Source organism: Oryza sativa, chromosome 12 (genome assembly GCF_034140825.1).
Source record: "Oryza sativa Japonica Group chromosome 12, ASM3414082v1".
In the NCBI taxonomy this organism is placed as follows: domain Eukaryota; kingdom Viridiplantae; phylum Streptophyta; class Magnoliopsida; order Poales; family Poaceae; genus Oryza; species Oryza sativa.
Window position 1 is genome coordinate 17,341,549 of NC_089046.1, and position 72,089 is coordinate 17,413,637.

At 40.4% G+C, this 72,089-nt stretch overlaps 2 protein-coding genes, 1 long non-coding RNA gene and 1 pseudogene across 3 annotated transcripts in view; 2 read left to right on the plus strand and 2 right to left on the minus strand.

Annotated features, from left to right (window-relative positions):
- LOC107278683 (late embryogenesis abundant protein D-34) overlaps window positions 1–314 on the minus strand; it is a 2,558-nt gene extending 2,244 nt beyond the window's left edge. The window contains exon 1 of the mRNA XM_015763573.3: window positions 1–314. This exon is cut by the window's left edge and continues 347 nt beyond it. The gene's annotated coding sequence lies outside the window, so the exon portion shown is untranslated.
- Window positions 315–19,495: 19,181 nt separating this feature from the next.
- LOC9271555 (AAA-ATPase At3g28610-like) lies at window positions 19,496–21,415 on the minus strand (annotated as a pseudogene).
- A 24,257-nt stretch (window positions 21,416–45,672) lies between these two features.
- On the plus strand, window positions 45,673–48,246 carry LOC136354859 (uncharacterized). Its single transcript, XR_010738725.1, has 2 exons — window positions 45,673–45,763; window positions 47,891–48,246. It is a non-coding gene; the product is annotated as an uncharacterized lncRNA (long non-coding RNA).
- Window positions 48,247–55,947: 7,701 nt separating this feature from the next.
- On the plus strand, window positions 55,948–57,848 carry LOC4352198 (AAA-ATPase At3g28580). The gene has a single exon (XM_015762821.3). The coding sequence runs from the start codon at window positions 56,101–56,103 to the stop codon at window positions 57,685–57,687; it is 1,587 nt and encodes a 528-aa protein (XP_015618307.1). The 5' UTR covers window positions 55,948–56,100; the 3' UTR covers window positions 57,688–57,848.
- Window positions 57,849–72,089: the final 14,241 nt, after the last annotated feature.

Below are 72,089 nucleotides of genomic sequence, written 5' to 3' on the forward strand. Positions count from 1 at the left end.
GTGCACTGTGCTGTGCATGAGAGAGAGATCTTCAAGGTCATATGCGGCGCGCCTCGCTGCATGGGTCGAACGGGGGACACGCAGGGTGGCCGGCAATGGCGGGGCGCCGTGGGTGGGGCACTGGGGCTCGACGGCGACGGGCGGTCGCAGCCCGCCGAAGAGGCGCGCAGCAGGCGGGGGCCAGCTGCCGTCTCCGCCCCACTCGCCGGCCGGCGCCTTTTTCCCTCTCCGTGCGCGCTCGCCGGCCGGCGAGGAAGGATGCGGGAGGGAGAGAGAAGAGGCGTCGGTCGCTCCCTCTCCCAGTCTCCCGTCGTCCAATCGTCCGTGGATAGAGAGGATGGTGGGACCCACTAACGGTGGGTTCACTTTTTTCTTTTTGTCTGACTGACATGTGGGCCCCACATTTTGTTTTTATTTTTTAGTTTTATATTTTCCTTCCAGTGCCACGTCAGCGCCACGTAGGACGAGGACCAAGTCAAACCGGCCACGTAGGCGCCACATTAGCCAAAACCACCATCAAAACCGCTGAGGGACCTGCTTTGCACCGGTTTGATAGTTGAGGGACCCATTGTATCTGGTTTTCCGGTTGAAGGACGAAAATCGGATTCGTTGACAAGTTAAGGGACCACAAGTGAACTTATTCCTTATCAGCTCAGAAGTGATATAATGCACTGATCCATCGTCTTACAACTAATGATGATATAGAAGCGTGAGGTTTGAGCTTTAGGTTTTGATTTCAGTTAGTGGCCATTAGCATAAAGACAGAGATACAGATAAATATAAAAAATTTCCCCATGTGACCATGTCAAAGCATCTAGAATAATGGTTGCTGACTAGGAGGAAGAAGCCCAAAGTTTCCTGTTTGGCTGTTTGCCGGATGCTAGGAATTGGGCCATGCTTTCCTAGCCTGGTCCAAGGCGGTGGTCAGGCACAGCCCGATTTCAGGCCGTACATAGGCCACGCTCGTGCTTGGGACTTTGGCGTGATAGGTCGCCGCATAGCACGTTGTTAGCCTAATCCTAATAGCCCGCCGAGTCATGTAGGCCAGCTAGAGACATCGGGCCCGTTTACTTTGATGTCATTTTCAACTTTACCAAGTTTTGGTAAAGTTATAAAAAAAAAAATTAGCTACATTTAGTTTGTTGTCAAATTTTGGTAACTATATAAAAAATCCTGCTAAAATTTAGTAAGGTTTTTTTTCGTTAGAGTGAACAGCCCCATCATATATATCCGAGTTATGAGGCTCCTGGCCCAGATTGGGGTGAGTCTAGTACGCGACTGCTCGTGTCGAGCAAACGCGTGGACGCTACCTATTTCTTCCGTGCGTATCTGAACCTGCTCACAAAACTCTACTCCAGCCCACAACATAGTCCACGTATATGCAAAATTTTCATGGGCCCACTAGCATATCCCAGCCTTTTCCTTTCTCATTTAGACTAAAATCCAACATAAACAATTCTATTTCATACATGTAACTTTATCTGTATAAACTTTACATATACTAGCTTTATGCATAGTAGTTTTATGTCTTGTTATATATAAACTTTGCATATGCAAACTTTCAACATAGATTTTTTTTCAAAAAAGTATGAGTGAATTTTAAACAATAAAAAAAATAAGTCCAGCGAAAAAATATTTAATAAAACTTCTATTGTACTTAAATGGGCCAAAGTAGAATAATAATCTTTCTACCTATAACTTTATTAATAAATAATATACTTTCCACATGATAAGTTTATATAAGATATAAAATTCTTTCTCTAAATAATAGAAAAAAAATTCAAACATAATTTTTGCTGATATGTTTGAAAAATGAGTACATATTTTGTGATCACAAAATAAATAACAAACTAGAAGAAAAAATAATTTCACAAAAGAAACAAAAAATTAAAAATAAGATAAAGATCTCAACTTAAACTATGGCCCACAAGGCCCATGTCGTATATCTCCAGAATCTAATCAGTTGGTGATTTGAAATTACCACGACCTGGCTAGGGTTAGTACACATATGTGATCCGGAAAAGCGGCATTCGCGTGAACTTGTTCCGGGAACGTTCACGCAATAGCTTTTTCGCTCAGATTGTATATCGGTCTAAGTACGAGATGCTACCTCTGAGTTTTTTATATTTCTTTAAACAATTATAGAAACATATACATTTGTTTTAAAATTTATAGAGGTTTATTCCGCTCTCTAGTACATAGTGACTACAACGCTGGAAGGTGGAGGGCCCGGCAGGTATGAGTTTAGGGGAACCGGATCCTCTGACTTTGCTTGCAAAGTCACGGACGTGCAGTCGGGGTCCAAATCATAGTAGAAAAAACCGGACCGGACCGGCGGTTCAACAGGAAAAAACCGGAACCAGCTCCCTGACCGGCTCGGTTCCCTCAAAGGATCGTTCACGCAATCGACCCGGTGTGAACCGGCTGAACCGGGTGGTTTTCGCGCGAAACCGCTGAACCGGGTGACCCTAAACCGGCTGGCTTGTATATTTCTTATGAGCCTTGTAAGACTGGAGGCCCAACTTGATTTTTATGCGAGAAAAAATATGGTGCAAAGGTGGGATTCTACCCCAGGCTGTTAGGATAGATGCAAACCTTGCCAACCACTAGGCTAAGTTAGCTGTTTTGACTAGAAGACAACACAGAATATACTTAGCCAATAAACCGTGGTTCAACCAGTGACCCACCGGTTGAACCGATAGACCGGTGAACCAAACACTCCACCGGATCAATGACCGGTCCGGTTTTTTCTACTATGGTCCAAATCCACCGTCTGTTGCATCTGACGGTCCTGGCTTGCATAGCGAGTCGCAGCACGCATGGCCGTGCGGACTACCAGTCACGAAGCGGCCTAGCGGATGAACTAGCTCGATCAACACAACACGTGAACTAGCAGAGGGAAAATAACAAAATCTTCACAAATTTTGCGACATAACAGAACACAACTGTTCTATCGTATCCTTGCTTGTTCGTTCCAAAAGAAATTGAAGCATACGCGATCAGGCAAAAAAAAAAAAAGCAATCAATTGTAATGGAGATTCAATTTCTATCACCGATCAAATACCGAAAGAACTTCCAAGCTGCTTAACCAAGAGACCACGGTCAATTGGAAGACGAGGCTGGAATTGATATGCCTCATGCCATACATGTACGCGCGCGTGTGTGGATGTGTAGAAGGAGAAGGTGAAGGTGAAGGTGAAGGTGGAGGCGACAGAAAAGGGAACGAGCACGATACGCCAGCATCGGAGGAAAGAGCCGCCACGGCGCCAGCGGCGCTGCCCTTGCCGGAGGACTGGAGGAATAGATCATCGTGCATTTGTGCTATTGGGCCGAATTAGGTCGCAGCCCGCATGGTAGTGCATGGCAGAACCGTTGGATGCAACGAACGGTGGATTTAAACCCAACTGCACGCTTGTGACTTTGCAAGCAAAGTCAGAGGATCCGGTTCCGAGTTTGGGGCTAGCATGTCTTATCTCTATAAGGTCTTGTTTGGTTTGGAGTCTGGAGGGAATTGAATAGGATTTGAGGGATTGAGAGAGAATAATTCCATACCACAATAGGTGTGGAATAAATCCCTTCCAACCCCTCCCTCATGGGGATTAAACGAACAAGGCCTAACGGAAGAGAGGGAGCGGTGGGTCATCTCACAAACCTATCACTTATATATAGATTAAATAAGTGGGTAACACATCAAATTATCCATTTATTTAACTTACTAGAATAATGCCCGTGCGTTACAACGGAATCTAAATAACATTCATCGACAAAAATTAAAATTTTGAACCACATATCACAACTGGACTGAAAGAAATATGCTTAAATTAAAATCCTAAATCATATATCACAACTCGACTGAAGGAAATATAATAATAAAAATAACAACATGAAACTATAAATAACTTTGGCCCAAACGATAATTCAAATTTGTCGACGTTTGATGTCTCGACTACGGTATTTGCATGGTATGGGGATCATTGGTACTAGGATATACGCGAGACCGAGGTAAAAGAGATGAAGACAGGGATTTTTATACAGGTTCGGGCCCCTGAATTGTCAGGTAATAACCCTACATCCTGTTGGCCGAAGCCGGTATTGCTCTTATTCATGATAATCACACCAGTATAATATTTGGGGTAGCCTATCTAACTGTTGTCGACATGGCGGTATGATGATATAACTCGTAGTCGACAACAGGGTAGCCTTCCTCCTCAAATCCGTGCCTGGCGAGATCAGAGATAGTGCTTTCGTCTCTCCTGACAGTATCTAGAGACACCGTAGGGGACTAGCCATGCCTATCCCTGAAGTCGATATCCGGCGACGTGTCTTGGCGTATGTAGGCTTCTATGTCTATTGTGTTGGGTGTTGATTGCCTCGTCCCCACTCTCCTCCTAAGGGGGCTTGTATTTATACCCATAGGTGTCCCCTTGTCCAAGTTGAACTAGGGAAACCAATATGGATATAATCCGAGTAGTCCTTGTCGTTTCCATGTAGAACTCTGATTATCTTTCCTTATCCGGAACTCCTCCTATATCCACAGGTTGTTTCCATATAGGACATGGTATGTGGTGGGTCCTTCCGAGATTTAGTCAACTACTATTAGGTAGGTGGTATCCATAACCCTGACAAAATTATTTAATAATTTTAATACAATAATTTTTAATCGATCAAATAGTGCTAAAATTAATATTGTAAATGGAAAAACAACTAAAATTAGCTAGAAATTAAAAAAAAACTTATTTTAGCCCATAAATACAAATCCTATCCATCATTTCTGAATAGGTAACCATTTTATTGACATAAATTAGAATTTTCCTGTTATATTCATATTCTATTGTCTCAATATTATATGAGTGGTTCAGGAGCATAGTTAGGCTAGACCAAGAATGAATAGTGTCTTCGTCCATAGATGGTGGAGGTTGGTAATGAAGAAAGTCATAATAGCATGAATGTGGCTGGCAATAATGTAGTACCGACAGAGAGAGAAACAGCAACGACAAGATCTAGAGGTGAACACGACTGGATAAGTGCGGCATTTTAATAAAAAACATATCGCTTAACCGTTTGGGAATCATGCGCGTAGAGAAGCGAGCAAGTTTTCCACTCTTATCACATCTCCTAACGAACGCACCAGAAAACAGAGCACGTCACAGCTGTTGGGTGACGACAGTAGACCAGTGGTGGCATCCAAGGGCGCTCGAAATCTTCTAGGACTTTTTCCTCAAGATGTGCTTAAGAGCAAGTTTAATAATACAGTGAACTCCCAGCTCCAAAAATTAAAATATCAGTTATAACGACCTAATAGTATATTCATGCATAATTAGTTATACATCTATACTGCATCATTAATACTTAATCCACCTATCTCTCACATACTCAGTTTATTGGAGCTCGTGTTATAGCTAGTTACAATTTATAGCCCGCTTTTTTTCTCTAAATCCCTCCCTCTCTACATCATGTAAACACAAATATGATGCCACAACTAGCTTGTACAAACCATTTACATCACCTTATACTTGCTCTAGGAAAAATGAGTGCATCGGTTGTTTGTCGATGCCATCCAGTACTTTGCACATCAAGCTATGCACCACCTGCATGACTAAGACAATAAGGGATTGTTCAGATTGATGCCATTTTAAACTATATTTCTTTTAAGTTGTCAAAGATATGCATACATTTATTTTTTTTACTAAACTTTGATAAATATATAAAGAATCCTGCTAAAACTTAGCAATATTACTAATTTAGTAAGGTTTATTTTGACTATAGTCTGTATAGTCCATAAGGGAGTAGGTGGCTCTAGGTGGAGAGTGATACAAACGCCAACGGTGAAGGAAAGGTCAATTAATGCTTATCGAAGCCTAATTAAGCGTCACGGCAGAGCGGTCAATGCTTATGGAATCCTGGATGGCGTGCGTGGTAATTTTTATACATATATGAGTATATATACCTGGAGCTTCGTAGAACTTTTCTCTTCGGCAAGAAGTGGTGATAACCTCGTATAAAAAATAAATGGGTCAAACAAATGATTTATGTGTATAGAAATGGGAAGGATAAGATTAATTACAGGGTCAAATGGATTGTTACATCAACGGCTACCTTTACTTAATCTATTTTAGTTTTTCCTAATCTTCAAGATGTGGGGCCTATTCACTTTGATGTCATCGTCTTCAACCATACCATTTTTTTTATAAAGTTACCAATATTTTGGCTAAGCTTAGTTTGTTGTCAAATTTTAGTAAATCAAAATTTGGTTTTGGCAACCTTACCAAAATTTGGCAATGTCAAAACTTGATAAGGTTAAAAATGGTAGCAAAGTGAACAAGCCCGTGACTTCCACTAGTATTTTTACAAATCTCACTACTACAAAAACAACCATTAGTGTCGGCCACAAAGGTACCGGTTAGCTAAAAAAGACACCTATAAGACACTTCCCGCCAATATAGTGAAAAACTGGCACCTATAACGGTTAATTGGTGTCGGTTTTTGTTGGGAGGGACATTGGTGGCACAAAAAATCCTCCCACCAACTATCCTAAAATACAACAGGTGGCGGCCGTGCGAAAAAACCGGCACATATATCAATGGTGCCGGTTATTTAACCAAACTGACACCTATAGTTTGCATCATATAGGCCAGCGAGGAGAATAGACGCCGGTTCGGCTAAAAAATCGGCACCTGTAATATTATAGGTGTTGGTTACAATAATATAGGTGTCGGTTCTGGGTGTACAACCGGCACCTATAGTGCCATATAGGTGTTGGTTTTTGGTGTAGAACCGGCACCCATAATATTATAGGTGCTGATTTTAAATTTGAATTTGAATTATATCCTATTCAAATTTGAATTTAAAATTTAAATATTTTTTATATATAGTATTTCTGTGCATCTAAAGTTTATACACCTAAAGTTTTTAGACCCAAACTTTATAAGTCAAAAGTTTACATACCCGATTCAAATTTGAATTTGAATTCAAATATTAGTTTATAGATCTAAAGTTTATAAGTCAAAAGTTTACATACCCGTTTCAAATTTAAATTTGAATTCAAATATTAGTTTATAGACCGAAAATTTATAAGTCTAAAGCAGGGCCGGTCCTGACTTTTTAGGGCCCCGGTGCGAAACTAAATATAGAGGCCCTTATCATATAATTAGTATATACATATACTTTATATATAAATTATTGTATAAATATTAAAATTTTATTAAAAAATATTTATATAGAAAACATTATAGTACATGTTACCTCAAATATTTCTTCAAACATTTGTGCCTTCGTCGGTTTGTCCAATTATCGGAACAATTAAATTAACCTAACATAGGACCATACATCAATACACAGCAAAAACCAACACATGAGATTACATGTTAACAAATAAAATCACAATGTTACAAAAATTTCAATTTTTCACTTGGCGATGGCGATGTATTGGTGTTACACTCACCTTAATAGAATGATTGTTGATTGATCACTGATCAGACAAATACAGTATTCAGATTCACTAACCCCCGTCGGCGGTCGGCCCATCCTTCTCGAGTCCTCGTCAAGACATCCAGTGCTCTAGGGGCTAGGGCAGCCGGCGGCAAGCATCAAGCCATCAAGCAAGCAAGCAGCGGCTGCCGCCGTGCCCGTGCAGCGCCTGGCCGGTAGCCACCTACACCTGACACAAGGCCTGACTCCTGAGCACCTCGTGTCCTCGTCGATCGTCGGCAGTCGGCTCGTCCTCGACTCCTCGTGCGGATTGCGGAACGAGCGGTGCACGGTGGGCGTGAGGAGAAGAGAGGAGACGACGTGGAAGGCAGGCGGCGCCAATCTCGCGAGTCGCGTATTCGGCGTCTGTTCGCCTTCGCCCTAACGCCACATCGTCGCGCCGCGCGCGCCGGAGGGGGGGGGGTGGGGTTGGCGCGGGGCCCTGCGATTTGGGGGCCAGAGCGACCGCACCGCTCGCCTCCCTAGGACCGGCTCTGGTCAAAAGTTTATATACACGTTTTAAATTTAAATTTGAATTCAAATATTTTTTATATATAGTATTTTTATACATAATTTTTTTCAACTTTTTTTAAATTTTTTTATAGTTTACTGTAGTAGGAAGAGAATGAGGGAAGGAGGAAGGGGGAGATCCGTACGTATAGGGGGTAGGGGCGTGCGGGTGATCGCGTATAGGGGGTAGGGGCGTGCGGGTGATCGCTCCCGCATTAGCCACACCCTATGCGGGCGAGACCGCGGGAGTTGAGACCCATCATCACGTTCTTAAAAAAAAAATCACACACACACATAGAGAGAGACCCATATTTTATCACCCATCCTAGCTAGCTAGCTAGCTAACGATTTGTTTTGGTTCAGAATTGCTCGAACTTTTACTAGGGACGTACCCAAGTGTTGTAATGGGATTAAAGAAAAGAAAAATGGGCCAATAATTTTACAAGTTCAGGATCACTTTTGAACGCATGATTATCAAATCATGGGAATAGGAAAAATATAAAAATAGAATATCATATTTATTGGATTCCTAGGGGATTTGAAAACACAGGAACACTTTAAAACTAATGTTTGATAGTCACACAGAAAAAATAGAATTCAAGACATTGAAAGAAGAAAACATAATGTAAGACCTCATGCTAATTCTCTTTCGAAATTCCTATACAATAATCATTCCGTAGGAATTTCTCGAAATTACTATGTTATAGCCTTTTCTGTACATTCAATGTACTCTACGGATAGAGGAATACATAAAGTTGAACATAATAAAATAAGAAATTGAAAGATTCGTTGAAATTGTTCGTTTGGAAATTTCCCGAAAAGCTAATTTCGAAGTAATCGATAGAAATCAATCATTTCTTTTAGAGGTCTTGTACTATTATCTCCCATAGATATACCTTAGATTTCTATGGAACATAATGGTTTTACGGTTTCAGTTATCTTTGGACTTATTGACTTGTTGTTAGAGAAATTTATCGGTAACGTTCCCTGTGTATCAATTTTTTTTTAAAAAAATAAAACGAGTGAAATGGGGAACAACATTTCGCAATTGACTCTTCTACACTCAACCCAACTTGCAGCCTCAGTTGATTAATTAACACCTCAGCCTAACCAAACCCATTTGAATCTCCTTCCCTAATCGAGCAGCTGCAATGATGACGGCATCTGAGGTTTGGCAACCCGAGAACGGAAGCTGCTGGCACATGTTCAGAAACGCTTGGAGACAAAGATCGCTCTTCCTTAAAAATTGCCAAAGAAAACAGAAATGAATCATAGGAAAGAAACATCGCGATAAAATAAACATATGGAACGGCCGGCCAACAAAGGTGAGAAAAAATAGAAGATTAATTGCTGTAATTAATTAAGCAACTAGGCACTGAGGGTCCAACTGGTGGGGACACCAGCCAGACCAGTCGCACTCGCAGGTGACCTCAGATCGGCGACCGGAGGAGGAGAAAATCAAAGCAATTATACATTCAAGGCCTACGGCTCAAGACGAGATGGACAAGCCGCCCAGTGCCTCCATCTGCCCGCTACTTCCCTCCCTGTTGTGCGGGTAACATCCTGAAAATTAGAATAGAACCTAGGCTGTGTTTAGGCTGTGTTTAGTTGGATTCAAAGTTTAGATTTTAGTTGAAATTGAAGATGATGTGACTGAAAAATTATGTGTGTATGACAGGTTGATGTGATGAAAAATGACTGAAGTTTGGATCCTAACTTTAAATCTAAAGACAGCCCTAGAGAACTGAAAATTACAGAGCCATTAATTTTTTTTTCAAGATGGGTCTTCTGACACCAGTACAATCCATCTATCTATCTACTCCCCCCGTCCAAAACAAAGACAAACCCTGGTTTCCATGTCCAACGTTTGATCGTTCGTTTTATTTGAAAAAAATATGAAAAAAATTAAAAAGACAAGTCACGTATAAAATATTAATCATGTTTTATCATCTAACAACAACGAAAATACGAATTATAAAAAAATTTCATATAAGACGGACAGTCAAAGTTGGACACGGAAATCCAGGGTTTGCCTTTTTTTAGGACGGAGGGAGTATCTATCTATCTATCATACCTCTATACCTATATACTAATTGGACACTTTCTAGGAGCTCTCACGTTAATAAAAAAAATCTAGCCATCTATTATATTATATTATATTATATTATATTATATTATATTATATTATATTATATACTAAAAGTCCATTAAACTTCCTATAAACACTCTCATGCCGCCACGTGGGACTCCTACAAATGCTCCTAGGCCGCCACGTGACTCTGTTAAATCTAACCGTCGATTTTCACTTAAATTGATGGACCTGATATTTTAGACTTAAATTTTTCCGTGAACCTCCCCTTCCATCGATCCCCGGTTTCCCTCCTTTTTCTGATCCTATTTTTATGCTATTGTTTCACCCAAAAAAAAGACATGCGAGTACATACGTGAGTATAGCACGATCAGATAAACCGGAAAGAACATACTCCTGTACGTACGTAATACATGATCAGAGAAACACCGGAAGAACACATATATATACTTACACGTAGTAACATATAGAAATAGATGAAACATAATACTCTATAAATTTACATAAATATCACCATCAATTTTCATTTAAATTGGTGGACTCAATTGATGTTTTACAACATTAGGTTAGATGTCTTAAAGCCCATTAAACTTCCAAAAATGCTCCTAATTCGCCAAACGCTTCTAAGTTGTCATCTGATGCTCTAATAAATTAGTGAAATTCTTAAAATTCTAAAATAACAAAACATATTTTCATTAAATTTGGTGAACCCATTATTTACAAGCATTAGATTAATTTTCAAGAAAAAATTCCTTTCCTAAACTCGGGCCTACCAAAGAGCTTTGTATGTATAAGTTAATTTTTTTTTACAAAAACGAATATACGTATGTACGCCTCCTCTTACTTCAATTCATTTATCCACCCACCTATTCCTTCTCCTATGTTCATGCCTTATTAGTTAGATAAGCAATAATATCGTGTTAAACAATTAAGCTTCTTAATCATACAACTAATTTCTGATCAGCGTAAATCTTTAGATTATTTATAACTCAATTTACAGTTGAAGACCATATTTCACTACAATTTAGCTTTGAAAAAAAATGTCATTTTGGTTTATATTTCTGTCTTTTGCGTGCCATTCAAGCAATTATAAAAACATATAAAATAATGACAATAATATAGATTTTATCATCATGCATAACTTTATAATAATTAAATTAGGTCTACAATCATGAAAGTAAAATGAATATACTATGAGTAATGTTTACAAAATATGTTAGTTAGAAAGCAAAACTTATGCAACAAAATAAGCAACTATAACATCTGACTCACACTACTAATATTATTTGATGAACTTACGTCTTTAGATTATTTTACATTTGAAGATCCATATCCACTGTAATATCGATTTTGAGAAGAAATATGTCAGTTTAGGGCTATATTTTCTGACTTTTGTGTGCCATTCGAACAATTATAAAATAATAGAAAGATAATGATATATATTTTATCACCATATATGACTTCGGAATAATTAAATTAGATCTATATGGATAACAGTAAAATGAACGAATGCTTTAAAAAACTACTCCCCCATTATAACATTAGAATAAGTCAAAATAGTATTATTAGATTATTAGATTGTAGTGTTCGCATTTTTAATATCTACTATGAATATACTGGAAAAGAGAAGTAAAAACTATAGATTTTAATCGATCAATAAATCATTTTTTTTTAATTTTCAGTTAAAAAAGTAATAAAAACTAAAACACTACAACTCGGGAATTATTACAATTATATGCATGCATAATCTCCTCTCTTCAACTCTCTCTTCCTCTCCTCACTCATTTAATTCCTTTGTCTCCTAATTTTTAACTAAGTAAAAACAGATCAATAATTAGAAAGCCAAATGATTATAATTCTAAAGTTGAATCATAATTTTAACTTATTTGAATTTTTATTTTATTTATAATTAAATAGATAATTTAATATCCATGTTACCCATATTTCACTCTATAGACACCGTTCCTTTGCATGGTAACCAAATAGAAAAAATACAAACCATAATACAAAATGAAAATGAGTACTATATTATCGTAAATCATTGTACATCCTCTGAACGCACTTAAGGCGTCACATGTTACGCCTTAAATAAAAATAAAACTTTACAAATTGGAAGAAAAATCATCTGACCATCAGTTTCCACTTAAATAGGTAGATCTATTATTTTCAACCAATAGATATACATTTAAGAATGTCTTAAGCCGCAATATGTTATGTCTTAAAAATTGGAATAAAAAAAATGTGATAAAAAATATATCAACGGTTTCACTTAAATCATTTAGATAAAATAGAAAAATCCACGCCTCCACTTCGCCCTCCCCCAGAACATACGCACAACACGACACTACTCGTCACATCCCTTCTCCACTCTATCCCTTCCTGTTTATACAGCCAAAAATAATCAAAATATTAAAAAAATGCATAAATTTCAAGCTCATCTGATTTCTAATCTAAATATTATTGTATTTATAATTAGAATAATGATTTAAAGATCCATAAAGCCTATATTTTGAACTGTATAAAATATAAAATAAAGCAGGTAATAGAAAATATCAATAGGGACTAAATTAAACTATTTTGAGAAAACGTGATACGTTCATAAAAAAATTGGTTCTTACATTTCACTAAAATTGGACCAACCATTGCATGTTCCATTTTCGTAACAATTTTAAAATGCTTAGACATTAATGGCCTTACATCTATCCTATATTATTGCATTATGAGTTTCTCCACATATTTTTACATATATAAACCGCACTAAGGTTCGCAGTATATAGTTCTTTGAAAAGTTATATTTGTTACTACTAAATTTAAAATTTTGGATTCATGTTAACTAGGTATATTCTTTTGAAAAAGATAGTATAGGTCACAACGAAGCGAGGTATATGACATGTCTCTATTAATTTATATATAAGTATGTAACAACTCGCATCAACTTAAACCTACTAAAAGGAGAACTACTTGATGGTACAAATAAAACATATTTATTAAAAATATAGTTCTTTAGAATTTGTTAAAAAAAGAACAAAACACCTTACTTCTAATTTACAGTTGATTTGTTAGACACGTTTTCCAAACAAACTAAATCGAACTTCCTTATATATAATAAAGAGATTGTAGATAATTATTTATATAGATGTATCAAATTTGATATATTTTAGAACCTAACAAATATCTTGGAAAAATTATCAAAGCAAAATATTGAAGAACAGCGGAGGCCTCACCTGATGTGTCTTATTCAAATAAAAAAATAAAAAAGTACTTTTAAACATGGGAGGTGTCAACCAATTGATATTCTGTTTATATATATATATATATATATATATATATATATATATATATATATATATATATATATATATATATATATATTTCAAACGCAATGTACAAATCAAGGTTGGAAATTTCAGAAATTTCGATCATTTCGGACCCCTCAGATATGATATTATTTTGGCCGAATTTTTTTAACTTTTCATGAATTTTGGTAATATTTGTTCAAATTCAACTAAACTATGTTTTCAAAATTTCAGAAATTTCGGTATTTCGGTGATGCACTGATGCCCAATCAAATCGGCTAAACCGAAAAGTTTAACCCTGTGTACAATACATCCCCGCGCGAATGCGCGGGCTACCTTCCTAGTTAATTTAACATGTCATACAATCAGCACCACTGATCTAAAATCGACGGTGCACGCATGCAACAGGGAGATTCAACGCTGCTCCATGGGACTTCACGGCTGGCATCCTCGTCTTGCCCAGGTTTGCGGTAGCAGCGGAACAATGGCTGCCCTCATTTGATAGCTTTGAGAGTTTGTTCATGACGTGTGATGGAAGATCGATCTACAAAGAGCAAAGCAAAGCAAGGGAGTAAATAGAAGAAATTAGATGTTGACATATACAGTTAATTGTGCGCCCCGGGCGACTCGGTGGCCAAATATATGCAGCGGGACCTGCATATCACATATGCATCTGCAGCAGGCAACAAACATGAAGAGGAGTTGAGCAGAGCAGTTCAATTAATTTGAATCGAGGGTATCAAGTTGTTAGAGAGAAATCAATTTCATCGTGGATGGGTGCAGTCAAATGCGATGAAATCTTCATGCATTAGGAATTGTTATGAACAACACTTGTATTCACCTCAGGGCAAAACGCCTAAATATATACAGGTACAAGAATACACAAATATGCAGAAAAACCCTTTACAAATAAAGGAATATAAAATCTAAATATACATCTAACACACCCCCTCTCAAACTTATGGTGAATCAACAACACTGAGTTTGGAGAGATAGAACGTGTGTTGAGCTCTAGTTTGTGCCTTGGTAAAGAAATCAGCTATCTGCAACTCGGAAGGCACATACTGAAGAGCAATCACCTGATCATGTACCTAGGTGCGTGTGTAAGAAGCATCCACACCAATATGCTTATTAAGCTCATGCTTGATAGGATCATGAGCAATACTAATTAGCACCTGTACTGTCCGACAACAAAGAGGTCGAGGAAGTCACAGAAACACCAAGATCCTCAAGTAACCAATGTAACCAAGTAACATCTGCTGGGCTATAGCTCGTAACTCAGCCTCTGCACTAGAATGAGAAACTGTTGTTTGTTTCTTAGTCTTCCAAGCAATGAGGGAACCACCAAGAAAAACACAATAAGCAGAAAGAGATTTGCGATTAAAGGAATCACTAGCCCATGCAGCATCATAATACACTTGAAGTTGTAAAGATGTGGACCGAGTAAAGAAAAGACAACGAGAGATAGTCCCACGAAGATAACGAAGAACACGAAGAAGATGACTATAGTGAAGTTGGGTGGGAGCATAAACAAACTGACTCAGAATATGCACAGCATAGGAAATATCAGGACGAGTGACAGCAAGATAAACAAGACTCCCTACGAAATGGCGATAGCGAGTGGGATCAGCTAATGGCACACCAGTAGTGGCAGAAAGATGAAGATTAAGTTCCATAGGAGTGTCAACCGTGCGTTGGTCAGTAAGAGAAGCCCTATCCAGAAGATCCTGAATATACTTCGCTTAGGAAAGATAAAAACCCTTAGGGGTAGAGGAAACCTCAATCCCTAGAAAATAGCGAAGAGAACCAAGATCATACATCAGAAAATTGAGCATTGAGACGTGCCTTAACCAAAGCAATAAAATCAGCATTATCGCCAGTGATAATCATATCATCAACATAGAGAAAAAGAATGGTACGACCACGAGGCGAAGTATGGACAAAAAGTGCAGGATCATAAGCACTGGCCGAGAAACCAGCTGCACTGACTACAGAAGGAAACCGTTGAAACCAAGCACGAGGAGCTTGCTTGAGCCCATAAAGAGAGCGGCGAAGACGACAAACCATACCCTTAGGAACCGAATATCCTAGGGGTGGTCGCATGTAAACCTCCTCATGCAATTCCTCATTGAGAAAAGCATTTTTAATATCAAGCTAGGAGATATTCCAATGACGAGCAGAGGCTACTGCAAGAAGAGTTCGAACAATGGTCATGTGAGCCACAGGAGCAAAAGTCTCATGATGACCATGCTCTTGTTGAAAACCACGCGCTACAAGATGAACTTTATAGCGTTCAAGAGTTCCATCAGAGCGAGTCTTGACCTTATAGATCCATTTACAAGTGATAGGACGAACATGAGATGGCAATGGTACAAGATCCCAAGTACCAGTACGCTCAAGTGCAGCAAGCTCTTCTGCCATCACATGTTGCCATTCTTGATGAATATCAACATCTTGATGAGAACTAGGTTCAGCGAGAATAGTAGCAACATAAGCATAGCGACCATAGCGATCCTCTGGACAAATCGTAACTAAATTACGATCCCGAAGATTGTATCTCGGAGGAGCAATAGGAGAAGCATCAACATAAGGCTCCATAACACGAGGGCGACGACTATAGACTTGAGTAAGAGGAGGCACATAGGAAGATGCAAGAGTCTCATTAGAAGGGTCCACTGGAAGAGGCTCCACTGGAGAGGAAGATACTGAAAGAGGGATGCTAGTACAAATAGGGGCATCAGGACAAGTGAGGAATGAGAGAGAGGTCTCATGAGAAGATGTGGAACTAGGACGCGAAAAGAAAGGACAAGACTCATCAAACGTAACATCCCGAGAAATCAACATCCGACGCCCTACAGGATCCCAATAATGATAACCCGTATGTTCCGCACTTTAGCCAAGAAACACACACTCAACAGACTGAGCAGTCAATTTCGTATGCTCACGGGGTGCAAGAAGCACATAGCAAGAACTCCGAAACATACGCAAATTAGAGTAGTCAGGAGGTTGACCACAAAGATGCTCAAGAGGAAGCCTACCCTAAAGAGCAGAAGAAGGTTGGATGTTGTCAAGTATGTAGCTGTGGAAACAGCCTCAGCCCAAAAATGAGGAGGAACAGAAGAAGCAATCATAAGAGCTCGAGCAGTCTCAAGGAGATGACGATGCTTACGTTCCACCACACCATACTGTGCATGAGCACCAGGGCAAGAGAGCTGTGGAAGTGTACCCTACTCAGAAAGAAAACTACGCAGCTCACGAGAAAGGTGCTCACCAGCCGAATCAGCACGAAACGTTAGGATGGGTGTATCAAAATGAGTATGAACCATGCGAGCAAATGATTTGTAAATAGCCAAAACCTCGGTGCGATGAGACATGAAATAAATCCAAGTATGATGAGAAAAATCATCTATAAAAATGATATAGTAGCGATTACCCCCTTTCGAAACAAAAGGGGCAGGTCCCCAAACATCAGAATGAACAAGATCAAAAGGACGCTTAGATACAGACTCACTAGTAGGATAGGGAAGTTGGATCTGTTTTCCATGTTTACAACCTTGACATTGATTTAAGGACACATCACCCGACACAGACCCTAAGAGACCTCGACGAACTAAAGACAATAGACGAGAGCCACAAAGATGGCCCAAACTATGATGACACTGAGTGAAGGTCCCTGTAGAGGAGGCAGCAGAAGCAAGAAGACTGGAAAGCGCAGCGGAAGGAAGACGAAGCCAGTCAAGCTCCCAAAGACGCTGAGAATCATGGTGGCGAGGGCCAGTACCAACTAGGAGACCCGTGTGTCGATCCTGAACACAACAAGAGTCAGAATCAAAAATAACACGACAACCATGATCAGCAAGCTGTCCAGCAGACATGAGCTGTATGGTCAAATTTGGAACATAGGAAACAGAACGACCACTAAAAGAAGAAAATGAAAGAGTTCCACGACCAACAACAGAAAGAGGGGTACCATCGGCAATTTGAACAGTAATAAGGACTAAAGGATGATATATAGATGAAAGACAAGACTTATCAGGGGTCATATGGAAAGAAACACAAGAATCAAGAATCCACGGAAAAGTACCAGAAGCAGATGAGGATCCCTCATTGGAAGTCTGAGAACCAGGAACAATAGAACCAGTTTGTGTAGAGGGCAAAGCAACTGAACCAGCTGAACGTGTCGAAGCAGAAGCAGTGAGGCGACGCAATAATATAAGGATCTCCTGTGTATTAGAATTGCTAGTACTCTTCTTCTTAGAAGAGAACCACAAGTATGCAATGGCCAGCAATCTTAGAAGCCAATTCCTCGGTAATTTTATTTTTTTTAAAAAAACTTAATGTAGATAACATATCTCAGGTTTTGCTCTTACTATAATTTTCAACTACGATGTCATCATCTTCCATGAATATTACGTTACTGATAAAATTATTATATTGACTATGTATATATTAAGGTCTGAGTACGTGTTGATAGTATGAATAACAGTAACCCATGTTAATAGTATGAATAACAGTAACCCATGCAACACATGTTGATAGTATGAATAACAATAACCGACGCATGGAGTGATGAGGCCGTAGACATGGATTGCAATTTCGGATGAAAAATTTCGGTTTTGCTAGTGGGGTCCGGCAAAAGTCAATGCCGGTCAAAAATTTGGACAAAAAATTTTTAAAAAAATTTGCTAATAAGGCCCTCACTACCCCCACAACCCTAACCCTAACCCATTTTTTCCCCGACAGCGCCGCTGAGAGACGAAAACCTTAACCTCCGGCGCCAAATCCTCCTACGTGACGCTGCCACCTCCACACCTCAATCACGGTGGCGCTCGTCCTACAGGTGGCCGCGGTGGCTCAGCTGCTCCCTCGTAGAGTCCACGTCATCAGCGCATTAGCCATCCCTGCCCCTCGGGCTCCTGGCGGCGGTGCTCCTCCTGTAGAGGGTGGCATTCAGTTGCTCCTGGATCCGGTAACTTGGCGAGAGGGTTGTCGACGACGAGGAGGCAGCGGTATGTATCTTGGAATTTCTTGCCTCTCCATCCCCATTCTTACTGATTCGGTGTCTCAACTCTCAATTTTCGACTTCGCCACTGTCTGATTAGTTACTCTGCTCTTGTCCTGTTCTTGAAGTAGTGTGCACTGTGGGCATGGGAGAAGAAGGTCCTGCATATGCTGGCAGTAGGAGATGCAGGGGTCATGGTTGCCCTGGTCCATCAGCCGCCGCCGCAGCTATTAGTGTTGGAATATAAAGTGAATTGCCTACCTTTCCTCATCAGCTTAAGCTTTTGGGTTAAACTAGTCAGTGCATGCAACCCACTTCTATTCCACGCTAGAGGCTTGAGGGGGCCTCGCGTGAGGGGGAGTGTTGGAATATAAAGTGAATTGCCCGCATTTTCCTCATCAGCTTAAGCTTTTGGGTTGAACTGGTCAGTGCATGCAACTCAATAATTGGAGCTGATTTCAGCAGGGGAATGGGAAGGGGAGCAGCAGCAGTTGTTGGAAGACGAGCGGAAGATGGAAGGGGAAGGGGATCAGCAGCAGCAGCTGTTGGAAGTGGAACGGAGGGCGGCAATCCTGAGACTGGTATTGGGCGAGGGAGAAACATAGCCCCACCAGGAGGTAAATACTTTAGTCATTGGACAATTAATGAGTATTTGGCAATTATTGATTGATCGAATGTTCAATTATCCTTCTGTTGATTGCAAAATGATTTGTCCCCGAATTTTCGGAATTTTCGGCTATATTTCGGATTTTTCGGACAAAATTTTCAAATTTAATTCAAAAAATTTCGGATGAAAATTTTTGAAATTTCTGAAATTTTGTCGATTGCAGTTATTTCGCCTCCCCTGGCAAAATACACACTTTCGAAACTGCAAACCCTGGCCGTAGATGCATTGTCAGCGCCCACGTACATATCCACCATCTTCACCAATATTCATCATGCATGCAAAACGTGAAGCGAATATGAAGAGACAACCACAAGCAGCTTAATCGGAGGTGTTCTGTTGACCTAGGCCTGCGGAGGTAATTAACTGGGAGACTTTCGAGACCTCAGAAACCAGAGGACCACTTCTTCAAGTTCAGATCTATCCAACGACAAGCTATAGAGTGCACATACATACATACATACATACATATTACCTTGGGAATTTGTATTTATGAACCTTGAGATTAATGAAGCACATGTTCCCTATGTTTTTTGTTTATTTTATGTACTTAGTTATACTGGCACCCCACACATATCGTTGTTATTTTTCTGTGCTAAACATTTGTATATTGTGTCATTTTAGGGTATGACTTATGCAAGCGTAAGTGACTAAACAAACACGAAAATCAGGTAAAATAGCAACACACAAAAAGGAGCCTAGCTGACCATTTTCCACCACACACAAAAGCCCAGTCACCATGACATATATATCCGACCGGGGCCCTTGTCTAGCTTTCTTCTGCGTTAGGTTGTTCCTCTTTGGCCTCTTCCATAGGAGATGTTGCGGAATTCATCTTGGCCCTCTTCATGATCAGTGTTTCCACTAAACTTTCCAAGCGTTCATCAGCATGTCTCTTCCGGTTGTAGCGCAGCATGATGCTATCACGATCGACTGGTTCCTCGTCGATCTCGTCGAGCAGTGGACCGATTTCACCGTTCCTCGGCATGAGTTTATCGGCCACGTCTGCCGGAGTGGTGTTGGTCTCGCTCAGCAGTCCCTCAATTTCACTGAATAGTGAGTGCTCGGTGATGTTTAGGTAGTTCTTGGCGAGCATCTTGAAGGCCTCGAACCGGCAGTAGGACATCTCGATGTCCATATCCATCCTTCCACGCCGGGTCAGCGCCGGGTCGAGGTGGTCAACGTGGTTCGTTGTAAACACGAAGATTCGTTCACTGCCGCACGCCGACCACAGCCCGTCGATGAAGTTGAGCAGCCCTGACAGTGTCACTTTACTTTTGTCGTGATTCTTGTCGGACAGCCCTATCACCACATGTTTGTCGTCGCCGTTGGCTGCCTTCTTGCCCTTGCGGTTGGTTGTGAGCTCGACCTCAATCGCATCGATGTCCTCGATAACGATGATGGATTTGTCGGTCGTATCAAGGAAGAGCTTCCGCAAGTCGGCATTGTTTAGGACGGATATTAAGTCGAGGTCGTAGACGTCGTAGTCGAGGAAGTTGGCCATAGCCCCGATCATGGTGGTCTTGCCCGTGCCCGGTGGCCCGTGTAGAAGGTATCCCCGCTTCCACGCCTTGCCGACCTTGGAGTGGTACTCCTTCCCCTTCTGGAATGCTCTGAGATCGTCCATGATCTCAACCTTCTTGGCAGGTTCCATGGCGAGCAAGTCGAATGTCGACGGGGGATTGTACGGGACATTGCTCCACATGCTCTTCCCGTCTTTGACGTGGTTGGTGAACAATAGCCTCTGTCGGTTCTTAGCGATTAGCTCACGCCACTGCCGGACGACGCCTGGAAGGTAGGAGTTCAGCACGAGCTGCCGGTGGCGCTTGTGAAACACCAGCCTCAAGCTCCGCGGCTCGTCCGAGTCCCCAGGCAAGAAGCTGATGATGGTGCCCCCCCTCTTCTTGGAGGTCTTGGGGAACAGCCTCCACCACATGCGGGCGCCCTCGAAGCTGTCGGCGACCTCCTGGTTCTCCTCCAGACTAATAAGTGGGTCGTCATTGCTGTTGTTGCGGAGCTGGGCCCTGAGCTTGCTTGCACCATCCAAGCACACGCTTCTCAGGTAGGCAGAGATGGCGTCGAACAGCATGTTCCGTTGCAATGTACTCGGACACAGTGATCTGCTCGTAGGGGTTGAAGTAGGACATCGCCATGGGAACCAAGCTACTGATGATGTACCTAGCCTCCTCATGGACGTGCTCCGGCATTCGGGACCAAAGCAAGCCGACGCCAGCCATAGCTGACCCGAACCCTACCCACTTCTCCACAGAAAACGCCATGACTGCGCGGTGCAGCCACTACGTACTCGCCTAGTCGCCTAATTAAGCGTATCTAGCTACTTACACTGTAGCTCCCTTCAATGGTTGCCGTTGTGGATGGGCTTGCTTACCGTTGCTTCTGTGGCGGTGTGGCCTCGGCTTATATAATTGGCGATTGTGGCGCGCAAATGATCCCTGCCGTTTCATCGTGGAACAGGAAAAAGGTGACAACGCGCCTCGTCGAAGTTTCGTCGAACCAAGCGCGATGATGCGATTTGGCTTACTCCACAGGAAAAGTAAGTAGTAGTAGAAATTGCAAGGGGCTCAAAGAAACCACGAGAAGGGACTATATCACCGCGTTGGGTTTAACTATTAATGACCCGAGCTGAACCGGTGGGCTAGACCACGGCACCACCCACCAACCACTGGTGGAGAAACCATCTTTCGTCGGTCGGCCGATTTCCACAATAGTCCCGGATGCAATAAAAACCGGGGCTAAAGATGATTTTTAGTCCCGGTTCAAAAGGGTAACGGGCATATTTGATCTTTAGTCCCGGTTTGTGTTACCAACCGTAATCCCGGTTCGAATGCTGTCAGGTCATGTCAGGCCCCCCCGGGATCTTTAGTCCCGGTTGGTACCAACCGGGACTAAAGATCCCGGTGATCTTTAGCCCCGGTTGGTGCTACCAACCGGGACTAAAGTCCCACCCCTATATATATGTCTTCTTCCTCCTCCAGCTGCCCGAGCAAGCTTCAAAATTTCTTCAAAAAAGAGGGGAGGTTATGCCAAAATTTCTATTGAATTTATTTTGGTGATTACATACAAATCGGAGGTGCCTAAAAGGTTTGCAACTTCATCCTCCAATGTTTTTTTTTGTCATACTACATTTGCACCTATGTTTTGCACACTTTTTTTGTCTCCAAAATTTAGTTGTAAGTTGATGAGAGAGAAAATGTGTGTGGGGAAGAAAGAATATATAGAAATTTAGTTCATTTGCTAAACAAGGTTTTATAAAATAGTTGAGAAGGAAAACTCTAGTGAAAGTTAATCTTAAATAATAGAAAACAAACTAAAATGAAAATTAAAAGAAGTGAAACACATTAAAATTAGTTTAAAACTTTACAAATAGTTTTTAAGAATTATTTGGTGTAATATTTTATGATTTTTGTATGAATAAAGATATCTTATAATTATTGTATGACTGTCATTATTGTAAGAATAATTATTTGTGTACGGTTTTTTTGACTCATGTAGATGGATCGGCAATGGATGTACGCTGACCGGCGGTCCAAAGAGTTTATTGACGGCGTGCACTATTTTTTGAGAGTGGCCGAAGCTAACAGGCAAAGGGGTTTTATTTGTTGTCCATGCAATAAGTGTAAGAATCAGAAGGAGTATTCTGCATCCAGGACTATTCATTTCCACTTGTTTGAGTCGGGGTTCATGCCAAGCTATAATTGTTGGACATCCCACGGAGAGCAAGGTGTTGAAATGGAAGAAGATGAAGTGGAAGACGACAATATTCCGGACTTTGCTCAGTATGTTGGATTTGAAGGAAATCAAACGGGCGAGGAGGAAATAGCTACTGATGGTAACGACGTTGCGGATGATCTTGGTCAGATGTTGCAGGACGCCAGGGAGGACTGCGAAAGTGAAAAAGGAGGCCCATAAATTGGACAAGATGTTGGAGGACCACAGAACTTCGTTGTACCCAGGTTGCGAGCAGGGGCACAAAAAGTTGGATACCACTCTGGAGTTGTTGCAATGGAAGGCAAAAAATGGGGTTAGTGACAAGGCATTTGGCGATTTATTGAAACTCGTCAAGAACATTCTTCTGGGGGGAAACAAATTGCCCGAGACAACGTACGAGGCTAAGAAGATAGTCTGCCCGTTAGGACTGGAAGTTCATAAGATTCACGCATGTCCGAACGATTGTATCCTATATCGCGGTGAGGAGTATGAGAACCTAGAAGCATGCCCTGTTTGCAAAGCACTACGATACAAGATTAGACGGGACGATCCAGGAGAAGTTGACGGGCAGCTAACAAAGAAGAGAATTCCTGCTAAGGTGATGTGGTATTTCCCTATAATACCATGGCTAAGGCGTTTGTTCAGGAACAAGGGGAATGCTAGAATGTTGCGATGGCACGCTGAAGAGCGTCAACAGGACGGGATGCTGAGACACCCCGCCGATGGTTCGCAGTGGCGAAACATCGACAGAAAATTTAAAGAATTTGGAAAGGACGCACGAAACATACGGTTTGGTTTGAGTACGGATGGCATGAATCCTTTTGGAGAGATGAGTAGCGGCCATAGCACTTGGCCCGTTACGATGTGTATCTACAACCTCCCCCCTGGCTATGCATGAAGAGGAAGTACATAATGATGCCGATTATTATTCAAGGCCCCAAGCAACCTGGTAACGACATCGACGTGTACCTAAGACCACTGGTCGAAGATCTTAAACAGTTGTGGAAGAAGGAAGGTGTCCCCGTGTGGGACGAGGACAAACAGGAGGAGTTTAACCTACGAGCGCTGCTGTTCGTAACCATCAACGATTGGCCTGCACTTAGCAACCTATCCGGACAGTCCAACAAGGGGTACAAGGCTTGCACTCACTGTATGGATGAAACAGAAAGTACGTATCTTAAGCACTGTAGGAAGGTTGTATACATGGGTCATCGTCGATTCCTTGCAGCAAACCACCCGGTACGGAAGAAAGGCAAGCACTTCGAACATAAGGCCGACCACCGTACGAAGCCTAAACATCGCAGCGGGAAAACAGTGTTTGCTATGGTTAAAGATCTTAAAGTAGTGTTCGGAAAAGGGCCTGGAAGCCAGCATATAGAGAGCGAAGATGGTCACGCGGCGATGTGGAAAAAGAACTCTATATTTTGGGAGTTACCATATTGGGAATTCTTGGACGTACGCCACGCAATCGACGTAATGCACCTCACTAAGAACCTTTGCGTAAACCTTCTTGGCTTCCTAGGTGTATACGGAAAGTCGAAAGATACACTGGAAGCACGTAATGATCTGAAGCATATGGAACAACGCGGCGACCTTCACCCGGAACCAAAGGAGAAAGGAAGCCATTACTTGAGTCCAGCCAGCTACACTCTTAGCAAGGCAGAGAAGGAAAGTATGTTTGAATGCTTGGAGAGCATAAAGGTACCGTCTGGATACTCCACGAATATCCGTCTGGATACTCCACGAATATCAAGCGAATAATAAGCACGAAGGAGAAGAAGTTCACAAACCTAAAGTCTCATGACTGTCACGTGTTGATGACACATCTGCTACCAGTTGTAATAAGGGGTATCCTTCCAGACAATGTCCGGGCAACAATAACAAAGCTATGTGCATTCATGAACGCAATTTCGCAGAAGGTCATCGATCCGGATAGATTAGAAGCCCTTCAGAATGAAGTGGTGCAATGTCTCGTCAGTTTTGAGTTGGTATTTCCACCTTCATTTTCAATATAATGACGCATCTGCTTTGTCACCTTGTGAAAGAGATCCGTATTCTCGGGCCTATGTACCTACACAACATGTTTCCTTTCGAGAGGTACATGGGCGTTCTGAAGAAGTATGTTCGTAACCGTGCTCGTCCAGAGGCAAGCATCGCCAAGGGTTATGGAACAGAGGAGGTCATCGAATTTTGCGTAGAATTTATCGAAGACCTTCGCCCAATCGGGGTACCTGAATCACGCCATGAAGGGAGACTACGGGGAAAGGGAACTCTCGGAAGGAAAGCAATAATGACGGTAGACAACAATTTATTCCGTAAAGCCCATTTCACTGTTCTGCAACACTCTTCATTGGTAGCTCCTTACATCGAGGAGCACTTGGCTCTAGTTCGCGCCAGGAACATCGGTAAGTCCGATACATGGATTACACGGCATCACATTGATACTTTCCCCGCGTGGCTACGACAACATCTCATGGGTAACGAGTCGATCAACCAACAACTTGCCTTCCTGGCGAGGGGACCGTCTGGGTCGATCGCGACATTCCAGGGATATGAGATCAATGGGTACACATTCTACACGAGAGCCCAAGACATGAAGACACGAACCAAAACAGCGCTGTTCGTGTCGATGCCATGGGACACGATGGAACAACTGCCACATATTACGGTGCCATCGAGGACATATGGGAACTTGACTATGGTCCTCTCAAGGTTCCTCTGTTCCGGTGCCAATGGGTTAGGTTGACTGGTGGAGGCGTAATGATTGATGACAGTGGGATGACAACTATTGACCTTAACAAGGTTGGATACTCGGACGAACCTTTTGTCCTTGCCAATGATGTAACGCAAGTCTTTTTCGTGAAGGACATGTCTAGCAAAGGAAAGAAGGGCAGAGGGCCTGATGAGCCTAAGCGTCAAGTGGTTCTCGCAGGCAAAAGAAAAATCGTCGGAGTTGAGGACAAGACTGACGAGGATTACGATCAGTTGGATGGGCAACCCCCTTTCACGGTGACGATTGACCCTAGCATCCTCCTATCAAATGAAGACACCCCTTACTCACGCAGCGATCACAAGGAGGGAACAATAGTGAGGAGAAAGTACGTGCGGTCAACCGTCACCGCCGATGTAATGCCGTAATTATTGTGTACACGATGTAAACTATTTTGGATGTATTGATTATCCATATAAATCAATTGATGTATGGCATATGTTAATTACGCACGATTATTAGAGGTTTCAACAAGTTTAAATCATGTATATGCTAGTTATATGTGATACTTACAATTTTTAAAAGTTTTAAATCACACAGGTGGCAATTTCATATGTATGTTAATTAGAGTTTTTAACATTTAATTTACTAGCATTCATATGCTAATTATAATTGACTAGAGGATTTTTAAAAGTTTTAAATCACGCAAGTGGCAATTTCATATGTTAATTAGAGTTTTTAACATTTAATTTACTATCATTCATATGCTAATTATAATTGACTGGAGAATTTTTAAAAGTATTAAATTTAATATATTTTTAAAACTATCATTCATATATTAGAGTTTTTCACAATTTAATTTACTATCTTTCATATGCTACTTATATATGACTATTCGAATTTTTAAAAGGTTTAAATCATGCATGTGGCATTTACATATGTTAATTAGAGTTTTTAGCATTTAATTTAATATAATTCCTACGCTAAGTATATATGATGATTACAATTTTTATTAATTTTAAATCATGCAGTATGTACATACATATCTTAATTAGAGTTTTTACCAATATAATAATATCATTCATATATATGCTAAGTATATATATATATATATTGAAATTTTTATTAATTATAAGTCATATATTTGCTTATTACGATTTATCCACTTAATTTATTACAGACAAAAATAATTTTTCGAAGTAATTGTCATTAATCTTTGTACTTTAAATAATGTTAATGCATTAACTTCTATTTTATAAACACATATGTAAGCGAAAATTATATGCAGTGCTATAATCTTTAGTCCCGGTTCTTAACCCTAACCGGGTTTAAAAAGAATTTCGAAATAGCGGGAAAAGATATTTACTCCCGGTTGTTGAGAACAACCGGGACTAAAGATATCTTTAGTCCCGGTTGTTCTCAACAACTGGGAGTAAAGATCTTTTCTTTACTCCCGGTTGTTCTCAACAACCGGGACTAAAGATATCTTTAGTCCCGGTTGTTGAGAACAACCGGGAGTAAAGATCCGGGGGTATATATATTCCCGGTGCGCCCTCGTCTTCTTCACCAACACTTAGACGTTTTCGGCCGATCGATCTCTCTCAGCCTCTCTCCTTCGCCGCCACTGCCTAGGGCAAATCCCCGCGCCGACGCCGCCGTATCTCGCCGTCGTCTCGAGCTCGTCGTCCTCGCCGCCGCCTCCGCCTCCTCCGCTGCCGCCGCATCTCTGGGGTGAGAGCCGCCGCCGCCAGATCTCCCTTCATCTCGATCTCTCCGATCTCGATCTCTCTCCGTCGCGCCGCCCGCCACGAGACGCCGCGCCACGACGACGACGCGCCATGCCGACGCCGCGCCAAGCCGCCGCCGGCACGCCACGCCGCCGTCTTCGCCGCCGCGCGCGCAATGCCGCCGCCGGCACGCCACGCCGCCGCCTTCGCCGCCGCGCAACGCCGCCGCCGCATGCCAACGCCACGCCGCCGCCGCCTTCGCCGCCGCGCGCGCAATGCCGCCGCCGCCACGCCACGCCGCCGCCGCCACTGCCCCGCAACGCCACGCCGCCGCCGCCGTCGCCACGCCGCCGCCGCCGCCGCCACGCCGCCGCGCCAACCGCCGCCCCGATGCCGCCACACCGCCGTTAACGATCGAACGAACGAGAGCGAGAACGAGAACGATCGAACGAAGACAAGCGAGAACGAGGGAACGAACGTGAATGAGAACAAGCGAACGAACGTGAACGAGAACGAGCGAACGAACGTGAACGAGCTAGGGAACGTGAACGAGCGAACGAACGAGGACGAACGTTAACGTGAAATGCAATATATATATATATATATATATATATATATATATATATATATATATATATATATATATATATATGTTACTTCGCATTTATCCTAATACATCTTTTTGTATCTTGCAAAAAATACATGTTGTCGGAGTCGTCCGTCAAGCCTGAGTGGAAGAGCTAGCCCTAGAAGGAATTGGAGCAGGCAAGTGACGTAATAATATAAATGATTGTTATATTTGTAATGCAATTAATTAAGATTATTAGACCTGTAATTAGACTTATCATATAAGATTGTGTAGTGTTCTAATATTATTTGAGTTTTAATATAAGATTATTTTATTGCAAATTAGACTTAGTATGACATTATTGACTACGGAATTGGTGCGACTCCTAGCAATTGACTATTGTAGTCTTAATTAGACTTAGCATATACGCACGAAACACTTAGCATACATGGCTATTTTAGTCTTAGCATGTAATATTATTTGAGTTTTAATATAAGATTACTTTATTTGTAATTAGACTTAGTATGTAATTATTGACTACGGAAGTGGTGCGACATATTACACTTAGCATGTAATATTATTTGAGTTTTAATATAAGATTACTTTATTTGTAATTAGACTTAGTATGTAATTATTGACTACGGAATTGGTGCGACAAGTAGCAATTGACTATTGTAGTCTTAATTAGACTTAGCATATACGCACGAAACACTTAGCATATACATGACTATTTTAGTCTTAGCATGTCATATTATTTGAGTTTTAATATAAGATTATTTTATTTGTAATTAGACTTAGTATATAATTATTTACTAGCTAGGGTTGTATAATATACGTCACCTAGACTTAGCTTATATCACGATTTGTAATTAGACTTAGCACGTAAGGTTGTGTAGGGTTCTAATGTACGACATTTACACTTAGCATACATGACTTAGATTGTTAAAACATAAATGTCTCGTGACTTAGCAGATGTTTCTTGTATCAACAGATGGCTGACCGCGATGAGGAACAGATATTGTACGATACAATCGCGGAGGGAAGCAGCCAGTACTGGAATGAAGAAGAGGGGAACGAGGATCCAAACCAGTACTTGAACGAGGAAGGGAACGTGGAGAGGGATGCGGAGGGGAACCAGCAGGGGCACGTGGAAAGGGATATGGAGGGGAACCAGGAGGAGGAGGCTAGTGGTAGTCAACCCTCCGTTGGACAGAAGAGGGCACGCGGGCAACGAGGTGCAGCGAAGAAGCTTGAGGGTCGGCACATCATAACGGAAGTGGAAGAAGATGGACGTCCTAGTGCCCCGGCCGAAGCCGCCAAGAACTATGTACGTCACAGCGGTTGGGTTGTGCGGGATAACGTGCCTGTCAGTACGGTGTACTGGCGAAGAACAAGGGCACGCGGAGATCATGAGAGCTTTGTCCCAGATTCAGAGAAAGAGATGCTGTGGACCACAATGCTCGAGACATTCACCCTTCCTGCGGGTACAGAGGACAAAGTGAAAAGGTGGACTCTGAAGAAAATGGCAGAACAGTTTCAGAGCTTCAAGGGAGATCTGTACCAGAAGTATATACTGAAGGGGCAGACACCGAACTTCGACACATTCCCAAAGCTAAGGGATCACTGGGACGAGTTCGTTGCATATAAGACAGGTGAACAAGGGCAGGCGATGATGGAAAGAAACAAAGAAAATGCCGCCAAGAAGAAGTACCATCACCACTTGGGGTCAGGAGGCTATAGCGTCGCGATGCCGAACTGGGAGGAGATGGAGGCTTGCTTGATTGAGAGGGGTATCGAACCGGCAACACCCAATTGGCCGGAACGATCGAAGTTCTGGTACTATGCTCACGGTGGAACGCTCAACCCAGCTGATGGCTCACTAGTCTTCGGCGATCAGATACGAGAGGCTGCGCGACGACTAACAGATGCAGTGGAAGCCTCCTCTCAGGGCACGTTCCGACCAGACAGAGATAGGGACGAGCTGACAAATTAACGGGGTGATTCGGGACGAACACGAGGGAAAGAGGTGATTCCTTAGAAGATTGGTTTCAAGGAGGACATCCACACGTACAGGAGTCGGATGAGGAGCAAGAGAGATACCGAGGCGAAGATTGCAGACCTAGAGTTCCGGGTATCGAGCTACGAACTCAACATGCAAGAGGAGGTGGCAAGGAAGGTTGATGAACGCATGGCCGCACATCGGCCCCATGATCCCCAGCCGACCATTCCTCCTGCAATGGTGAGCCCGTCAGGAAACCGTAGCAGCTGCGCCTCAACGGGGCAGGTAGGATCACAGAGCATGGACGCCATGCAAACACAGGACGAATCGACCTGTCCCGTTGATGACATCACTCAGCGGACACCATGTGAGCTGTATATTCCTTTCAAGAACTTATCAATAAAGGTAAGATTTAGCCATTCCGCTAGTTGCTGCTTATATATGTTGATTACTAATAAATAATCTCTCACAACATGAAGGTGGCGTCGGGCATGGCCATCCCAACGGACCCTTCAGGTACTTACCACTACAGGCCGATTCCAGCAGGATACTCGAAGGTCGAAGTTGAGTTGGTCGAAGGCGCATACGAGGACCTCGAGCTGGATTACCCTGGAGGAGACGGCGAGACGCATCTACGAGACACAAGCCATGCCATTATTCTATGGCGCAGGCGGTACATCATCCTCCCTGGGCGACAAGCGGCGTCTCGTGCACCATCTCCTCCGGCTCCGCCATCTCCTCCTCAGGATCCTGCACCGTCTCCTCCTCATGCTCCGCCAGCACCGTCTCCACCTCAGGCTCCAGCACCGACTCCTCCTCAGGATCCTGCACCGACTCCTCCTCGGGCTCCTACACCTACTCCTCCGCAAGCTCCTCTTCCGGCACCTTCAAAGTCAAGGCCCCCCCAGCTCCATCGCCTGCCCACACAAGGGCAACGAAGAAGGCGAAAGTTGACGCCGCCAAGAACAAGGACCCGGGGTACGATTGCACGCAAGAGGAGCTTGACGCTTACGTTGCATCAGAAGTCAAGAGACAATTCAAGCCTCGAAGTCCAGAAAAGAAGATTCCTATAGACCCCAGTGTCAGGAACTTCTTCAGGGGTATGTCTGCATCTGTCAAGGAGGCCATCAAGCTATCGGACTATGAGCGAACGCTGAAGAAAGCATCTTCTGGAAAGTCCAAACCAGTCCCTCAGCTTGGAGAGCAACCAAACCAGGAGATCGAGCCATTGGTGACCGGTAAAGAAATGACGATAGAACAATTTATTACTGACACCGGTCTAACTACGGACCAATTGCTAGGAGTCGCACCAATCGAAAAGGCGGAAGTGAAATACATGTACGAACTCGGTAAACCGCTTGTCAAGCCTGAGCTGCTGCAGTCCCTACCCACACAAATGTACAAGTTCCATCAGCTGTACATGGAGATGAGCGCCACCGGTAGAGAGATGATCGGAGCGAGGATCAGGGACACGGACTTCTTGCAAGGAGATGACATTCTCTGGATCAATTTCAGGGGAATCTACGAACTATACCAGCTGGACGCCCTCGACGTCTCTATTATGAGTTGCTGGATTTTGTAAGTATATCGTTCAGTTAGATTTCTTACTATACGTCTCCTTTAATTAATTAGGTCCTTGTATATAAGTAGACTATATAAAATAAAATACTCCCTTTTATCGTTGTAGAATGGAGATTCAAAGGGCCCGACGGCGGAGGGTTTTCGATACTGGATTCATCGACCCTCGGAGAGTAAACGTCGCAATGCTCGACCAATATCCACAAGAAATAGAGGACAATCTCGTCCATCTCCTGAAGGCGCAGCATTACAAGACGTTCATACTGTTGCCGTACAACACAGAGTTAGTTCAATTTTACTGTCTTCCTACATACCAAATTTCATTCCCGTACGAACTTGCTAAGTGTTTCATATGTAATGCATCCCACGCACATTGCAGATTCCACTGGGTGCTTTTACTCTTCGACCTGTCGGCCTGCACCGTCAACGTATGTGACTCAATGGATAAAAAAGAGTCTACGTTTGACAAGGTTTTCGAACTTATAGACAGGTACCGTCATAAGTTCCTCTGTTAATTAAGAAAATCTTGTTATGTTAATTGCTACTACGAATCATAGCTTTAAACTCCATGTAGGGCTTGGTATCGGTTCCGTCATTTGGTCCGCGGCAAATGGAGAGAAAGACTTAGGCGGAAGTTCAAATTTCCTGTGAGTACACATGCTCTACATTTATATTTCTCCGATTCAAATTAATACATACAACTGTATATTAATTAGATCTCACGCCGTTAATTTGTCATTTATTTGTAGTGCGCAAAGCAAAAGCAGGGAACTAACTTGTGCGGCTACTACGTGTGTGAGTATTGCCACTGCCTTGCAGACCAAATCATCACCACAAGAGAGCTCGATGTACGTACAAATAAATTCAAAATTTCATTACGTAACGATTTCTTGTTTAATTAATAATCAATTTCATACATTCATATAGTTTATTCGCATGAGGGATAACCTGACCACACACAAGGAATTTATCGCAGCGGTTCAAGAACAACTCATGGGATTCATCAACGAAGAAATCCTTGATCCCAAGGGTGAATTCTACTACGACAGAAACACAATTCACCGGTCCTTAGCTTCTGAGCTAGCAGCGACTACTACTACGTCGAAATCGTAGCTAGCTAGAACATATAATGGATTGTAATTAATACATGACTACATATGTTTCTATATGCATGTGTACACATTTTCTATAATGTAAATATATTTTGGTCATATATATATCTATATACATATGCATTTGCATAACATATATATGTATAAATACATATATATTATGCATGTATATACATATAATATAATATAATATATATATATACATATATATATATATGTATGCATATATATGTATTGAAACATATATATGCATGGTTTATATATATATATATATATATATATATATATATATATATATATATATAAACCATGCAGCAACAGGGCCATGCAAAAAAAAAAAAAGGTCAGCTCGATCTTTAGTCCCGGTTATTTCACCCGGGACTAAAGATAGCGATCTTTAGTCCCGGATTGGTACTTCCGGTTTGGAAACCGGGACTAAAGGGGGTTACGAACCGGGACTACAAAGGGTTTCTCCACCAGTGAACGCACCCAGTCCACGTAGGCTCCTCTCCTCTTCTTCCTCTCTCTTCTCCTTCCTTCTCTCCTTCCTTCTCTCTTCCTCTCCACTTCTTCCTTCTCCTCTCCTCTCCTCCATCCACCGAGGCAGCAGCGTGGCGGGGCACTCCCCATCAGGGGCAGAGCCAGGATAAAATTATAATGGGGCTAAACCAAAGTGCCTGCCGCCACTCTGCCTGGAACGTCGTGCACTCGTGCTTGTCTGCTAGCTGCCGCCCGCCGCCCGCGGTGCCGCCCCTACTCCCTTGCTGCTCCGCGTCTCCGCCTCTCTTTGCGCCTCTACGGCAAGAGCGACTGATGGAGATTTAGGGTTGGGTGGGGATTTTTTTTTTGGCCTTCTCAGCCTTTTGGGCATTCTGATATGTGGATTAGAATTTTACGGGGTATTATGGAGGCTCTAATGGTCCATTAGGGGATAGGGGGTATAAAGACCTCCCCCGTCCCCACGCTGTCTCCGCCACTGTTGAACTATAATAATAAGTGAGCAGTGTTCTTTTTGACATGTTGATAATCTTAAAAAATAAAAATGTATAGAGAACAATTATAAGTTTCAATCACAAGTTCACAACCTCACTGAACTTGAACTATCAAGACACAATTTTATTTATACTAGCAAACATACCCGTGCGTTGCAACGGGTGAAAAAACTAATGATAATATACGTTTTACATGTATAACCATGTTGATGACAAACAAAAAATTAGAAAATTGGAACATCTTAAACGTAATGGCCCAACCTCAATGATGGCAACCTTACCGATATTTGCTTTACCTAAAATAATTAGATTATTCATATGACAACATTTAATCCCATTCTTGCAACCAATCAAATCCTAGACTGCCTCACATGGTCAAGTCTATACAAAACTACACAAAATAGAGTCACTGTGCACTATTCTCTAAATAACAATTAAAATATGTTTATTTTCTAATATTATTTCCATATAATATGTTATCAAGAATAGTAGCTTTTGTTCATAAAAATAGTCTGATAATTGCCTACAGAGATGTGCAGGGTATCCAATACAGAAGAATAGATGACGAAACAAAAGCTGTGTATGAGATGGAAAAAATCGATGGATCCGATACGACCAAGCGTGCATCAATTTACCTTTTTTCTTACAGTTTTTTCCTCATATGCTTTTTTTTTTGCTTTTTTTACAGACGATGGAAATATTTTTTCTGGCATGTTTTTTTTGGACTACGAAAACCTTTTGTTCTAGCGCGTTTTCTTTTGCACCTTTTTCTAACATTTCAATTTTTTAAACTTTTTTCTCGTGCATTTTTCTTTTTTAATATATGATGGAAACTTCTTTTTTTAAATAGTTAGATTAGATTAAATTAGAGATAGAGAAGAGATAAATACGGTCTACTAACACTGCGAATAAAAATTAGACTTTTTTGCCGTGCTTTTTTCCGCCCTTTTTTTTTCTCCTGCGTTTTTTTACGAACAGTTTTTTCGCTACTTTCTTATAGAGTCGGACATTTCTACATGTTTTTTGGATTTTTTTATTTTTACGGATTTATTTTTGTTTTTCACTTTGGAGGAATCGGATTTTTTTTTCCGCTGTGGGAATTGGATCTACGTTTCTTGGTTTCTTTTTGGGCAGGAAACGGATTTTTTTTTCGTTTAGGTGGGAATCGGATATATTTTTTCAATCTACGTTTTTTTTTCCCGTTTTATGTGGGAATCGCATTTTTTTCCGCCAGGGAATCGGATTTTTTATTTTTTTCCGCTGTTTTTTTATATTGATGGACGAAGGAAACATCTCTTATTCTTATTTTTTTATATATAAGTAGTAGAGATAGAGATAGAGATAGAGATAGAGATTAGAGGTTAGTAGTTTACCAATTTCTAACTTCAAATCTTCAATCAGACCATCAATAAGCTGCGTCGTTGCCACAATGCCACTGCCAGCCACAGCCCACAGCGGGTCAGCGGCACAGTGGCGTTTCCTGCCTGCCTTGCCGCCTTGCACCCCTGCTTGCACCCTCGCCGGAGAGAGGCTCGCCACCTCCTGATCTTCGCTGTGGCGCGACGGCGCTGGACGCCTGGACTGCCGCGCGCGGCGCCGGCTGGCCGGCTGGCCGGCCTCCAGTCTTGCCCCTCGCCGTAGCGCCACTAGCTCGTCGAAAGCCACCGCCTGCTTGCCGCTCGACCTCGCCGGACACCGCCGCCTGCTCATCGCCCACACCGCGCCCGCCGCCCGTGCCTAGCCGCCTAGGGCTATGGATTTAGGAGAGAGGAAGAGGAGGTGGCCGGCGGCAGTGGGATTAGGGAATCGACGAATCGTGGAGGCCAGGAGGGGGAGAGGCTGGTTGGGGGAGTGGCTGAGCCGAGTGGGCCTTAACTAGGAGTTGGCCGGGCCAAAATTTAAAGACTGCGCTCGTGGACTCGTGGTTGTAGACTGTTCTTCGAATCCAGCCAAATCGCGAACTGCTTCGTCTTCAACCTCGCTCCAGCCTCCCTTTCAGCTGACTTGACGAAGCTCAGCCCCCACATCCCATGGAAATTTTTAGTGGGGGCTTAGAGGGGTCTTCAAGGGCAAGGGGGCGGTAGTGGGGTCTCAAGACCCCCCCCCCCCCGCCCCCATGGCAAATCCGCCCCTGCTCCCCACCACCAGATCCAGCGGGAGGAGAAGGCGGTGGTCCGGCGGAAGCACGGCGGTGTCCTCCCCTCCGTTAGATCTGGCGGGAGGGGAGGCGGCGACATGGAGGGGCCATCCCCTCCGAAAAATTGGGCAGGAGGAGAGGCGGCGACCCGATAGCGAGAGACGGTGTGCGGCAGGCCACCGCTGGGAGATGATGTGTGGCGGCAGGAGGGAGGCAGCCCGTGCCCCTCGGTAGCAGGAGGCAGCATGTAGCGGTGGGAGGGAGGCAACCCATGCCGGATCTGGCAGCGTGGCGGCGCTCGCCCCTTGGCTGCAGGGATCTGGCAGTGGGGCCACCGGCTGGAGGTGTGGCGCGGCGACGTCAACCGGCGGGGAGGTGGGGCTGCCGGCTAGAGGTGCGACGGCATCGGCGGCCGACAGATCCATCCCTCCCACTCCCTCCCTATTTGTGATTTTATTTGATCTAGATGTGTTGTTTTTCTAAGGATTATTGATTGTAGCTCGTGTTCATGGATTTGAGGAAATCTTGGGATTTGGGTATTATTTGGGATCGGCTTGATGGCTCAATGAATCGAGCCAACTATTTTTGGCTAGTGTGCATCTCAAAAGTGCCGGCACCTATAACGTTTTCTTAGTAGTGAAAGATTTGTATATATACTTTTAGTACTATTACGTCTATTGTGTAATGTCTCATCTTGAAATTAATTATAGAGTAAATTGCATCACTGGTACACGAACTTATCAGGTGGGTGCAATCTAGTGCACGAACTTGTAAAATGCTTGTTTTTTGCATAAACTTGTCTAGGGCGTGCGGAGAAAGACAAAAAGAACACTACATAGCTAATCTTATTGATTTAGAGGCTGATTAGGATTACTATATAAACATATATCTGAGAAGGTCTCTATTAGACATACACCTCTTCAATAAAAATAGAATGGATATAGTGATCATAGAAAACAAAACGAGCAATGATATAAGGGTTAGAAATATATGAAATTCATCATTTCCATGACGAAGGACAAAGTAGAGACCAAATTTAAAAATATTGCATATCTTATGTATACTCACTACACGTCAGCATGGCACGTCCTAATCAACATCAGCTTCATAAAATTAACATTGCCAAGCTATTTTGATCTCATTTGCACAAACTAGACAAGTTCGTGTACCGAAACGAGCATTTTACAAGTTTATATACTAAATTACACCCACCTAACAAGTTTGTGTACCACCAATGCAATTTACTCTTAATTATGTTTCTTAATTATGTTTAGTGAAAAAGGAGATAGAGTTCTCATAGATTTATACTCTTAAAACTGTCAAAATTTTTATTTTTTAGTTATAGCTAAAATATAATGAATTAGAAATTAAGAATCTACACGTATTGTAATATTATTGGAAGTATATATAATTTTCTTTAGAATTTTTTGTGAAATTTATTAGTTGTTGTGCACGATATGTACACGGAAATTTTGTGTGAACAAAGATATATTCCCATACTACGTATCTTTATTTACTACTCTCATTGAGAATACTGCTTACATTTTTGTATATGTAAAGGTATCCCAACGTATGGATAAAGATATAAATAGAGAAGAAATCATGCCGATTTAAGGAAAAGGATTTTGTAATCCGATCCGGGTATGATAGGGCCTTGTTTGCGAGATTGCTAAGGGCCGGGGCGATCGATCGCCCCTAGTGATCAGTTCGGATCTCCCCTCCCTCCACCTGGTTTTCTTTTTGTTGTCACCGCATTACTTTCCTATTTTAGTAAATTTATGCACCTAAAGTTTGTACGCCTCAAGTTTACACATCTAAAGTTTAGAGAGACCCAAAGTTTATAAATCAAAAGTTTATATATCCAATTCAAATTTGAATTTGAATTCAAATATTTTTTATATATAGTATTTCTATACATCTAAAGTTTATACACCTAAAGTTTATAGACCCAAAGTTTATAAGTCAAAAGTTTATATACCCGATTCAAATTTGAATTTGAATTATATCCGATTCAAATTTGAATTTGAATTCAAATATTTTTTATATATAGTATTTCTATACATCTAAAGTTTATACACCTAAAGTTTATAGACCCAAAGTTTATAAGTCAAAAGTTTACATACCCAAATCAAATTTGAATTTGAATTCAAATATTTTTTATATATAATATTTCTACACATCTAAAGTTTATACACCTAAAGTGTAACACCATGAAAATTTCTGTCCTGATTTGCGAAATTAAAATTTCGTGTTAATCAAAAATCTTTTCCAAAATCCATCATGTTGGCTTTTATTGGATTCTATCTCCCCTTTTTCGGTTGCGCTTGGACCACGAGGACGGAAATCTAGAAACAAAATATATTTTTGATTCAAATACTATTTTGTTAAAAGAACCATGATTATGAAATATATTAATTAAGAAAATATTTGTAAATGCCATTTGTCTTTCTGTGAACCATTTCTTTGAAATAGAACCTACTTGAGGTATTTGTATTATGAATAAAAAAATAAATACTAAATATTTAGAAAACATACTTTGAGAGATATTTCCCCGAGGAAACTATTTTTACAAATGAGGGCTAATATTAGTTAACTTCTAAAAACCCTATTTTGAAATTATAAGTGTTTGGGAATTATTTTTACAAATAAAGACTAGAAGGAATTTACTAGCAAAACTCTATTTACGAACTAAAATCTTAAATGAGTTATTTCAAAAGAATTCACGGAAAAGTATAGTTTTCCTCCTTGAAAGGCCTAGCTTACCCGCATAATGGGATTTGTATTATTTGTTTGCATTTGTATGTTTGTGCCAAGGATCTCGGTTAATCCATCCTTGTGAATCCAATCCTTGTCGTATTTCCTCCGGAATCATATTCCGTAGTTCAATCCTTCTTCTCAATCGAACCCCTCCCGAACCAATTTGTTCTGGTGTCTGGAATTGCTCGAACTCAGTATTTCCCCCAGAACCACCTCTCAGAGTAATATCCATTCACTGTCCTTTCAACCCTCCCAAGTTATTGTAATACCCCGTCGTTTCCTTGAATTGTTGGAATACCGCGATTAAATCGATCCACCTAAAGGATGTTCTCCAGTCGACATCCTTCCTTGCCCTCTTTCCTCTCCGACTAATTTGCTAAGCGTTTCGGTGAAGCTAATCAAAGCCCCGAAACCCTTTCCTTTGTCATAACATCGCTTCCTTCCTCAGACCGATTGAACACTAGAGTTGAGCCTGAGTTGTCCCGTCTATTCGACTCGGCTCTCCCCGGATTCCATTCTCCCATATTCCTTCTACTTAAAATCCCAGAGTTCGGCCATTCGCTTGAAACTCTAAAATCGCTCGACGAATTTAACTGTCGTGCGTCGACTCGTATATTCTCGACTCTAATTCTACCTTTGAACCCCACCGCGACAAATGGATTTGTATGCCATACGCCGCACCTAGACCTATCGTCTATATCATCCCTACCGTTGAAACATTACCGCATCGCATAGATTCTTATGCCAAACGTCGTTTCTAAAATCCATCGATATCATCGTCTTTACATTCAAGCAGCCGCAAGGACATCCTAAGTTAAATACTTGGGCGACTGAGCGGCCAAATTGAATCCAATCCAATTACCCAAATTAAACAGCCCATTTATAGTTCCAACTCCCATTTACAAATTTCAGCCCAAAGTCAAATGTCCGAATATACAGTCCTTTTACAGTTATGCAATCCTATTACATGAAGTACCTACAGTCCATCTACAGTTTCCAAATTACAAATCCCCTTCACAAATTCCATTTGCAGTTCTACAGAATATTCCTATTACAACTGGGCTTTTCTTTTCCCTCTCAGCCCAGCATATCAGAAGTCTATTTCTACACCCTCTCCCCCTTGTGACCCAAGTCTGTTTCCCCTCCTTCTTTTCCCCAGCCGGCTGCACATGCACACCACCTGCTCGACGAAATGTCGAGCCAGGCTGAGTGGCATGCCGAGCCAGGCAGGCTGACGCGCCGCACCATGCAGCAGCACGCCGCTGAATCATGATGTCAAATTTTTGTTCAAATTCTACCATGTCTTCGTACTCATACATGCATGCATTAAAATCTGACAAAATACTTGTGTCTTCATTGTTCTCCTCATTCTTCTCTCCACCTAAATGTTTGATAGCATTCTACATAATGGGAATGTCCATTATGACCTTTTAGAAAAGTCTCAAACAACCGTTTGAAGGACTGAAATGTCTCATCATACATGAGAGCAGCACCAAAAAATTAAAAATTACAGTTTCTCTAAAGTGATTGAATCCCACAAAGACACCAAACGGCCTACTCTCATTGCTTGTTCCAAAAGTAGTATCAAAACTAACAACATCACCAAAACGTGCGTAATCTGCGATCATTTTAGCATCAACCCATAATATGTTAGCTATTAGTTCTTCACCATCCATTTGCAATGCATATTGGAATGATGGGCAATCGGCAATTTTGTCTTGAAAATACTTAAGCATGCTACTTGCTTGGCCATATGCCATCTCCTGCTGCCACTTGGTCCGCAAATAGTTCTTGTGGTCTCGGAGCGTGTAGCTAAGATTGAGTGATACGCCAACTTGGTATGATCTGCCATTTCAATTTGAAAAGCTTGTAAATCTGAAATTTTTCTTAGTGACACCATTAAATGTAAAGTTTCCAGCATGTATAGTGCATGGTTGTGTTCCAATATCAGATCAGACACTATATAATTGTGCTTCTTTCTATCCATTTTAAGATTCATGTGGACTTGACAATCTGTTCTAGTTTCAGCTCAAGGACACTTGTTAAATGATTCCTTTCGTTTTGCAATCGATGACCTTCGTTTGCACAAACAAATCTACATGATGTAACACTACCATCTGACGGCCATCTGTTTGTATACCTTTTCCTGACCTCAAAACCTTTCTGTCCACAGTAGCTAAGCCAAAATGCCCAAGCCACATCTGAATTTGTAAATTCCATGCCAACTTGAGGTACCAAACTAGGCATCAAGTTATTTCTGTATTGAAAAAAAAAAACACTACTGAGTATGAAACTAGTGCATAGATATGCTAACAAAAAAATCGCCAAAACCATGCTGTAAACATTGATTACATATTGGCACACATATTCTTAGAGAACATTCATGGCCTTGTAGTTGTATTACACACCTATGTGCTTCCATCGCTGGACTATTTGACATAGTTTGATGGCAAGCCTCAATTGCTTCTTCCATGAGAAAAGGGGAAACTTGATCGATTTCAAAGCAACCTAATGGTGGAAGTTTGATTCAGTGAGCCATTCATGAGAAGTAGAGGGCATAAGAGAGAGTTCAAGCTTTGAAGTGCAGAAAAGCTCCTGTCCAGCGATCACCTCCTCCACTCATGCCAAAACATCAACAAGATTGTTCCATCTGGGTATAGCGATCGCTGCTCGTCGGCTACTCGTGCCAAAACGCCCGAGCGAGTTCCTTCTCGTGCCCTTTGCTGCCGATCCCATCCACTGAAGTGTCTTTTTACCTCCCTCTGCATGGTCTGCAAATGGGCCAAAAGGAGCAACTGGGCATCACTCTAGGGCCGAACGACGGAGAACCGAGCAGCTGGACATCGATGTAGAAAATCGCACCGTCAAATTCAGAATGAACGCAGATGAAGCGAACTACGTCCCTCTGACATAGATTCATCTACGTTAGAGGATCTGCTTCTGTGATTTCACTGCCGTATTGCTATCACAGAGGGTGTGGACATAGGTTTTGGATTGCAAAGGGTGAACTCATCCTTTGTATATTAGTACTAGAAAAAATACTCGTGTGTTGCAACAGGTGAAGTCTATTTTAATCTTATTATTGTTATATGATTTAGTTAAGATGAAATTCACTATGGGAGTTCGCTTGGATATATATATTTTTAGAAAATCATGAGCTGCAGTTAGGAGTCCGATCGTCTTAAGTTAGCACGCAAGTTTTTTAAAACAGATTTCTTATATGATTCCTTCTGTATTACCAAAAATGAACGATCTTAAAAACCGACTCAAATACGGATATGTATTTCCAAAAGCAAACGAACTTAAAAACCGACTCATGACGTACTAAAATACCGACAAAAACATCTTCAATTTTTATAATAGTAGAGATAGATTTTACTTTTTAGTATTCTTATTTGTTAAATTGCAATTTATCATCTGGATTTTGAAGAATAAATTAAATTTACATCTCGATGATTTGTCCTTTCTTTTCTTAGCGCTTACAAATTATATAACGAAGGTGGTTCAGCAGATAGGCTCGCAAGCCAACTCGAACAGGAAGCGAGCCGAGCTGAGCTCATGAGCTCGTTTCCCTAACCGAGTCTAGCCAAGACTAGTTTCTTACGACCCTTTGCAAGCCGAGCTGAGCCAGTGACCCGCCCATTAGTCTTCACTCTACCTTATCATGTACAGTCAACAATCACGTCCGCATTTGCCTTTTTTTTAAAAAAAAAAGATTCTAAGAAATGTTGGAAGTGCTGATTGGGGCTTTACCGCTGATCATTGCAAATGTACTAGCAAACCTCTTGGCAAATCAAGGTAGAGGCTAACCTGTAGTGTACCATAGTCAATATTACATGGAAATACGATAAAGTGTACATTAGTGGGTGCATGGTATATAAATAAATGGAACCTGGTAGCGACAAAAAACCATGATGGTTTTGTTGGCAGTGACTATGGTACACAGTTGTAATTCTGGTTCAGCTGTTGTACCGATATTTGTTTATGTGCTTGGTAATTCGTCCAGATTAAATAGTTTAAGGGTGTGAAATATCCGAAATTGTAGATATAAGGGTAAATCATGCTTTTCCGATAGTTGAGTGTAAACTAAGAACAAAAAATAATTGTTGTAATCCAATAATTGATCCTGTTGGTTAGGATGGTTAACCAAATTAATCAAAAAATTAGTATTGTTCCATAAGTAGCAAACTATTAGAACCAATTAATAAGTCTGGAACCATTTAATCCATAATCGCGAGCAAAGTTTTCTACGACAAAACATTCCAACGACGCAACAAATGACGATATAATAGGTGGTGTTGCCAAGAATGCAACACATGAGGATATAGTTATTTTGTGATGATTGCTACATGTATTTTGTTAGCTGTGTAAAAACCATGCTAAAATTGTGCCCAAATCCTGTCTTTCTTTTTCTTCAAAATATCCAATTTTATCAAACTAGAAAGGAAGGCCGCGCTTATACGCGGGCATCTAATTTAATGTTGCTTGAAATATTACTCTATACATGTGAATATAAATTTTTATATGCGTGACTGTTCCTGATTCTATTCTCAACCTGTTTTTTTTGTCAATATTTTGTCTGTGACTATTTTAAATGCTAATTATCCTTGCAACACATACATTCTAAACTAAATTTACTTACAACCATGAAATCTTGAATTATAGGAAAGTATTATGTTGCAACAATAGAGTTGGCTCCTATGAACTGTCATCTAAACTATATGTACTTTTTAATACATATCAAATCTTCGTTTTGGGTTCTAAACTTTAAGAAATTCATTTTCTTAAGAATAGTTATTGAACTTCATGCAAAAAAGTTCAAATGATTTTTGCAATTTATATCGGGCTTTGGATACAAGAAAATATGTTTAAATTTAGCCCAATTTCATTTGAATTCCAGTTGTCCTTTCTATTTCTTTTTCTTTTGGAATATTAGAGGCCTACATTCTATCAATCATTCTTGAAATGATTTTGATATCATAAAGTTGGGATGTGATCAGAACTATGTTACTATGTTGAGTGTACAACTCGGTATGGGATAAATGCGTCCTTTACAAAATCTTGCCTCCAAAATTGAGCCAAAAATATTATAACAGTAGACATAGTGTGTTTTACTTCCTCCGAGATCAATATGTATATGAGACATCAATGTGAGTATGCATTCAGGGACATGTAAAAATTTGATTTTAACTGTTGCAAATAAAAAACAGAGGAAAGAAGGCGCATATGTACTTGTTGTAGCCATGCATGGAAAATATTTTAGAATTTTATTTGTTAGATAGATCTAACTGTCTAGAACAATCAGTTTATTAGAAATGTTGTCACCATAAAAGAGCATTAAATATCTTTTAACTACTAAATCTAACTACCAAAATAACAGGGGAAAAGGGGCATGATAAGGAAACGGCTACGGTTCCCGGTTTTGTCCCAATCTTTCACAGTGCTCTCTATGTGTGCAGCGATAATATATATACTGTAATCTCCATTTGAATAACTCAAGAGCAGCAGCAGTATTAAGATGACTAGTCGCCAACCCGTGCGTTGCACGGGTTATTAGTATTGATAGTAAATATTAAATTCTAATTAAATAGGTGGATTACCATTCAAATTATAAATGCTCATATTAAAAGAAAAAGAGTGCACTTTAGCTACAACTTCTTAACTATAATTCTGAATTTTATAATAAACTAACAAAACACTAAAATTCTGAAATTGAGGATGCAAAATAAGTATGACATCATGTTTATTAATTATAAATTTCAGAATTATTGAATTATAGTTCATATGATTTCAAATTGCATGAGTTATTTAATAATGTGATCCATCAAATTAACGTGCATTGAGCGAGCTATTATTATTCTTATTATAAGTAATAAAATTTTAGTAATAAGCGAAACATGTTAGTTATTTTTCAAATTATACCCATCTCGTGCAAAAGAAGAGTATGTGTTAGTTACAACTTGATAATTATTAATTTCTAATTAAAAAAATAAATGCTAATTTGAAAAGGAAAAAATGGATTAGGAATGTATTATATTCGTCAACACAATCATATATTGATTGAAAAAAAAAATATATTAGGACAAAGTATGGGGCAAGTTTAGTAGCTATATAGGTATTACTTATTAGGGGGAAAATTGCAACAAAATTTATTATTTCAAGAGATTTTAATCAAAGTCAGAACGGGAAAGTATAAAATAGGTCATATGGAACATTGAAAGTTGGACAGAATACTTGTGTAAATTGCACGTGTGACGACAGTGGATAGATCTTCTTATATGCAAGCGGGCTATTTGAGTGATTTGAGTAATAGATCAGTATATTCTCTCTGCTTCAAAATGTTATTGACAGCCTAATTTTGAACTATGGGACTTTTTTTTGCTTTTCATTAAATTGATTATCTTACGGACATAACATCTCATTCAATATATGCAAAAGCTCAGCAACATATTTCATTATTGCAATCAAAATCAGAAATCTCAAGAATATATTAAATGTGTCACATTTGATATCCAAATTTGGCACAATACATCAAAAATCAGAAATCGATAATTTCAATAGAATACCCTGTGAAATAGCAAGGTTGATTCCAAAGAAAGGATTTTGTGCAGTACCAGTTGCAGCGTGCGATGTGCTTGAAAAATCCATTGATGATTAATATGCAGATAAAAAATTAAAACATGTTTCCCATAAAAAAGAATTAAAATATACTTGCTTTGTTTCATATTATAAGTCGTTTGGACTTTTTTCTAATGAAACTTTTTAGGTTTGTCTAAGTTTATAGAAAAATCTAACAACATATACCACACCAAATTAGTTTCATTAAATATAATATTGAATATATTTTGATTGTATATATGTTTGTTTTGTGTTGAAAATGTTGCAATATTTTCATATAAACTTAGTCAGACTTGTAATATGAAATGGAGGGATTACTTACAAAGGCCACGCTCGTGCTTGGGACATTAGCATCATTTTTTTTAATGAAAGATCATTATATTGATAAGGACATTAGCATCATAGGTGGCCGCATGGCACGTTGTTAGACTAAGGGGTTGTTTGGTTGCATGCCACAAGTTGCCATGCCTAAAGTTAGTCATGCCACAGTTTTTTAGCTATTGTTTGGTTCATGACACAACTGTGGCTAGCCACACATTTTCTTTATATGGCCCCACATGTCATACACTAGTATTTTTTGCTAACTTTGGCTAAGTTGTGGCTAGCATTTTGCTAGCCACATATTTTGTGGCAGCCACACCTTGTCTAATATGGGGTCTGCCAAAGTTAGTAAGCAACCAAACATCCCTTAATAGCGTGTGAATGGCTTGATAGGCCGAGTCATGTAGGGCAGGGCAGCTAGAGATATCGTATCCTTGTGAGTTAGAGTTACTATGAGGCTCCTGGCTCAGATGGCATATCGGTCCAAGTGCGGGATGCTACCTCTAAGTTTTTTTTTTTCATATTCGTCCCTGAAAAATTATATATTTTTTTAATTGAGGTATATTCCTCTCTGGTACTACCTCCGTTTCGAAATGTTTGACGCCGTTGACTTTTTAGCACATGTTTGACCGTTCGTCTTATTCAAAAAATTTAAGTAATTATTAATTCTTTTTCTATCATTTGATTCATTGTTAAATATATTTTCATGTAGACATATAATTTTACATATTTTACAAAAGTTTTTAAATAAGACGAACGGTCAAACATGTGCTAAAAAGTCAACGGTGTCAGACATTTCGAAATACATACCATGTATGGGAGAGGAGGAAAGGACTAGATGTCTACAACGCTGGAAGGTGGAGGGACCGGTAGGTAGGAGTTTGGGGCTGGCATCTCTAGCAGGGAAGATAGAGAATGGCAGCGTTCGGGAGACGGGAGACGACGGTATGTCGGTAGCAATAACAATACTCTCTTCGTTCAAAAAAACGAATATAATGAATTTAGATAGATGTATATCCAGATTTATAGTATTAGAATATGCCACAACTAGTATTTGATTGGTCTTTTATGGGACGGAGGGAGCAGTGAGGAGAGGAGGGCGTCCAGCCTGGACAGTAGCGTGGAAGAAGGTGGGAGCCACAGTCAAGGCTGCGAGTCATTTCTCGAATCTACTACTTATTTATCTTATAAGTAACGAGAGGATAGCTGATGAACGAAAACAATATGTTATTATACCTTTGCTTTTTAATACACGACGTTATTAATTTAAAGATATTTGTTTCGGTCCAAAAAAAATATCTTGAGGTATCAGTACCTCATGATACCAAATTATTTTCGATCATTGGATCTAACAATGTTCATTCTATCTAAGCTAGATCCAACGATATGAAACAATTTAGTACCGTGAGTACTTGTATCTCAAGATACTTTTTGCTAGACGGGAGTAAATCTCTAACCTTTATAATAGGACGTGACTACACTGAGAGTGCTAGCTGGATAGTGCTAAAGAGAGACACCCTTCTTTCCAAAAAAAAAAAGCTACTAGTACACTCAATATCTATGTTTTTTTCCTTCTTAGAGAAGTTTCCCTTAATTTACTTATCCGATTTATAATCCGATTACGCCATTGTGTTCGTTACAATTAAATCTTTACAACAAGATCTCACATGATTATATTTTGATGAAAAATCATAAATTACTTTTATGATATGTCTAAATTACTTTTAGATTTCACTAAGTTACTTCTTAAACTATAAAAGTAAATTCAGTAAGTCTAAAAGTAATTTTTATATAGTATTATAGAAGTAACTTAGAACAAAACGAAGATAACTTTGGTATGTCATTTGAAGTAAATCCGTTGTAGAGATAAAAACATGACTCTATCTAGAAATTAAATTAATCAGCACAAATTATGGAATTAACTAAAAAGTCATATTTTATCCCTACAACGAATTTACTTCTAATGTTGTGACAAAGTTACTTCCGTTTTGTTTTAAGTTACTTTTAGAATATATGTAAATTACTTTTAGACTTTATTGAATTTACTTTTATATGTATAAGAAGTAATTTAGTCAAATCTAAAAGTAACATATATATATATATATATATATATATATATATATATATATATATATATATATATATATATATGATAAAAGTAACTTATGTATATAATAAAAATAATTTACAAATATAAATATTTTTTCATCGTAACATAATCATGTAAGATCTTGTTGTGAAAATTTAATTGTAACGAACATAATGGTGTAATCGGATTGTAGATCGGATAAGTAATTTGAGAGGAAACTTTATTTGAATAGGAAAAAGACACCGACGTGGATGAACATCACGACGACGTGCACAGTTAGACGGCTTTGAGATGTGTCGCGCTACAGAGTTAAACCGAGAGCGCTCTCGAAATAGATTTCGCGTTTATAATAGCATACGACCGTTCATTTGACTATTAGCTAGACGGTTTGGCACTTTTTTGCTTGTTTGAATTTAAGTTGAATTCACAATTAGTTTTAATGGCATTGGTGTGAGAAGACCCAGCATGAAAAAAAAAGTTAATGTCTCTGCAATTTAGTTTTCTAAGTTATATTCTAATTTTCAGGATGTTACCCGCACAACAGAGAGGGAAATAGGCCGATGGAGGCGCTGGGCGGCTTCTCCATCTCGCCTTGAGCCGGTGGCCTTGAATGTGATTGCTGTGATTTTCTCCTCCTCCTCCGATCGCCGATCTGAGGTCACCTGCGAGTGCGTCTGGTCTAGTGGCCAGGTGTCACCACCAGTTGGACCCTCGGCGCCTAGTTGCTTAATCTATCTATCTATCTATCTATCTATTATTATATATACTAAAAGTCCATTAAACTTCCTATAAACGCTCTCAAGCCGCCACGTGAGACTCCTACAAACGCTCCTAGGCCGCCACGTGGCTCTATCTAATCTAACCGTCGATTTTCACTTAAATTGGTGGACCCAATATTTTAGACCATTAGATTATATTTTCACTTAAATCGGTGGACCCGATATTTTAGGCTATTAGATTAGATGTATTTTATTTTAAAGAAACTAATTCCTTACTCTGATACGTACGTATACAGGAGAAACATCATACCTACGTACAACGAGGGAACCAATGAAGCTTACCAATTGTTGGCGTCAGAAGAAAAAAAAAACTACGCACAAAATTACTATAAAATCAATAAGAAAAAAAACATACGTACTTAGTACCATGCGAAAAAATTGATGATATTTAAAATAAGATTTTCTATTATTTAAAGATAAAGTTCATTAAATTTCCTATAAACGCTCTCAAGCCGCCACGTGAGACTCCTAGAAACGCTCATAGGCCGCCACGTGGCTCTATCTAATCTAACCGTCGATTTTCACTTAAATTGGTGGACCCAATATTTTAGACCATTAGATTATATTTTCACTTAAATCGGTGGACCCGATATTTTAGGCCATTAGATTAGATGTATTTTATTTTAAAGAAACTAATTCCTTACTCTAATACGTACGTATACAGGAGAAACATCATACGTACGTACAACGAGGGAACCAATGAAGCTTACCAATTGTTGGCGTCAGAAGAAAAAAAAACTACGCACAAAATTACTATAAAATCAATAAGAAAAAAAAAACATACGTAGTTAGTACCATGCGAAAAAATTGATGATATTTAAAATAGGATTTTCTATTATTTAAAGATATAAAACATTTTACTCTATAAATTTACATAAATATCACCATTGATTTTCATTTAAATTGGCAGACCCTATCGATGTTTTAGAATACTAGATTAGATGTACCCATTATAAACTAAAAGTTCATTAAACTTTTTAAAAATAATCCTCCATATGACATCCTACAAACATTCCTAAGTTGGCACGTGATGCTCTAATAAATTAGTGATTTTTTTAAAATTTCTAAAACAATTTGGTGAACACATTATTTACAACCATTAGATTAATTTTCAAGAAAACATTTCTCTCCTATACCCAGGCCCACCTAAGCCTGTATGTATAAGTTAATTTTTTTTAGAAAAAAACAAGCAGACGTATGTACGCCTCCTCTTCCTTCAATTCATATCTCCACATTTTTACCTATTCCTTCTCCTTTTTTCATGCTTTATTAGTTAGATAAGTAATAATTTTGTGTTAAACAATTAATCTTCTAAATCATACAACTAATGATCCGCGTAAATCTCTAGATTATTTATAACTAAATTTATGGTTGAAGACCATATTTCACTATTATTTAGCTTAAAAAATATCATTTTGGTTTATATTTTCTGACTTTTGCGTACCATTCAAGCAACTAAAAAAAATATAATAATAATAATACAGATTTTTTCATCATACATAACTTCGTAATAATTAAAATAGGTCGACAATCGTAAAAGTAAAATGAATATATTATGAGTAATGTCTCCAAAGTATGTTAGTTAGGTAGTAAAACTTATGTAAAAAATAAGCAACTATAACATCTAAATCAAACAACTAGTATTTGATTAACTTATGTCTTTAGATTGTTTTACATTTAAAGACCCATATCCACTGTAATATCAACTTTGAGAAGAAATATGTCACTTTGGGGCTATATTTTCTAATTTTTGTGTGCTTTTCGAACAATTATAAAATTATAGAAAGATAATTACATAGAATTTATCACCATATATGACTTCGGAATAATTAAATTTGATCTATATGGAAAAAAGTATGTTTTAAAAACTACTCCCCCAGTATAACATTAGAATAAGTCAAAAAAACATTATTACAATATAACATTATTAGATTGTAGTGTTCGTATTTTTAATATCTACTGTGAATATACTGGAAAAGACAAGCAAAAAAGATATATTTTAATCAATCAATAGAAACTAAGACACTACAACCCCATAAAAGGAAGTATTACAATTATATGCACGCGTAATCTCTTCCCTTAAGCTCTCTCTTCCTCTCATCTCTCATTTAATTCCTTTATCTCCTAATTTTTAACTAAGTAAAAAAAGATCAATAATTAGAAAGCTAAATGATTATAATTATTAAGTTCAATAATAATTTTCACTTATTTGAATTTTTGTTTTATTTATAATTAAATAGATAATTTAAGATCCATGTTACCCATATTTCACTCTATAAAAATGAAAATACATCATTTAACATAGACACTGTTCCTTTGCATCGTAGCCAAATAGAAAAAAGACAACATAATACAAAATGAAAATAAGTATTATATTACCATAAATCATTGTACATCCTCTGAGCGCACTTAAGACGTCACGTGTTACGCCTTAAATAAAAATAAAACTTTACGAATTGGAAGAAAAACCATCTGACCATCAGTTTCCACTCAAATAGGTAGATCCATCAGATATACTTTTAGGAAAATCTTAAGCCGCCATGTGTTACGTCTTAATCATTAGATAAAATAGAAAAAACCACCCCTCCACTTCGCCCTCCCCTACACATACTCACAACACGACACTACTCGTCCCATCCCTTCTCGGCTTGAGCTGTCCACTCTATCCCTTCCTGTTTATACAGCGAGAAATAATCAAAAATATTAAAACATGCATTAATTTAAAGCTACACATCTTATTTCTAATCTAAATATTGTTGTATTTATAATTAAACCAATGATTTAAAGATCCATAAAACCTATATTTTGAACTGGTATAAAATATAAAATAAAGCAAGCAATAGAATATGTCAATAGGGAGTCAATTGAACTATTTAGAGAAAACGTAATAAGTTCGTAAAAAATTGGTTCTTCCATTCACTAAAATTAGACCAACCATTGCATGTTCCATTTTCATAATAATTTTAAAATGCTTAGACATTAATGGCCTTACATCTATCCTATATCATAGCATTATGAGTTTCTCCACATATTATTACACATATAAACCACACAAAGGTTCACAATATATAGTTCATTGAAAACTTATATTTGTTACTATTAGATTTAAAATTTTGGATTCATATTAACTAGGTATTTTCTTTTGAAAAATATAGTATAGGTCACACAAATCACGAGGAAGCGAGGTATATGACATGCCTTTATTAATTTATATATAAGTATGTAACAACTTGCATCATCTTAAACCAACTAGAAGGAGAACTACTTGATGGTACCGATAAAACATATTTATTAACAATAATAGTTCTTTAGAATTTGTTAAGAAAGCAAGTAGACATTCAATTAAAAAAATGACAAAACACCTTATTTCTAATTTACACTTGATTTGTTAGACACGTTTTCCAAACAAACTGAATCGATCATCTTTCTATATAATAATAAGATCATAGATGATTATTTATACATATGTATTAAATAATATATATTTTAAAACATAACAAATATATAGGAAAAATTATCAAAGCAAAATACCGATGAACAGCGGAGGCCTCACCTGATGTGTCTTAAAAATAATATTTGTGTGTGTGTATATATATATATATATATAATATAATATATATTTTTCAAACAGAATGTACAATACTTGCCCGCGCGAATGCGCGGGCTACCTTCCTAGTTAATTATAGCAATTAGTCTTCTATTTTTCTCACCTTTGCTGGACCGTTCAATATTATGTTTATTATATCGCGATGTTTGTTTCCTATGATTGGTTTCTGTTTTTTTGGCAATTTTTAAGGAAGAGCGATCTTTGTCTCCAAGCGTAAGAATATGTGCAGTAGGCCAGCAGCTTCCGTGCTCGGGTTGCCAAACCTCAGCTGCCGTCAGCGTTGCATCTTGAGGATGACTCAGCCACTGTGGCTGATCGATTAGGGAAGGAGATTGAAATGGGTTTGGTTAGGCTTTCTTTTTTCTTGTGGATATAGGTCTTGTACGATAATTGTACGATGAAACACTTCTCCAGTGTTTAGTAACGGCTGTAAGTTTGGTTGGTCCCACATGGATGGATTTATCTTGTATTGCTCGGCCCATATGTATATTAAAATAAATTGCAAAGCAAAGTTTATGATGACATATTTTGTAAAGCAAAATTTATATTAAAATAATATAAAAAATATACAAGCGTTAATTACATGGTCTTACTCTTAGACATTGCATTGGAAAAAAAAAAAGAAAGACTAGCGTAACAAAGAATATGTTCGTGAGGCCCAAGCAAATAATAAGATGGACATACCGGATTAGTATTGTTGTAGATTAGATTAGACCGTCAGCTTAGATATTAATTTAGGTTTATACAGCATAAATAAGAGGTAAAAGACGGCTATTGAGTTTGTAAACTTTGTATATGGGCTTCTGGGCCATGATCGACTTGTATTCTCATTATGTATCTCTGTTGCTGTGTCGTCTGTTTGGTCCGCGTTTGATCGTACTAAATTACGTAAGTGAGAATCATACGTGAAGTATTTTCCTTTAGATTCAAACCTTTTTTTCTTCAATCTTCCAATTTTTTCATCACATCAAATGTTTGGACACATGCATGGAGCATTAAATATGGACGAAAAAAATCTAATTGCACAATTTGCATGTAAATTGCGAGACGAATCTTTTGAGTCTAATTACACCATGATTTGACAATGTGGTGCTACAATAAACATTTACCAATGATAGATTAATTAGGCTTAATAGATTCGTCTTACAGTTTACAGGCAGAATCCGTAATTTGTTTTGTTTTTATTCTATGATTAATACTTCAAATGTGTATGTATACTTCAAAAAAATGTTGGACCACGAACTAAACACAGCCATAATGTTTGGATAGGCTGAGGATGTTATCCAGATTTATAGCTAAAAATATTTATATTTTGGAACGGATGGAGTAATTAACTGATGCTGTAAGTTGGGTTGAGAGTAGAAGAGTCAAAATGTTGCTCCCCACTTCACTCATATCCTTTTTTTAAAAAAAATAAACAAAAGTAATGCGCAGAGAGAATGTTACCAATAAATTTATTTACGAAATGTCCGTTAAATTTTCTACAAACGCTCGTAAGCCAACACGTGTCATCATACAAAACCTCATAAGCCGCTACATGGTACACTAAGAAATCTATTATATACTAAAAGTATATTAAATTTACTATAAAAACTCTTAAATCGTCACGTGACCTATAAACGCTCCTAAATCACCATATAAAGTTATTTGTAAAATTCATAAAAATTCGTACAAACATCTAACCACTGATCGATTTTTCTTTAAATCGATGGAACCACTAAATTTAACCATTAGATCTACATCTAAAAGAAAAAAAAATCGGCATCCCCACTTCCCATCACCACCGTCCATATCCACATACTCCCTCCACACCCTCCACACCCTTCGAACTCTCCCCTCCTCTCCTATTTTCTAAAAAATAAGAAACTATAACATCTGCATCAAAAACTAATATTTGATCCGCTTATGTCTTTACATTCAAAGACACATATCCACTATAATTCAACTTTGAAATAAATGTATCATTTTAGGGCTATATTTTTTTGATTTTTTTCGTGTCATTCAAACAATTGTAAAATTGTAAAACGATAATATATATTTTATCATCATATATAGCTTCACAATAACTAAAATGAACCAAAATCCAATTAATGTTCTAAAAAATACTCCCCCATTCAAATAATATAATAAGTCAAAGTAACATTACTAGATTAATTTGTGGTGTTCATCTTTTTTATTATCTACTATGAATATGCTATAGGAAAAGATGAGTAAAAACGATAGATTTTAATCAATCAATAAAGCTTATTTAGTTAACAAATTAATAACAAGTAAAACACTATAATTTAATTCTCTCCCCTTCGACTCTCTCTTCCTCTATTCTCTCATTCATTTCCTTCGTCTCCTAACTTTTAACTAATTAATACAAAATGACCAATAATTAGGAAGCTAAATGATTATAATTCTTAAGTTATGTCATATTTTTAGTTTATTAGAATTTTTGTTTTATTTATAATTAAATCAATAATTTAAGATCCATATTACCTATATTTCACTGTATAAAAATAAAAATATGTTATTTGAACATAGACACATATCCTTTGCATAGTAACAAAAAAGAAAAAAAAAGTATAACACTAAAAAATGACAATAAGTATTATATCACCCTAAAGCATTGTACGTTCTTAGCAGTTCACTTAAGACGTCACATGTTATGTCTTAAATAAAAATAAAACCTTATAAGTTGGAAGAAAGAAACATCTAACCATCAGTTTCCACTTAAATAGGTGATCCATTATTTTTTAGCCAATAGGTATACTATTAAAAAAATCTTAAGCCATCATGTATTATGTCTTAAAAATTAGAAAAGAAGAGATATTAGAAAATATGAGAAAAAAAATCAGATCATCGATTTTCACTTTAAACCATTTAGAAAAATAGAAAAAAAAACACCCCTCCACTTCGTCCTCCCCCACACATGCACAACACAGCACTACCCATCCCCTTTCCTCTCGGCTTGAACTGTCCACTCTTCCTGTTTTTTAGCATGAAATAATAAAAAATATTAAAACATGCATAACTTTTAAGATACGTATCTAACCTCTAATCTAACTATTGTTGTATTCATAGTTAAACCAACAATCTAAAAATCCATAACGCCTATATTTTGAACTGGTATAAAATAAAACAAGAAATAGAAAATGTCAATAGGGACTAATTAAATTCAACAATTTGGAGAAAATGTAACAAGTTGGTAAAAAAATGGTTATTACAAAATTGATGTTCCATTTTCATAACAATTTTTGAATGCTTATATATTAATTTTTTTTAGGTAATGGAATATAATATCCCGGCCTTTACTCAAAAGAGCTACATCCAATTATTACATAGAAGCGTTCAAGAATATAGTGTAAATCTAAATGAATAGAACACATCGTAAAGAAAAACAAAGAATCTAGCCTAACATAAGGAGATCACAATTATTGAAGTCTATTTGTAAATCTCCAACCATAATTGGTAAAAAGTTGCATAACCGTAGTCTCTAACTTCCGGCATGCAACTTTCAGAAACTCTTCATCTTCATCACACCTTTGTAGTTGTGTCCAAAACCGGAACTAATGAATTGCTTTGAAAATGACCTGCATATAGGAAAATGATGGTGATTTATCAAAAATCATATCGTTCCTACTCAGCTATATTGCCCAACAAATGGCAGAAGCTCCAACAAGTATCAGTTTACTCATTTTCTTATCAACTCCCAAATGCCACGCATCAAGAATATGAGATATGCTAACTGGAAGATTAAAACCAAAAGAGAACTGGACTACTCTCCATATAAACTTCGCAAAATGACAATCTATATATATTATATATATTAATGGCCTTACATCTATCTTGTATCGTAGTATTACCGGTTTCTCTGCATATTATTGCATATAAGTCACACTAAGGTTGAAAAGTTATATTTGTTATTATTAAAGTTATTTTTTTTGATTCATCAGAACTAGCTATTTTCTTTTAAAAAAGATAGTATAAATAACACATATTACAAAGGAAGGAGTAATTGCTAAACCCAATACGGTGATAGGCCGCCCCTCTTGTGGTCTCTGAGACTGAGTCACTTGCAATATCTACATGTTTCATGTGGAGTAAGTCAAATCACCTCGCTCGCTTTGCTTCGACGAAACTTCGACGACGCGTTCTCACCTTCTTCCACGATGAAACGGCGGGAACCATTTACGCGCCACAATCGCGCCAATTATATAAGCTGAGCCACACCGCCATAGACCAAGCAACGGTAAACAAGCACACATCCACACACAAGCACACATCCACACAACGGCAATTAATCATTGCAGAGAGCTAGCAGCTAGGTTAGTTAGGTGAGCAGTGGCTGCAAGGGGCAAGCCATGGCATCTGTGGAGACGTGGGTAGGGTTCGGGTCGGCCCTGGCCGGCGTCGGCTTGCTTTGGTCGAGGATGCCGGAGCACGTCCATGACGAGGCTAGGTACATCATCAGTAGCCTGGTCCCCATGGCGATATCCTACTTCAACCCCTACGAGCAGATCACCGTGTCCGAGTACGGCGAGGAGCGGTTCCGACGCAACAAGATGTTTGACGCCGTCTCCACCTACCTGAGCCGCGTGTGCGCCGGTGGCGCCTGCAAGCTCAAGGCCGAGCTCTGCAACAACGGCAGGGACGACCCAATTGTCACTCTGGACGAGAATCAGGAGGTCGTCGACAGCTTCGACGGCGCACGCATGTGGTGGAGGCTGTGCCCCAAGGCCTCCAAGAACAAGGGGGCCATCACCGTCACCTACTACCCCGGGGAAGCGGACAAGCCGCGCTGCTTCAAGCTAGTGTTTCACAAACGCCACCGCCAGCTCGTGCTCAACTCCTACCTACCAAGCGTCGTCCGGCGTTGGCGCGAGCTAACCGCGATGAACCGGCAGAGACGGCTGTTCACCAACCATGCCAATGAGGCGAAGAAGAGCGTGTGGACCAGTGTCCCTTACAACCCCCCTGCAACGTTCGACATGCTCGCCATGGACCACGCCAAGAAGGTTGAGATCGTGGACGATCTCACAACGTTCCAGAAGGGGAAGGAGTACCACTCAAAGGTTGGCAAGGCGTGGAAGCGGGGCTACCTTCTGCATGGGCCACCGGGCACGGGCAAGTCCACCATGATTGGGGCCATGGCCAACTTCCTCGACTACGACGTCTACGACCTCGACCTAACTTCCGTCAAGAACAACAGCGAGCTGCGGAAGCTATTCCTTGATACGACGGACAAGTCCATCATCGTTATAGAGGACATTGACGCGATCGAGGTCGAACTCACTACCAAGCGCAAGGGCAAGAAGGCAGCCAACGGCGACGAAATCCACGACAAGCGTATGCTGATAGAGTTTTCCGACAAGAACGATGAAAAAAGCAAAGTGACTCTGTCGGGCCTGCTCAGCTTCGTCGACGGGCTGTGGTCGGCGTGCGGCAGTGAGCGGATCTTCATGTTCACGACGAACCACATTGACCGGCTTGACCCAGCACTAATCCGGCCAGGGAGGATGGACAAGCACATCGAAATGTCTTACTGCCGCTTCGAGGCCTTCAAGGTACTCGCCAAGAGCTACTTGGACATCACCGAGCACTCACTATTCGCTGAAATCGAGCGGCTGCTCGACGACACTGACACAACTCCGGCAGACGTCGCCAATAACCTCATGCTGAGGAGCAAGAGGAACGGTGAAATCAGTCGACTGCTCGACGAGATCGATGGGGCACCGCGGGCAGATGTGGCCAAATGGTGCAAGAGGAAGAGAGACACGGACGAGTGCCTGGCAGGTTTCGTAGAAATACTAAAGAAATCCAAGATGGAATCTGCAACAACTCCAATGGATTCAATGGAAGAAGCCAAAGAGGAACGACCTAACGCAAAAGAAAGCTACAAAATGGGGCGGATATATGATGAGAACTATAGGTTGGGAAATGCCAGCTAGACTCCTTGTTTTGTGTTTGCTATTTTACCAGACTTGCGTGTTTACTAGTCACTTAAGGTTTCAAAGCCATACATAAAATGGAATAATATAAAATTAGTGGTGTAACACTACTTATTTTCTCGATCTATAATTATTTCACGCTCTATAATTTGTCTTGTCAACTTTCAAATGTTGCTAAATCTTGGTAATCACAGACTTATATAACTGGGTGTTGTTTGTCGAAAATGCTTCGCCTCGAATGTTCGATGTGGGATGAAATATTCGAGTGGGTCCCACCACCGAACCAGTCTCCCACCTTTTCCTCTCCACGTTCAAACTTATCCCCATTCCCTTCTCTCGCATTTTGCTCTCTTCCTCTCCGCCTCTCACTCTTTGGCTATCCACCACCTCGCTGAGATGCAATAGTAGGAGGCCGGCTTCCCAACCTCCACCACCACTATCAGCACCTCACCACCACTGTATCCCATCGAATCTAGCCACGCTAAGTATTGACAGTCGTTATATACCACTTTCGATCGTCAATATATCCAAAATAAATATGAACTAGCTATGCTTGCATGTATATTTTGTTTAAGAATATTCTATCTCTACTTGTACTTGGAATATTATTTGAATTCAGAGATTGCTGCATAAATGGAGGAGAATCGACGGAAATTAACCGAACAATCAATCGTCGTCCGTCGAGTGGCAAAATTTTGGAACGATGGCCTTACAAAACCATTTTTAACACCTGCGAATAAGCCCAACTATCCTGCCACGGAGTATAAAGCCCAACAAGGAGGATCTAGACCAAAATTGGAGGCCAGAGGAGCCAGCCCAGGTTCGGCCGAACCCTAGCCAGCGCCCCTTATTCTAGCCTTCCACGTGGACGCTCTTGATCACTCCTCAATGACGGTTGTGGGGTATTTCGGACAATTCCAACCACCATAACCGTCATACTCAGCATATAAAAGGAGGATGTCTCACTCACTCCATCACACACTCAAGAAGAAGATCAAGTTCTCTCAAATTTAGTTTATTGTTCTAGTGCTAGTGGAGTAGGAATAGAGTTGTTTCCTTCGTCCTTGAGTCTTCAGGTGATTTCGGGTATAACTCTAGTAGCTCTTCCTTTCTTTATAAGACTTACAGCATTAATGAAATATTCTTCTTTATATAGTTTCGGTCTTTTACATAATTCCTATTTCAAGTACCGACTTTAGTTTGTACTTGTCTCGATATAATTGTGTAGTTATCTTACTAGAGATATGTATTGGTGTGGGTTTAATGTTCGTGCAAATGATTGCTCTATATTGAGCGCGAGGGTGTAGAGTAGTATTTAATAAAGTAAGTGCGGTGCTTAGATTATTAGATATCATTATTTAGGGTTATATGCCACGGGTTAGTAGAGGTGGGCTGCTAATGGTGACAGTTTAGTACGGGTATCCCTCCACATTCATATATAATCCTAAGACATTTTCCTAGTATGGGTACTCTTTCGTATTCATTTCCGGTAGGATGGCCATGACGAATTGTTGTTAGGAACTCGGCAATTATGGGTGGTCTCTCAAAACACTACGAGAGCATACTTAGAGAGTATTGGCTACATGATTGGATACTAGCAAGTGTAAACTACGGACAACTATATACTAGAAGTATATGAATGATTCTTTACTTATTCTTTCACCACTTAGCCTAGATTATATTTTAGCAGGGTGGTCCTTATATCTTTCTTCTGTGTGTCAACCTTATCCTACCAATGAATTAATTAACCCATATATAGACTTTGATGAATACAAGTAATATGTGAATTATTAACATAGTACTCTTTTATCATATCTTAGATTAAATAAAAATATGATACCTTACATTACTCCCAGGTGAAATGCTACAATCGTATATCCTTGCGCTTACGGATCATATCTGTGACCATAAATATACCAAGAATATTTCGGCGCTATTACTGAGAATTATATGTCTAGTAATGTCATTAAGAAATATAGACACTAAGCTCACCAGTAAAAAACGATTCTTGCATGTAGCCAAAACAAATTTTTTGCATGCGGCTAGGCGGCCTCCATGCACCCAGGTATCTGCAAAAATCAAAAGTCAAAAGTTTCCACGTGGGCAGAAGCAACAGCATGTGAAAATGGGATTTTCGTGTGCGGTCACCTAAGTGAAAATAATTTCAGCGAAAAAATCAAAATTCCGGTAAAAAAAATTGACATCCTAGCTCCCCGATTCATCCTATACCCTACTTCCGAAACCATCATCATCGTCATAGCCTCCACCGTCGCCGTCATCGTCATCGCAGCCGCCGCCGCTCACTCCTGCCACCTAAGGCTGCTGTCGTCTTCGTCGCTGCCGCCGCCGCCGCCATCGCTGTCCCGAGGTCGCCGGATCCAAGCACCGTCATCACTCCCGAGGGCGGGGCCGGCAGATCTGCTCCAAGACTACCGGATCCACGTGTCGGCGCCGCTCCCAAGGGTTGCGGCGGTGAATCTGCCTCGAGCCCACCGGCGCCGCCGTCTCCATGCGCCCACGAGCTTTACAGTTGCTTTCAAATTTAGTCTTTATAGCAGCAGTATTAACATAAGGTGAAATTTCATATGGATATACAACTTTTTGCCAAATATCATAATCCACAACCATCATATAAGATTTCATCTTGTCACACCAATAAGGAAAATCAACTCCATCAAAAACATGCGGCTTGGTCAAAATCTTATTAACCATAGCAAAAACTCAAGATCTAAAGATTAAAAAAAGCAAACATGGCTCTGATACCACTTATAGGATCGAATATAAGAACCAAGCCTACCATAGGGGGAGGGTGAATGGTAGGAACACAAAAAAACCAAAACTTTTAGAAGAAATAAATTTTACCCTCAAACCCGATGAAGTCCTCGGCATAGCCGTTCTGATCGCCGTGTGAACACCGATCTGACTGCACCTTTTCCGCTGCCACCTCCTTGTCTGCTATCTTCTCACTGCCGCCAATATGATCGGTTGTTTGCCGCTGGTTAGACCACCATTATCATACCGGTTAGACCTCTTGCCAGAAGCTACTTTGACCGTGGGATCCTGAAAAACATGAAAATAGATTAACTTTATTGCGTTAATGTGTTTACAAAGTGCATCTAAAGTACTCTCTCAACTCACAAACTAGAATCGAAGCAAACTATAAATTTCCTCTCACAAAAAGTCAATATCTTCCAGCCTTAACCCCTCTTCTATAGTCAATATCTTCCAGCCTCAACCCCTCTTCTATTTACACCTACAACATGGTTGTCCCTACCAACAACATGCCCATACAACTCCACACTCCAATCTTTTCAAACATGGACTACAATCCAAATTTGACTCATCTTTCTATACACACACAACACCACGTGTATGCCATATGAAAACCTTTATCTTCATGTGCATTGTTCTCTAGCCTGAACATTCCATGTGATATCTTGACCATTTGGACCTCAACTAGCTTCTCCCAAGCCTAGTCTAGATCCATCACTGGCTATACTACCATGGTCTCAAGCAACACCTGCACAAGAACAACAAAGAAACTCTTTATCCGAGTACAAGTTCGTACCAACTTAACTCACATCAACACACAATAGTATCACATATAAATAGAAACTTTCTAGAAGTCATAAACATGAAGCAATCTAGAATTTCATGAAAACAACCCGAAACCGACTCCATCTACCCAGTCAGACCTCCCAATCACCACCGGTAAAACCGGCGGCACCCATCCGGTCTGACCAGTCTCCCATAGCTGACCGCACTGTTCATCCTCCAAAAACGTGGCACGCCGCATTTTCACAAATACTTACCTTTGACAATTTTTCGTCACCAAGATTAATCATCACATTATTTTACACATCTTACATTACACTTGGTTAGAGTTGGTGTGATCTGTTTGTTAGTGGTGATATAAAAATAAAAATATTGCCTTTGGCCTTAGCCATAGTTGCCAAGAAATGCTTTCTTCCTCATATTGTTGAACAGAGTTACATCAGTTATGATTAGGTCATTCTCAGTTGCTAATGTGGTGTATTTATATGTCATGGAAGGTAAAATCATCACGGGGAAAGCAAAAGGATGCAAATCATACATTTCAAGAATTAGATATTACTGGAGTGGCATTAGTTGTCATCTTTAACCAAGATTTGCTTTTCGGATTTCAAGAACTTCAAAGAAACACACTTTTCTGTTTACTGATGTCTGATTTTGATACTCTATTTGTATAAAATTACTATTATTGTTCCTTCACATGGAAATGCTTGGTGATGTTCTTCATTTCGTTCTTCATATCCCTGTAAAGCAGAGGATCTAGATAGATGTCTGTATGGCGGCAGAGGCCCTGATGTCACCTGCTGCATCTTTGACACTGTGTTCAATAATTCATTAAGGAATCATTAACTTCAATGCTATGCTTTGGAATATTTTTCTCATGACCAAATAAAAGAGAAAAAAATAGAGGGTTTCTTCTTCAATGGGGTCAGATGCAAAAAAAAAAAAAGTAGGTTTTCACTTGGTAGGAGCTAGATTAACTGTAAATAATTTTAAATCGTTCATCCTTCAGATCGTAGGGAGTTTTTAATTACCTTGTGATGTGTTTTGACTCTGACCGACAGTTCTAACCCCTGTTCAGGATTTCTGCCATGAAACAGTAGGTTTTTAATTGCTTTCTCTGCTCTCAAGGGTTTGCCTTAACTTATGATTGTGTGATAATTTCTGTAAACTGTTAAGTTGGGAAAATTATATGTTCCCACTATAAATTAGGTGCTATTTTTTTTCTTATGACACTTCTCATTACATTGTCATTTTATTTGTTTGATTTTTTATTGTCCATTGTATGAAATCTGTCTTGTGCCGTTTAGTAGCTTATTTCACACAGTAATATTTATTTCATATAAACAGCTAGGCAGCTGCTAAACTTCGCATATTTATATACTGTGCAGAAAGGTATTGTTTGACCAACATTTAGCCAGTTTGATTTCTGGTGTGTCCTACTCTTTGTCATTTCATATACTTTCAATTGTTCAACCCTAAAATGATTCCACTAAATTTTCCCTACATTTTGTCAACCGGCTGCAAGAATTAAGGCCGATACATTTATTTCTTCTTCATTATGATTGAACAGGCTATATTTTTTCCTTCTTTGTGGTAAGATTACACTGTAGATAAAAAAAAGTATCGTTCCTATTTATAGAAGAAATCGACTCATTTTTTGTCAGAAGATGTATTAGCTTGACAATACAATTCGGTTCTTTTGATATTTATTTTTCACTGATAAGATTTCAAGTTCCTGATATTATATACATGAGTAAACAATTATTATTGTTCATATACATGCGTTACCTTGCATTTACCAAGCCCATTCAAACATTGTCGTGCGCAGACGCACACTCCCTCTGTCCCAAAAATACTCAATTCGTAGGTTTCCGTGTCCAATGTTTGACCGTCCGTCTTATATGAATATTTTTTATAATTAGTATTTTCATTATTGTTAGATGATAAAATATGAACAATACTTTATGCATGACTTATCCTTTAAATTTTTTTTTATAATTTTCTAAAATAAGACGGACGGTCACGATAGATACGGTTTTTAGACAGAGGGAGTACTTTTCTAGTTGCTGTGATATTTTCTCCTCCGGTCGCCGATCTGAGGTCACCTGCGACTGCGACCTGCTCTGGCTGGTGTGGTGTCACCACCAGTTGACCCTCGGTGCCTAGTTGCTTAATTACAGCAATAAATCTTCATTTTTTTTTCTCACCTGCGCTGGACCGTTCATTTTGTTTATTAGATCGCGATGTTCTTTTTTTTTTCAATGATTGATATCTGATTTTTGGCAATTTTTAAGGAAGAGCGATCTTTGTCACCAAGCATAAGAACATTGTGCAGACGTAGGCCATCAGCTTCCAAGGCCGGATGGCCAATCCTCGGCCGCCGTCACCATTGCAGCTTGAGGATGACTCGGCACCGAGGCTGCTCGGTTAGGGCAGGAGATTGAAATGTGTTTGGTTTCCTTTTTTTCCATGGATACAAGGTTTGGTTAGGCTTAGGGTGTAAATTAATTAACTGAGCTGCAAGTTGGGTTGAGCGTAGAAGAGTCAGTTGTGAAATGCTGTTCCCCACTCTACTCATATTTTTTTAAAAATAATAATAATAACCTCCAAATTATAAACAATCTAGATTTACGGTGTGTTCGGTACCTCCTTTTTCTAACTTCCCTCGGTTTCCACGCGCACGTTTTTGAAATTGCTAAAGGGTGCGTTATTTAAAAAAGTTTTTATACGAAAGTTGATTAAAAAATCAAATTAATCCTTTTTTAAAAAAATAGCTAATACTTAATTAATCACATGCTAATAAATCGTTCCGTTTTTTTTACTGTTTCCGGTTGGGAATATGTAATAGCGAACACACCCATACCGATCATTAATATGAGCGGCAGCTGTTGGGTAGGTCAAGCTGTCGTTTCATATTTAAAAAAATAAAGAAAAGAATCCAGGTCAAATAATACGACGTACTCCTACAATACAAAATTGACTACTTCTACCAAAGAATACAAAATTGACTAGAATTCGGAATTAAAAAAACGGCAAATCGATTTCTATACGGTTTTCAAATACGTAAGCAATCTAGATTAATATGTCATCAATAATTAGGTGAGTTCGGAAACCTGTGTTGGGAACACAAGATGTACGTACGAAAAACGGAGCGATCTATTAGTACGTGATTAATTAATTATTTGCTATTTTTTAAAAAATAGATCAATATGATTTTTTAAGAAATTTTCGTATGGAAACTTTTTTGCAAAAAGCACGTCGTTTAACAGTTTGAAAAAGCGTGCACGTGGAAAAAGAGAGGGGAGAGTTGGGAAACCTTACAAAAGAACGCACCTATTAATTTATGCCGCAACAGTACAGCTATAGGTGGAGCGATCGTTTCCGAGCGGCATGCAACAAATAATTAAACCATCAACATTACACACATTGGGTTTCCAAAAAGATTATGACCATCCAAAATGTTTTATTAAAAATAAATAATATTAAAAGAGAGGTTACATCTATAACTGGTATAAATATTTGGATTTTTCCAGTCGTCACCTCTCAATGATCGTTGTTTTCATTCGCTCATGTGTTTTCTACGTTCGCGCTAAGTTCGATCCGATTCATCCGCCTGCATCCGATTCTGTTTTGGTTCGGTCCATATAGAAGTACAATACAAGCCCAAACTGATTTCAGTATTCTAGGTCCATCTACGAGCCCATACTCACACCAATTCCAATCTATACCTAATTTTCGTCATTATGCCCGATTTTCCACTCGTCCGTGCGAACCGTTCCTCCCAATCCCAATCGTTTGAGTCCGAGTCTTTCTTCAAAAAAAAATCCCCGAGCTAGATTTCCAAATCAATCAATCAACCGAACAACCAAAATCAACATGGATCGTCCGTGCGATCCATTCCTCCCAATCGTTTGAGTCCGAGTCTGTCTTAAAAAAAATCCCTGAGCTAGATCCCCAAATTAATCAATAAACCGAACAACCAAAATCAACACGGAAATACCAAATTTAATCTCGACCTCGTGAATTTGATCCCAACAAGAAACCTAATACCCATGTATTACCTCCCTCCCAATCCGATCCATCTGAGCAAGGAGGCCATGGTACAAAGGCAGCAGGAGGCACGTCGGGTTGTAGGCGACGTGCGGCGGCGGAAGTGCTTGGCGCGGTCGTCGGGCTTGTGGACTAGCTCGACGCAGGACGGCGGCAGGGACGGCATCAGTCCTTGTGGAGGGGAGACGGCTTCCTTCTTGGGCGTCGGTTGAAGGCCAGCGGTCTTGAGGGCAGCGTCGGCGGTGCACTCATCGTAGGTCCCAAGGGGAGGCAGCGCTTCGAGAGATCTCGTGGGCGGCGTCGCTTTCTAGACGGGCGGCAGCATCAAGGCGACCAGCGTATTCGGTGGTGGTGAGGAGGACGGTGAGGCGGCGCAGCTCCGGAGCCCTTCCTCCCGCCGGATCTAGCGGAGGGAGGGCGGCTCCAGGCGGCCGCCGCTCCTCCCGCCGCACACCACCGACACCGCCGCACGCCGCTGCCGCGGAGGGGAGGGCGCGGCCATCTCCGCCTCCCGCCGCTGCCGCCGGCCACACCGTCTCCACCCGCCGCCGCCACCCATCACCCACCGCCTCTCCTCTTGCGTCGCCGCCTGCCGCCTCCGAGAGAGGAGAGCGATAGAGAAGACCGAGACTCCGAGAGAGAGAGGAGAGGAAAACGAGAGAAACCCACCCACCCCCACCCCTGCGACGACCAGCTCCGGATCTGGTGACAGGAGCGAGGGGGAAGAGCCCGGATCTGAAAGAACCAACCTAACCTTCGCCTTGCTGGCCTGCGATTGTGGATCTGACCGACGATGAGAGCTAGGTCTGGAGTTGGACTCTGGAGAGAGGAAAGAAACGAGAGACGGAGAGAGTGAGAGAGAGAGCGAGAAAAATCAATATGCCTCTGCAGCAGCTCTCGGCCTTTCACGCTGGTCTCTGACACGGTGACACCACTCACTGTTTCTTTTCCTATTTTTAATTTATTGACGATAAAAATCACCGATTCCTTATTTTTAATATTTCCTGAGATAACATTTTTTTGAGATAGGGGTGTTTAGAAGTAGGGTGTAAACTTTTGTCGTATCCCATCGGATATATTGGGACACATTTGAAGTATCAAATGTAGACTAATAACAAAACAAATTATAGATTCTGTCTGTAAACTGTGAGACGAATTTATTAAGCTTAATTAATTCGTCATTAGTAAATGTTTACTGTAGCACCATATTGTTAAATCATGGACTAATAAGCCTTAAAAAATTTGTTTTGCAATTTACACACAATCTGTGTAATTAGTTTTTTTTGTCTGTATTTAATACTCCATACAAGTGTTCAAATGTTCGATATGACAGGGTAAAAAATTTTAGGGTGGAATCTACACACAACCATAGTCTCGTTGCAACACATAACTACTGCTACCTCCATTATAAATTAAGTTTACTGTTGTATATAAATTTATGCATCGCCCAAACTAAATATATGGACGCTTACTCCGTTATGGCCCTCCCCTTGCCCCTTCTTCAACTCATGATTAATTATGTTTAATTATTATAAACTTTCAAATATATTGTTTATTATTTTAAAGCAACTTCTATATTGAAAGTTTTACACAAAGCACATCTTAATAAAGAAAGTAACAAAGCCATAATATCCCACATCCTTAAGACAAAGCAATTTTCCCTATCTCACAAAATTGGGCACACTGTTGCATACTACTCGGACTCAAACAATTGGGAGGAACGGATCGCACGGAGGAGTGAAAAATTACACTTCAAATCTCAATAAAAATCCAATCAGCATTTTCTTTTTTAAAAATGGTGGGGCCCACCTCTAAGACCTCGTTTTCCAATCTCTCCCCCCCCCCACCTCTCTCATCATCACGCACGGGCACAAGTGGAGCGGCGGCACACGGCGGTGCGCGTGCGGGGACGGGGGCGGGGGTAGGCGGTCAGCCGCAATCCCTCGCGGCGGCGCGCACGACGGCGCATGCAGCACGCGGAGGCGGGCCTGCGGGGGTGGGGGGCGGGTGGTTCAAGACGAGCGGCAGAGTGAGCGGCGGCGGGCGTGACTCCGGTCGACGGTGAGTCCACCACGCGCCGACGACGAGGAGGAGGAGCCCGCGGTGGCGGCGGTGGCCCACTCATACAGACGAAACAAACAATTTTGTAAGCAGATTAATTATCTAAACCAAACAACATTTTTTTTGTCACTATACACACTCCGTAATCACCCGGTGCAACGCACAGGGCACTTTTGTTAGTAAAAAACAAATAAGACTAATTTAATTTCAGAATAAAAAGAAGTAAGTTAGCTAAGCTCTAATATGAGTGCAAAGAATGTAAGTGGAGTAAGATCATGAGAGAATATGTCATCATACAACAATATAACATTTCTTCAGTAAAAAAAAACAATATAACATTTCCATGTCAGGCAATAGACATGGAACAACGAACCAACAATAAAGTAAAAGTGGTGTAGAAATAAGAAGTTTTCACATAGGCAAGTGGCCCGCCACCTCTATTGATAGCATCTGCTTGAGTAATAGTACAATCAAAGCATGTTATAGAGAAAAAAATATATTTAATAGTTGAAAAGTTAGCTAATAGAAACTGAAGAATTTATGTCCCTTTGAAAGTTGAAGAAACCAAGAAACAGTGTGGAGTGTAAAGATAGTGTCATTATGATATTATACAATAACTAGCAAAATGCCCGTGCTTCGCTACGATGTATTAAAACTAAAAATATTTGTTTTTAACCGAAGTTATTTTCACACTGCTTTGGTACTTTTGCTCGCTAGAAAAAGTCTCAAATGATAGAGAGAAATATAGTAACTCATAATAAATTAGTATTCAATAGTGCATTGCAATGGGAAAAATAATGGTATTAACTTAGTAAAGTAATAAAAAAGAGCATCCACGTTAGCTCTTATGGTCTAGAAATTCTCATATTAATTGGAGTAAAATATAAAAAAATAAGGAGAACTCATTGTAGACAAGGACTCTTTCATTTTGTTTTTTTTAAAAAAAACCACGTTGTCCAATTGGATATAAGCATAAAACAAATCTTTTGCAAAACAAAAAACCTAAACTGGATAGTGTCAACGAGTGATACTCGTGGACCAGATGAGTTAAGTATTGGGGTACGTTGGAACAAGGGTTTACGTAGTACGACATCAAGCAGACAAAAGACAATGATTATACTGGTTCAGGCCCCCTTATCAGGTAATAGCCGTAGTCCAGTTTATATGGGATTGATGATGATGAGAACATATTACAAAGAGAGTAGTCGAAACAGAGGGTACCGACGAGATCGTATTTGAGGGATTCGACGAGATCTCCCGGCGAGTTGGCTCTCCGTACTCCGGCTTCGTAAACTTTGGTGGGTGTGTTGGCGAATAGGTTCGACGATCTTCACCACCCCCCAGTTGTCTCCTTTTATACCGTAGATTATCTTGACCCCCAAGTAAGGCTTGGAGATATGTAATCTGGCATGATATACTAGAGGTTCTATCCCCTCCGAGTAGGACTCTGGTAATTTCTTAACTCGTAGAGATATTTTCCATAATTCGAGACAGATTCCTAACGGTGTATACAGAAACGATCCATGCGCATGAAGGATAGAGGGTATGCCTTATCCGTAACCTTGACAGTAGCTCCCGACTTCAACTTAAATGAATTAATGTTGTCGTTCACAACTTCTCCTGATAGCGTCTTGGCGTGCTCGCTAGGTCGATCTCGGTTACTAACCGTAGAGACATGGAGCTATCGACAACGCAGAAGAGAACCCAACGGTGTGAATTTTGAATTTAAATTGAAGTCTGAAAAACTGCCTCCAACGGGCCTTAGAAATTTCCGGCGGCAATCTCTCCCCTTTCCTCGAAATGCGGATCGTCGGGTGGTGCGCCTATTTAATGAAATTTTGGGATCCATTTCAAGTCTGTTCGCCAAAAAACCCTCACTGTTCCTCGGCTTCATCGGACTTTTCGTTTCCCTAAAATCCCCAATCTTCAACACCCTACACCGGCGGTCCTCTCCCGGCGATCTCCTTCCGATGGCGGACCTCGACCAATCTTCCTCCGACGTGGCCGCGCTGAAGAAGCTGTACAATGAGGGAGCCATCCCTCCGAAGCAGACCATGGCCAAGGAAGCAGGAGGTACTTATCCTTCCCCCGTCCTAGGTCGTATGGTAGCAGTAGAGGATTTCATCCGCTGTGGTTTCTTACCTCCTCCTTCCGAATTCCTTTTATTGATCTTGAACTTCTATGGCCTTTCTCTCTTACATCTGAACCCCAATTCTATTGCTTTCTTGAGCATTTTTGCTTACCTTTGTGAGGCCAACATTGGGGTAGTGCCCTTCCTTGACCTTTTTCGTTTCTTCTACGAACTCCGGTGGATGGAAGCCAATCGGGTTTCAGGATGTTGCGGATTTCGCCTTCGTGATGGCATGAAGGCGAAATACATCCCTCTCCAATGCCACACATCCCAGAGCCAATGGAGGTCGAGATGGTTCTATCTCAAAATTAAAGAACACGACCCGGTTCTTGTCATACCTGAGGTCCAACCGGACCAATCCGAGAGCTGGACCTCTAAGCCTCCGTTGACACTGTCGACGGGGGATACCCACAGACCGGATACAGAGGGTATTGGGGTACGCTGGTACGAGGATCTACGTAATGCGACATCAAGCAAAGAGAAGACAAGAATTATACTGGTTTAGGCCCCTTGGTAGGTAATAGCCCTAGTCCAGTTGATATGGGATTATATTGTAGAAACCACAGATTACAAAGGGAATAATAGAACTCAGCAATACCGACAAGATCGTAGTCGAGTTGGCCCGACTAGATCACCCGGCGACTTGGCTCCTGTAGGCTCCGGCTTCGTAGGCTGTGGTGGATGTGTTGGCGGTGAGATTCGATGCCTTAGGTCCTCTCGTGGGGTCCCTTTTATACCGTGGGTCAGTCGATCTCCAAGTAGAACTCGGAGATATCGGACCCCACACGATATGGTAACGACCCAGTTCCGTCCGAGTAGGACTCCTTCCATCTGTGGACTCTGTTTATGTTACGTGATAGATTTCCTTAACATGTACAAGAAACACCCGTATACGCGCGGGTATACCATATCAGTATACATCGTATATTCAAGGATGGAGGGTATGCCTTATCCGTAACCCTTACAGTAGCCCCCGACTTCTGCTTAAATGAACTCATGCAACCGATAGCGACTTATGATGTCGAAATCGTTGTCGTTCTCAACTGGTCGATCTCGGTGTGGGAACCATAGAGACGAAAAGTTATCGACAACACCGTATGAAGTTCAACGGTCATGAGTGAATTTAAATTGAAGTCTGAAAACTGTCGCGCGTAACGGACCCAGAATTTTCCGGCGGCAATCTCTCTCCTTTCCTTGGAATTCGCACCACCGGTAGTGCGCTTATTTAAAGGAGTTTTGGGCATCCATTTTGAAGTCCGTTCGCCAAAGAACTCTCCAGCTTTCACACGCCCCTCGTCTTCTCCGCTTCCGCAGAAAAAACCCTAGCTTGCTCATCCCGATTTGTTCTCCGGCGATCTCCGGCGGTGATGGATCTTGACAAGTCCACTTCCACCACCGCGTCCCTGAAGAAGATGTAGGACGACGGCGCCCACCCTAGTCGCGGGACCATGGAGAGGGAGGCAGGAGGTATTGAGCCCGAACCCCTCTTGGGCCGCATGGTTGCGGTTGAGGATTATATTTCTTGCGGTTTTCTTCCTCCGCCCTCCGAATTTCTTCTTCTCGTCTTGAATTTTTATGGCCTTTCCTTGCTCCATCTGAACCCCAAATCCATTGCCTTCCTTAGTATCTTCTCTTATCTTTGTGAGGCCTACATTGGGGTAGAGTCATTTCTTGATCCCTTTCGCTTTTACTACGAGTTGCGCTGGATGGAACCGAAAAAGGTATCCGGATGTGTCGGGTTTCGACTTCGGGATGGCCTAAAGTCGCGATACATCCCCTTCCAGTGCCCCTCTTCTCGTAGCAAATGGCGGGCGAGGTGGTTCTATCTTCAGATAGAAAACTCGGATCCAGTCTTTGTTGTCCTTGAGGAGCAACCAGACAAGATTCCAGAGTGGACCGCCAAACCCGCCCTAACTCCCTTCCTTCAGTCTTTCATCGACGTTATCGATGACCTCCGAGTACGAGGGTTGTCGGGGTATAAAGTTGCTGCCGACTTCATCAGTAGGCGGATCCAACTGCTCCAGGCCCAAACCCACCCGGCCTTTGATTATCCTGGGCCGAAGGACACGACCCGGGTTTCTCCTCAGGGTATTTTTCTTGTATTACAGATTTCATTCCTTATGTGCATGTTCCTCCTGACTTATTGAGTTCCGGTTCTCGATCTACAGGTTTGAAAAGAGACACTGTAGAGCACCGCGTCGGTCAAGTGATGATCAGCAGCCCCACGACGGCGAGCAACATCCCCGCCCCTCTTTGCGAGAAGGGGACGGCCGAGCACGAGGCTGCGATCAACGTGAGTGTACTCGATGACTCCTTTACTTCTGTTTTCCTGGGATCGCATTGTGACTTCATGTACGCAAGCTCTCCCTTTCACGGATGTCATCAGGCCGCTCGCGGATCACCAGGTGGCGGCGTCGTTAAAGGAGGGTGTTGCCAAGGAGGCGTCCGACATTGCTGCTTCTGCCACGACGAGTGGCAGCAACGTTCCGAAGAAGGGGAGGAAGTTCTCCTCCATACTCGGGAACCGTCAGAAGGCGCCTACTCCGTTGGTAAGCCTCTCTTGTCTTTTAATCGTGTAGTCAAAATATTTTGACCTCATATCATG

What these genes read in the sequence shown, in the direction of transcription:
- LOC4352198 (XM_015762821.3), top strand. Translation starts at nt 56,101, where the DNA reads ATGGCATCTGTGGAGACGTGGGTAGGGTTCGGGTCGGCCCTGGCCGGC.